Genomic DNA, 71,826 nt, shown 5'->3' with positions numbered 1-71,826 from the left:
CGCGTTCCTGTGTGGCTGGACGTTGACAGAGCGTGTTATCAGCCACGAGTGTAAAGAGGCTTTTGGCTGTGCCGGGGGCCCGACAGGAGCAGCTGGGCCCGGTGCCGCACAGGGTTCTCATTATGCATGTGGGGCTCCTGGCATCACCACTGTGCCCGCAGGACCAACTGCCACTTACTGTACCATCGACTGTGTGGAAGAGGAGGAGGAGGAGGAGGAGGAGGAGGAGGAGGAGGAGGAGGAGACGGCCGTGGGTGGGAGGGGAGGGGAGGTTCTCCTGCCAACAAGCACTGAAAGACCACCATTAAAGGGCGGAGTCTTAATACTGTAATGTGAATTGTGCTGTATCACTGCCTGCACACGTCCCACACCACATATCCTCTGCTTGTCTTTGGAAAACTGATGACTGTAATAATGACTGTGATTCCGAGGCATTTCTAAAATAGACCGCGTCTCTTTATTGTCGCTGTTACACAACAGCGCAATCTCCAAAAGCCCGCCGGGCCCCACAGCTGTGCATCACGGCCCGTTCTGTAGGAAGCTACACTGATGATTACAGTTGTTGCCTCCTACTCTCCCAGCACTCTTTGGTGCTCATTCTGACGCGCAGCCTGTGCTGCTGTCCTCCCCTCGCCTTGCCCCCCCCGGTGGGCAGATTAAGGTTCACGTGTGGGCAGTGAAAGTGAAAGGGGCGTTAAATCTAGGCTAATCACCTCGGGCCGCGCTCCTCTGCTCTCCGCACCTCAGCTCACTAGAATCACCTCAGCCCTCCTGCTCTGCCAGGATCACCTCAGCTCTCCTGCTCTGCAGCACTGATATATGTAGGATCCGCTTTACCCGGCGGCACACGTGTAGAAAGCAGGAGTCGTTTACACAGTCTGATCTCAAAGTGCAACTCAGTGGGGGGTCGTCCGCGCTCCGCATCGTGATGTCATGTCGCTCGTGTCAGGGCTGGTGATGTCATGTCGCTCGTGTCGGGGCTGGTGATGTCATGTCGCTCGTGTCAGGGCTGGTGATGTCATGTCGCTCGTGTCGGGGCTGGTGATGTCATGTCGCTCGTGTCGGGGCTGGTGATGTCATGTCGCTCGTGTCGGGGCTGGTGATGTCATGTCGCTCGTGTCGGGGCTGGTGATGTCATGTCGCTCGTGTCGGGGCTGGTGATGTCATGTCGCTCGTGTGTCGGGGCTGGTGATGTCATGTCGCTCGTGTCAGGGCTGGTGATGTCATGTCGCTCGTGTCGGGGCTGGTGATGTCATGTCGCTCGTGTCAGGGCTGGTGATGTCATGTCGCTCGTGTCGGGGCTGGTGATGTCATGTCGCTCGTGTCGGGGCTGGTGATGTCATGTCGCTCGTGTCGGGGCTGGTGATGTCATGTCGCTCGTGTCGGGGCTGGTGATGTCATGTCGCTCGTGTCGGGGCTGGTGATGTCATGTCGCTCGTGTGTCGGGGCTGGTGATGTCATGTCGCTCGTGTCGGGGCTGGTGATGTCATGTCGCTCGTGTCGGGGCTGGCCGTTATTTGATTCCGGTGTTGCGGCACCGTCACGGGTCGGTTGTGACGGGCTGGCCCTCCACATGTCCTCAGAGGAAGGCTGAAGTCAGGAAGTGGTATGACCCTGGAGTTCTTGAGGGAAAGAGAATAATCACATATGACTTTGAAATCATTTTGAGGACATTACACAAATGATTGATTGAATTATTGTCATTTTTTTGAGAATGGTGTGGCGCTCCTCGTTTGATGGCCGGTGTTTTGTGACACGCACGTAGCAGCATGAATGTGATTGGTCTACTTTTGTGGGGACAGTCAGACAGACAGACAAACCCTGCTGTAGATGCCTGGGCCACAGCCTGTGTCCATGCTGTAAAAGCTGAACTTCATCATTCAATATTTCTCAAATATAGTGGGTGTAGAGTCTACACTGTAGACTCTACAGTGTAGACTCTACAGTGTAGACTCTACAGTGTAGAGTCTACACTGTAGAGTCTGTAGACTAACCTTGCAAGGCAGCTGGATTTGCGTGAGATCATGAGATCACATTGCATGATGTGAAAACAAACCACCTGGCAGCATCAGGTTAGATGTGTAGACGGTATGTGAAAACAAACCACCTGGCAGCATCAGGTTAGGTGTGTAGACGGTATGTTAAAACAAACCACCTGGCAGCATCAGGTTAGGTGTGTAGACGGTATAAGCGATATCATTTTGCCACCCAAGCATTCAAGTTAGCGACCATCCTAAAAGAAGCATTTTAATGTTTTGCTAAAAACACATATGGTTGTGCGATCGAGCGTAGGTGTGATTTTGGAATGCAACTCGTCAATTTAGTCTTATGAGTCACGATGCCATAAAACAAGCCTGATGTTTGTCCAGAGACCGAGGGCTTCTAATAACAAACAGCTGTGTTCATCAGACCCCAGTGTGCAGAGAGCTGCAGGGTCTCTGCTCCACATCAGCTGTGTGGACTGTAGTGTACACTGTACAGTGTGCAGAGAGCTGCTGCAGGGTCTCTGCTCCACGTTCCACATCAGCGCACACGCACACACACACACACACACACACACACACACACACACACACACACACACACACAGACAGACAGACAGACAGACAGTGATTGCATCCTCCAATGGTATCAGAACTAGTCATAAAAAAACATCATAACACAATGAAGAAAATCTGGAAACAAGGAACTTTCTCCAAGACAATTGAAGTAAATGTCCTGAAACAAGTTCCATTATCCTGGAAAACAATTCAGATTTGTGGAAACGGGTCAAAGATACAAAGCGGGATACAAGATACAATAATCACAGTGTGTCTGAGAGAGAGAGAGAAAAGAAGTGTGTGTTGTATCTGGTCATTTCAATGTCAGACCAGGTCGGAATGCGTTCCATGTGACCTTGTGTGAGGGAGGAATTCCACATGTAACAGATGTGTATGGATTTTCCATTTGGATGGGAGGGGGGGGGGGGGGGGGGGGGGCAATGGAAAAATGTGTCCCTTCTCTGGTGAATCATGGAGTCATATAATGTCTCCTCTGTCAGATCTGGACTGCAGGCAGGAGCTGTGTGAGGCGCTTTGGACCTGCCGGTGCTGTACGCAAAGAGGCAGGTTTGGAATCTGACCTCTTTTCAAAACAGACTTAATTGAATAATGGTTCCATAAATCATTATTTGTGGATATTCTGTAATAATGTCCACAGTATTTTACAGCTGGAGATCAGGCCCCCGGGGGGCAAAACAAACTGCACAAAAAAGGTGAATCGTAAATCAACCGTTATTAATCAACCACAGTTGCTTCGTCTGTGGCGACGAGCTGTAATATATGCATGCATTCTTCCAGATGGACGTCTTCATATACTCACAAGAACTTGGGAAATCCAAAAAAGTAGACAAATATTTTTCCTGAATCAAGTTTCTATTTGAAAAACTTCCTACCAGCATCTCTCCATGAGAGCTCAGTATTACTGTGTGATCTTTGAGTTGAAGCGTGCTCTCTCTCTCTCTCCCCCCCTCTGTCTCTCTCTCTCTCACACACACACACGCACACGCACACACACACACACACACACACACACACTCTCTCCCCCCCCCCCCCCCCTCCTCCTCCGGGCACTGAAGCAGCATAGCTGACTCCCATCCAGCAGCAGATGATTGAAGATGGGAAAATAATACATTCCACTAAACGAGGGCTGTTTCTGCAGTCGCTGCTCGTCACACAGGGCTCCTCTAATAGTGCTAGATGATGGCTTTGATGACATGGAGCAAACATGTAGATGCACGTAGCGTAGCGTAGCGTAGCACGTTGACAACACGTCACATCAGAGGAGCATAGTGCTTCCCGGCCACGCAGGAGTTAAGCTGTAGAAGTATTCCCACCATAACACGAGCTGGCAGTGGTGTTACGCGCTCTGCCCCTAAAGTCATAACTGTCAGGGTGGAAGGAGGCAGACCTCGGGCCCTGTGAGTCAAACCAATCCTTTCTCACACTTCAAAAAATAAGCTTTGGAGATAGAATAACCTGCGAACGTTCCACCCAGGTTCAAACACAAACAGAGCACGAGCCTCGGTGCTTATTTGAGCACCTCTGACTGACGTTATGATACTATACTATACCTTCACAGTTATGATAGTAAATACATGTATCAGCGAGCATGCTGGGAGATGTTTGGCTGCCCATGCGTTCTCCTCTCTCCTGCCCTCCCTGTGACCCGGATCCCCAAGTGACTTCAGATCTGATCCACAAGTGACTTCAGATCCTGTTTGCCTGTATTGACATGTCTTTGTACTTATTTTTCTCTCACAGTCTATGAGGGCAGCATTTTGTTTTGATGCAAGTTGGAAATAGTGATGGACTCTCACATGTTTCATGCAGGAAGCACAAAACATACACAGCAGTGAAGTGTGTGTCGTTGCTTCCTCTGATACATGTGCAGTCGCCAGTCACTTCTTTTCACCTGACAGCGAGGCGTTTCGCCGTCAGGACATAGCGCGTGGAAGGGTCACACTATTACCCCCCAGTTCCCCTCCCCCAGAACAGGCACCCCCGACCGACCAGAGGAGGCGCTAGTGCCGCGACGAGGTCACATGCCCTTAATCCGGCTTCCCACAGACACGGTCAATTGTGCCTGTATGGACGCCCGGCCAAGCATGGAGGTAATGCGGGGGCTCGAACCTGCGACCCTTCTGTTGGTAGGCGGGGTATCTACCGCTGCGCTACCCGGCAACCACAGATGTTTTCTTCAACACATCAGGTCCAAACATGACTGATGCTGCAAATTAGAAGGGAAAAAAATGCTATTCTCACAGTCAATATTTCATACTGCTTTCAACTCAACCTTGACCTTCTCCCAGTCCCCTCCTGAGGTATTAGAATACAGATTAGACACGAGTGACATTGAGGGATGTGTTTGTCATTATATGCCAGTGGTGGGCGGGCAGAGGGACTTCTACACTGCAGAAAGCGTCCATCTTATTAAGTGAGGGAATCTGCCACTCTGGGCTTCAAATCTTGTGTTTACTGACACGTACAAAATCTGTCAAATGAGGTGAATAATTACTTGTTTCACTGCAGCTTGACTTGTTGCAAGAATAATCCAGAAACCGATATTGTCCCAAAAATACTGTAAGATGCATTTTCACTTGTTTAAGAGATGCTTCCACTTGCTTACAGATGATCAGATGTTGAGATGTTCATTTTGTTCAGCGGGGGATCTGTGACCTGGTGGAGACGCGTCTCTGGAGAGTGACGGGCCTGATGGCTCACGAGTACGCCTATGGGTTTGATGCCCAATCACATGAGGTTAGCCCAGCCCAGGCCTCCTCCAGCATCATTATGTCTGCAGCGTTCACACTCAATACACTCATAGAGTCCTCCAGAATCTAAAATACAGCCTTATATTCCTTCAAAAGTTAAATAAATACAGATTTACTGGCCTTCAGTAGGCCTACCCCAAAAGAAACACTGTTGCAGTCCTCTACGATCCAAAGTACACGTTTAAAGTCCCAAAATACACCGTTATAGACTTCCAGGGTCCAGCATGCCGTAACATCTCCTGCCAGATCCAGAATATGCCTCCATTCTACTCCTCCAGGAGATAGATACACCTCTAGAGCAGGGCTTCTCAATGTGGGGACCGGGGACCGCCAGGGGTCCTTGAGAGGGTTTCAGGGGGTCCCCAGCAAAAATAATTTCACCATTATTTAATTTACAAATTCCAAATTGCATCTAATGATAATAATACAGATTTGGGGGAAATTTCGTGGGCCTAATTTGTACGACATATGAAAAGGGTTGAGAATCACTGCTCTAGAGTCCACCAGGAACCTGATCAATACACCTCTACAGTCCATCAGTACACAAACAGTCCTCCAGGACTCATATGCAGTATTTGTATGGAAGAACCTGTCCGTTAGGGCTGTGAATCTTCACTGGCCTCACGATTCGATTCGATTACGATTCATCTGTCAACGATTCGATTCGATTCGATTAAACGATGCATCGCGATGCATCTTAAATCGATGCATCACTTTTTCCGCAATACATGATTTATTTTTTCTCACTTTCTTTTTTCTCACTGTGTGGCTACTTTTAAAATAAAAGTGCATTTGGAATTGCATTGTATTATGATCCATAGTTAAAATAAACAACTGCATGTACTTACATTCTATTTTATTTGATAAAAAAAAAAAAAAAAAAAAAAAAAAAAAATTAATAATCGATTTTTGATATTTGTTAATCGATGCAGAATCGTGCACGTCCGCATCGCGATGCATCTTATAATCGATTATTTTTGACACCCCAACTGTCCGTACATTATATTTGCTTCAGATACCCTTTTGCAGTCGTCACAGGCAACACGGTTTTTCCCAGATGCACATTCTCACTATATATATATATATATATATATATATACATACAGGGACCTGAGGGAGAGGGCGATTTCAAAGACTACCCATGTTTTTCAAAGGACACAATACATAATTCACAGTGGTTGGATGTATTGTATGACTGTTCCTCTCTGCAGTGGGTTCCTCTTTCTTTCTCGTCATCTTTCATTTCTATGTAAAGCAGTAAGGTGACGATTCAGAGCCGGTGTGCTTCACCCCCATGCCTCTCTTCTCTATTGACTCGCCAAGACCGTAATGGCTGTTTAGCTGTTTAGCTGTTTAGCTGTTTAGCTGTTTAGCTGTTTAGCTGTTTAGCTGTAGCCATAACATGCAGGAAATGGTCCGTGCCAGATCTGAAGATTTGCGGTCTGTCTGTTCTGCCACATTGATTCCCCCCCCCACTCCTTCTCCTCCTGGTGTGCAGTATTTTAGAAGGTAGGCTGGCAGGGCTCCTCCTGGTGTGCAGTATTTTAGAAGGTAGGCTGGCAGGGCTCCTCCTGGTGTGCAGTATTTTAGAAGGTAGGCTGGCAGGGCTCCTCCTGGTGTGCAGTATTTTAGAAGGTAGGCTGGCAGGGCTCCTCGTGGTGTGCAGTATTTTAGAAGGTAGGCTGGCAGGGCTCCTCGTGGTGTGCAGTATTTTAGAAGGTAGGCTGGCAGGGCTCCTCCTGGTGTGCAGTATTTTAGAAGGTAGGCTGGCCCACTCCTTCTCCTCCTGGTGTGCAGTATTTTAGAAGGTAGGCTGGCAGGGCTCCTCCTGGTGTGCAGTATTTTAGAAGGTAGGCTGGCAGGGCTCCTCCTGGTGTGCAGTATTTTAGAAGGTAGGCTGGCAGGGCTCCTCCTGGTGTGCAGTATTTTAGAAGGTAGGCTGGCAGGGCTCCTCCTGGTGTGCAGTATTTTAGAAGGTAGGCTGGCAGGGCTCCTCGTGGTGTGCAGTATTTTAGAAGGTAGGCTGGCAGGGCTCCTCGTGGTGTGCAGTATTTTAGAAGGTAGGCTGGCAGGGCTCCTCCTGGTGTGCAGTATTTTAGAAGGTAGGCTGGCCCACTCCTTCTCCTCCTGGTGTGCAGTATTTTAGAAGGTAGGCTGGCAGGGCTCCTCCTGGTGTGCAGTATTTTAGAAGGTAGGCTGGCAGGGCTCCTCCTGGTGTGCAGTATTTTAGAAGGTAGGCTGGCAGGGCTCCTCCTGGTGTGCAGTATTTTAGAAGGTAGGCTGGCAGGGCTCCTCGTGGTGTGCAGTATTTTAGAAGGTAGGCTGGCAGGGCTCCTCGTGGTGTGCAGTATTTTAGAAGGTAGGCTGGCAGGGCTCCTCCTGGTGTGCAGTATTTTAGAAGGTAGGCTGGCCCACTCCTTCTCCTCCTGGTGTGCAGTATTTTAGAAGGTAGGCTGGCAGGGCTCCTCCTGGTGTGCAGTATTTTAGAAGGTAGGCTGGCAGGGCTCCTCCTGGTGTGCAGTATTTTAGAAGGTAGGCTGGCCCACTCCTTCTCCTCCTGGTGTGCAGTATTTTAGAAGGTAGGCTGGCAGGGCTCCTTCTCCTCCTGGTGTGCAGTATTTTAGAAGGTAGGCTGGCAGGGCTCCTCCTGGTGTGCAGTATTTTAGAAGGTAGGCTGGCAGGGCTCCTTCTCCTCCTGGTGTGCAGTATTTTAGAAGGTAGGCTGGCCCACTCCTTCTCCTCCTGGTGTGCAGTATTTTAGAAGGTAGGCTGGCCCACTCCTTCTCCTCCTGGTGTGCAGTATTTTAGAAGGTAGGCTAGCAGGGCTCCTTCTCCTCCTGGTGTGCAGTATTTTAGAAGGTAGGCTGGCAGGGCTCCTTCTCCTCCTGGTGTGCAGTATTTTAGAAGGTAGGCTGGCCCACTCCTTCTCCTCCTAGTGTGCAGTATTTTAGAAGGTAGGCTGGCCCACTCCTTCTCCTCCTAGTGTGCAGTATTTTAGAAGGTAGGCTGGCCCACTCCTTCTCCTCCTGGTGTGCAGTATTTTAGAAGGTAGGCTGGCCCACTACTTCTCCTCCTGGTGTGCAGTATTTTAGAAGGTAGGCTGGCCCACTCCTTCTCCTCCTGGTGTGCAGTATTTTAGAAGGTAGGCTGGCCCACTCCTTCTCCTCCTGGTGTGCAGTATTTTAGAAGGTAGGCTGGCCCACTCCTTCTCCTCCTAGTGTGCAGTATTTTAGAAGGTAGGCTGGCAGGGCTCCTCCTGGTGTGCAGTATTTTAGAAGGTAGGCTGGCAGGGCTCCTCCTGGTGTGCAGTATTTTAGAAGGTAGGCTGGCCCACTCCTCCTCCTCCTGGTGTGCAGTATTTTAGAAGGTAGGCTGGCCCACTCCTCCTCCTCCTGGTGTGCAGTATTTTAGAAGGTAGGCTGGCAGGGCTCCTCCTGGTGTGCAGTATTTTAGAAGGTAGGCTGGCCCACTCCTTCTCCTCCTGGTGTGCAGTATTTTAGAAGGTAGGCTGGCAGGGCTCCTTCTCCTCCTGGTGTGCAGTATTTTAGAAGGTAGGCTGGCCCACTCCTTCTCCTCCTAGTGTGCAGTATTTTAGAAGGTAGGCTGGCCCACTCCTTCTCCTCCTGGTGTGCAGTATTTTAGAAGGTAGGCTGGCCCACTCCTTCTCCTCCTGGTGTGCAGTATTTTAGAAGGTAGGCTGGCAGGGCTCCTTCTCCTCCTGGTGTGCAGTATTTTAGAAGGTAGGCTGGCCCACTCCTTCTCCTCCTGGTGTGCAGTATTTTAGAAGGTAGGCTGGCCCACTCCTTCTCCTCCTGGTGTGCAGTATTTTAGAAGGTAGGCTGGCAGGGCTCCTCCTGGTGTGCAGTATTTTAGAAGGTAGGCTGGCAGGGCTCCTCCTGGTGTGCAGTATTTTAGAAGGTAGGCTGGCCCACTCCTTCTCCTCCTGGTGTGCAGTATTTTAGAAGGTAGGCTGGCCCACTCCTTCTCCTCCTGGTGTGCAGTATTTTAGAAGGTAGGCTGGCCCACTCCTTCTCCTCCTGGTGTGCAGTATTTTAGAAGGTAGGCTGGCCCACTCCTTCTCCTCCTGGTGTGCAGTATTTTAGAAGGTAGGCTGGCCCACTCCTTCTCCTCCTGGTGTGCAGTATTTTAGAAGGTAGGCTGGCCCACTCCTTCTCCTCCTGGTGTGCAGTATTTTAGAAGGTAGGCTGGCCCACTCCTTCTCCTCCTGGTGTGCAGTATTTTAGAAGGTAGGCTGGCCCACTCCTTCTCCTCCTGGTGTGCAGTATTTTAGAAGGTAGGCTGGCCCACTCCTTCTCCTCCTGGTGTGCAGTATTTTAGAAGGTAGGCTGGCAGGGCTCCTTCTCCTCCTGGTGTGCAGTATTTTAGAAGGTAGGCTGGCCCACTCCTTCTCCTCCTAGTGTGCAGTATTTTAGAAGGTAGGCTGGCCCACTCCTTCTCCTCCTGGTGTGCAGTATTTTAGAAGGTAGGCTGGCAGGGCTCCTCCTGGTGTGCAGTATTTTAGAAGGTAGGCCGGCCCACTCCTTCTCCTCCTAGTGTGCAGTATTTTAGAAGGTAGGCTGGCCCACTCCTTCTCCTCCTGGTGTGCAGTATTTTAGAAGGTAGGCTGGCCCACTCCTTCTCCTCCTGGTGTGCAGTATTTTAGAAGGTAGGCCGGCCCACTCCTTCTCCTCCTGGTGTGCAGTATTTTAGAAGGTAGGCTGGCAGGGCTCCTCCTGGTGTGCAGTATTTTAGAAGGTAGGCTGGCCCACTCCTTCTCCTCCTGGTGTGCAGTATTTTAGAAGGTAGGCTGGCAGGGCTCCTCCTGGTGTGCAGTATTTTAGAAGGTAGGCTGGCCCACTCCTTCTCCTCCTGGTGTGCAGTATTTTAGAAGGTAGGCTGGCCCACTCCTTCTCCTCCTGGTGTGCAGTATTTTAGAAGGTAGGCTGGCCCACTCCTTCTCCTCCTGGTGTGCAGTATTTTAGAAGGTAGGCTGGCCCACTCCTTCTCCTCCTGGTGTGCAGTATTTTAGAAGGTAGGCTGGCCCACTCCTCCTCCTGGTGTGCAGTATTTTAGAAGGTAGGCTGGCCCACTCCTTCTCCTCCTGGTGTGTAGTATTTTAGAAGGTAGGCTGGCCCACTCCTTCTCCTCCTGGTGTGCAGTATTTTAGAAGGTAGGCTGGCCCACTCCTTCTCCTCCTGGTGTGCAGTATTTTAGAAGGTAGGCTGGCCCACTCCTTCTCCTCCTAGTGTGCAGTATTTTAGAAGGTAGGCTGGCCCACTCCTTCTCCTCCTGGTGTGCAGTATTTTAGAAGGTAGGCTGGCCCACTCCTTCTCCTCCTAGTGTGCAGTATTTTAGAAGGTAGGCTGGCCCACTCCTTCTCCTCCTGGTGTGCAGTATTTTAGAAGGTAGGCTGGCCCACTCCTTCTCCTCCTGGTGTGCAGTATTTTAGAAGGTAGGCTGGCCCACTCCTTCTCCTCCTGGTGTGCAGTATTTTAGAAGGTAGGCTGGCCCACTCCTCCTCCTGGTGTGCAGTATTTTAGAAGGTAGGCTGGCCCACTCCTTCTCCTCCTGGTGTGTAGTATTTTAGAAGGTAGGCTGGCCCACTCCTTCTCCTCCTGGTGTGCAGTATTTTAGAAGGTAGGCTGGCCCACTCCTTCTCCTCCTGGTGTGCAGTATTTTAGAAGGTAGGCTGGCCCACTCCTTCTCCTCCTAGTGTGCAGTATTTTAGAAGGTAGGCTGGCCCACTCCTTCTCCTCCTGGTGTGCAGTATTTTAGAAGGTAGGCTGGCCCACTCCTTCTCCTCCTGGTGTGCAGTATTTTAGAAGGTAGGCTGGCCCACTCCTTCTCCTCCTGGTGTGCAGTATTTTAGAAGGTAGGCTGGCCCACTCCTTCTCCTCCTGGTGTGCAGTATTTTAGAAGGTAGGCTGGCCCACTCCTTCTCCTCCTGGTGTGCAGTATTTTAGAAGGTAGGCTGGCCCACTACTTCTCCTCCTGGTGTGCAGTATTTTAGAAGGTAGGCTGGCAGGGCTCCTCCTGGTGTGCAGTATTTTAGAAGGTAGGCTGGCAGGGCTCCTCCTGGTGTGCAGTATTTTAGAAGGTAGGCTGGCCCACTCCTTCTCCTCCTGGTGTGCAGTATTTTAGAAGGTAGGCTGGCCCACTCCTTCTCCTCCTGGTGTGCAGTATTTTAGAAGGTAGGCTGGCAGGGCTCCTCCTGGTGTGCAGTATTTTAGAAGGTAGGCTGGCCCACTCCTTCTCCTCCTGGTGTGCAGTATTTTAGAAGGTAGGCTGGCCCACTCCTTCTCCTCCTGGTGTGCAGTATTTTAGAAGGTAGGCTGGCAGGGCTCCTCCTGGTGTGCAGTATTTTAGAAGGTAGGCTGGCAGGGCTCCTTCTCCTCCTGGTGTGCAGTATTTTAGAAGGTAGGCTGGCCCACTCCTTCTCCTCCTGGTGTGCAGTATTTTAGAAGGTAGGCTGGCAGGGCTCCTTCTCCTCCTGGTGTGCAGTATTTTAGAAGGTAGGCTGGCCCACTCCTTCTCCTCCTGGTGTGCAGTATTTTAGAAGGTAGGCTGGCAGGGCTCCTCCTGGTGTGCAGTATTTTAGAAGGTAGGCTGGCCCACTCCTTCTCCTCCTGGTGTGCAGTATTTTAGAAGGTAGGCTGGCAGGGCTCCTTCTCCTCCTGGTGTGCAGTATTTTAGAAGGTAGGCTGGCAGGGCTCCTTCTCCTCCTGGTGTGCAGTATTTTAGAAGGTAGGCTGGCAGGGCTCCTCCTGGTGTGCAGTATTTTAGAAGGTAGGCTGGCCCACTCCTTCTCCTCCTGGTGTGCAGTATTTTAGAAGGTAGGCTGGCCCACTCCTTCTCCTCCTGGTGTGCAGTATTTTAGAAGGTAGGCTGGCAGGGCTCCTTCTCCTCCTGGTGTGCAGTATTTTAGAAGGTAGGCTGGCCCACTCCTTCTCCTCCTGGTGTGCAGTATTTTAGAAGGTAGGCCGGCCCACTCCTTCTCCTCCTGGTGTGCAGTATTTTAGAAGGTAGGCTGGCCCACTCCTTCTCCTCCTGGTGTGCAGTATTTTAGAAGGTAGGCTGGCCCACTCCTTCTCCTCCTGGTGTGCAGTATTTTAGAAGGTAGGCTGGCCCACTCCTTCTCCTCCTGGTGTGCAGTATTTTAGAAGGTAGGCTGGCCCACTCCTTCTCCTCCTAGTGTGCAGTATTTTAGAAGGTAGGCTGGCCCACTCCTTCTCCTCCTGGTGTGCAGTATTTTAGAAGGTAGGCTGGCCCACTCCTTCTCCTCCTGGTGTGCAGTATTTTAGAAGGTAGGCCGGCCCACTCCTTCTCCTCCTGGTGTGCAGTATTTTAGAAGGTAGGCTGGCCCACTCCTTCTCCTCCTGGTGTGCAGTATTTTAGAAGGTAGGCTGGCCCACTCCTTCTCCTCCTGGTGTGCAGTATTTTAGAAGGTAGGCTGGCCCACTCCTTCTCCTCCTGGTGTGCAGTATTTTAGAAGGTAGGCTGGCCCACTCCTTCTCCTCCTGGTGTGCAGTATTTTAGAAGGTAGGCTGGCAGGGCTCCTCCTCCTCCTGGTGTGCAGTATTTTAGAAGGTAGGCTGGCCCACTCCTCCTCCTCCTGGTGTGCAGTATTTTAGAAGGTAGGCTGGCAGGGCTCCTCCTCCTCCTGGTGTGCAGTATTTTAGAAGGTAGGCCGGCCCACTCCTCCTCCTCCTGGTGTGCAGTATTTTAGAAGGTAGGCTGGCCCACTCCTTCTCCTCCTGGTGTGCAGTATTTTAGAAGGTAGGCTGGCCCACTCCTTCTCCTCCTGGTGTGCAGTATTTTAGAAGGTAGGCTGGCCCACTCCTTCTCCTCCTGGTGTGCAGTATTTTAGAAGGTAGGCTGGCCCACTCCTTCTCCTCCTGGTGTGCAGTATTTTAGAAGGTAGGCTGGCCCACTCCTTCTCCTCCTAGTGTGCAGTATTTTAGAAGGTAGGCTGGCCCACTCCTTCTCCTCCTGGTGTGCAGTATTTTAGAAGGTAGGCTGGCCCACTCCTTCTCCTCCTGGTGTGCAGTATTTTAGAAGGTAGGCCGGCCCACTCCTTCTCCTCCTGGTGTGCAGTATTTTAGAAGGTAGGCTGGCCCACTCCTTCTCCTCCTGGTGTGCAGTATTTTAGAAGGTAGGCTGGCCCACTCCTTCTCCTCCTGGTGTGCAGTATTTTAGAAGGTAGGCTGGCCCACTCCTTCTCCTCCTGGTGTGCAGTATTTTAGAAGGTAGGCTGGCCCACTCCTTCTCCTCCTGGTGTGCAGTATTTTAGAAGGTAGGCTGGCAGGGCTCCTCCTGGTGTGCAGTATTTTAGAAGGTAGGCTGGCAGGGCTCCTTCTCCTCCTGGTGTGCAGTATTTTAGAAGGTAGGCTGGCCCACTCCTTCTCCTCCTGGTGTGCAGTATTTTAGAAGGTAGGCCGGCCCACTCCTTCTCCTCCTGGTGTGCAGTATTTTAGAAGGTAGGCTGGCCCACTCCTTCTCCTCCTGGTGTGCAGTATTTTAGAAGGTAGGCTGGCCCACTCCTTCTCCTCCTGGTGTGCAGTATTTTAGAAGGTAGGCTGGCCCACTCCTTCTCCTCCTGGTGTGCAGTATTTTAGAAGGTAGGCCGGCCCACTCCTTCTCCTCCTGGTGTGCAGTATTTTAGAAGGTAGGCTGGCCCACTCCTTCTCCTCCTGGTGTGCAGTATTTTAGAAGGTAGGCTGGCCCACTCCTTCTCCTCCTGGTGTGCAGTATTTTAGAAGGTAGGCTGGCAGGGCTCCTCCTCCTCCTGGTGTGCAGTATTTTAGAAGGTAGGCTGGCAGGGCTCCTCCTCCTCCTGGTGTGCAGTATTTTAGAAGGTAGGCTGGCAGGGCTCCTCCTCCTCCTGGTGTGCAGTATTTTAGAAGGTAGGCTGGCAGGGCTCCTCCTGGTGTGCAGTATTTTAGAAGGTAGGCTGGCAGGGCTCCTCCTGGTGTGCAGTATTTTAGAAGGTAGGCTGGCCCACTCCTTCTCCTCCTGGTGTGCAGTATTTTAGAAGGTAGGCTGGCAGGGCTCCTTCTCCTCCTGGTGTGCAGTATTTTAGAAGGTAGGCTGGCCCACTCCTTCTCCTCCTGGTGTGCAGTATTTTAGAAGGTAGGCTGGCAGGGCTCCTCCTGGTGTGCAGTATTTTAGAAGGTAGGCTGGCAGGGCTCCTCCTGGTGTGCAGTATTTTAGAAGGTAGGCTGGCAGGGCTCCTTCTCCTCCTGGTGTGCAGTATTTTAGAAGGTAGGCTGGCCCACTCCTTCTCCTCCTGGTGTGCAGTATTTTAGAAGGTAGGCTGGCAGGGCTCCTTGTGGTGTGCAGTATTTTAGAAGGTAGGCTGGCAGGGCTCCTCCTGGTGTGCAGTATTTTAGAAGGTAGGCTGGCAGGGCTCCTCCTGGTGTGCAGTATTTTAGAAGGTAGGCTGGCAGGGCTCCCATCCTGCAGCAACTGGGAAACAAAAGAGGAAGACAGCCTCCTTCCTCCACAATGGGAGGCCCTGAGGGAGATATTGCAGCTGGTTCCTCTGCTCGACTCTGCAGAGAGCAATACTGCCCTCTAGAGTGTCTGGTGGCGCAACTGCAAGTCGAGAGGGGAGGGGGGGGTCAGACAGGGAGCCTGGCCAGTGTGTGGGGGGTGGTGGGGTTGCTGCGTGCAGGCTGTGTTTGCTGATAATGACAAATCAGATTGTTTATCTGGCTGAGTTTGATTTAGTGCGTCTTTGTGTGTGTGTTTGCATGTGGGGAGGTGCGCTGCTTCTGCTATTGCTCAGGGGAAGTGTGTGTGTGTGTGTGTGTGTGTGTGTGTGAGAGCGAGAGAGAGAGAGAGACACTGTGTGTGGTGGGTGGGCAACACGTCCTCATACCAAAATGACAGAATAATCGATTTCCAATGACTTCCAAAACAACATGAGCGGAGGTGCGTGCAGGTGATACTGTACACCTTGTGCCGGTTCATTTGAAAACGTCACGGCGGTTATGTGGAAACATCGGTTATGGTTAAAACAACATGACCATGTGGGCCAATGTGGATATAAATGCAAATAATAGAACAGTCTGGTAAGTTCAGAAAATGACACTATCTAGCCATATTACGATATCCAAAATCTAAAACGATATCTCGTCTCATATCACAGTATCAATATAATATTGATATATTGCGCAGCCCTAGGGTGGAGTGGAATGGGGTGATGCATACTGTAGGTAGCTTGTGTCGGAGGGAGAGTGCTCTGTCATCTGCTGCCATCGCATCTTACTGAAGATACAACCCAAGATACAACCCGCGTACTGAACACAACCACCTGGACTGCTTCCGCCTGCTGCTCCAGGCTGCTGGCATTCTGACCCGTGACGCGGCTTCCTGCCTGCTCCTGGACCACGGCGCCGACCCGACCCTGGTGACCTGGGAGCAGGCACAGCTGGAGGAGAGGGCGCGTCCCGAGGCTCTCAGGGTCTTTCTGGAGGCCACGGGATGTCCTCGCAGTCTGGCCCACGTGTGTCGCATCCGGATCCGCAACTCGCTGGGCACACATCGCCTGAACCAAGTCCAATCTCTATCACTAACACAAGTGATGCAGGACCACCAAAACTGACTTGAAGGACTGTCGGTTTATTTATTTTCATTTCCTAGATTTAGTTCTTCAGTGATTGTTTCAAACAAATCCAGGACCAGAGATTAATACATCAACATACACCACATGTAGCCAATACTACTACTATAATTGGAGAGCCGTGTGTCCGTGTGCTCGGTTCATCATCTCAGAGTCCCCACGCTAGAATTGAGCGTGCAAACATTCTAGTTATCTTAATATGACGTGAGGTTCACTTAGCTTTACACAGAAACAGCTGGTAGAAATACTTTTTACATTTACAGTATACTTGATTACATTTCAGAGTCTGTATTTTTTTTTTACTTTTACTTGAGTAAACAAGTTGAGTCAGTACTTCTACTTTTACCAGTCTTTTCTTTTACACAAATAACTGTAATTCGACTTAAGTAAAGCATGTGTGTACTTTTCCCATGTCTGCGTGTGACTCCCTCCTTTTCCTACTTCCTCGAGCCGGGTTGTAGTACAATGCATCATATCTGTAACACTCATTATTTGTCATAAACCAGATAAGATCACCTATACGCCAAACCCCCATCAAAAGTGTGTATGTGTATGAATATGTATGTATTTAGTGTAAGTGTGACTGCACTATCTGAATTGGTGTGCCCTCACTTTGTGCGTGCGTGCGTGCGTGCGTGCGTGCGTGCGTGCGTGCGTGTGTGCGTGTGTGTGTGTGTGTGTGTGTGTGTGTGTGCGTGTGTGTGTGTGCGTGCGTGCGTGCGTGCGTGCGTGCGTGTGTTAGCTTAGTGTGGAGCAGTGCTGCGTGTCTCTGTTCAGTATCAGATGGATAGACTGCTCTCTGTCATGCAGGCAGCTCTTCACTCTGAGCTTGGAGGAGTGGAACGCTCAGCCAGCCAAACACTTCCTCTGTGGCTTCTCTCTGCTGAGTGCTGCTGTGAGGGGCTGTATCCTGTCAGAAAGACAATGGAGCCTCCACCGCAGGATGTGTGAGTTTAGCCTATGTTCCAGCAAACTGATCCTGACCAACATCTCCTCAGTTGCTTCACTATACAGAGCTGGTTACAGCACGACTCTCATCAAACTGATCCTGACCAACATCTCCTCAGTTGCTTCACTATACAGAGCTGGTTACAGCACGACTCTCATCCAAATGGGACAATGAGCACTTGAAGAACCAACCTCCAAAACACGCAAAGCGTGTCTGTAACAAAAATGAAAGCGATCTTCTCGTACCATTGTTTTAGCACTTCCTTGGTTTAGTCATAGCTGCCTGTCTACTCATAGCTAGTGTTGGGCAAGTTACTTTCAAAATGTCATGTACTACATATTACTAGTTACTTTCATTTGAAAGTAATAAGTTACTTTACAATATTACTGTCTGTGTAGAGTACAGTAACTCGTTACTTATTGCACTATTTTTGCATTACTTTCACCAAAACAACAGCAGCAGCAGAATGACATCGCCGCCCCGGAACCATCCCGAAAAATAATTTCAACCGTCTTGAAGTCAGTGAACCACTCAAAATTCGAAATGTTATCCTTTTCTTTTGTTATTGTCATCTACAGTGATTATTTGCATAAAAACACACAATTTGATTAGGAAATGATTGTATCTTTATTTAAATATGTGCTTTGATAAAAAAAAAAAAAACTCAATTTGTAACTTGTGTTACTTGACAAAGTAACTGGTATAATATTACTGAAATCCTATTGGTAAGTTATATTACTGAGTTACTGCTAAAAGTAATATGTTGCATGTAATGTTACTTTTGTAATGAGTTACCCCCAACACTGTCTGTGGCTGGCTGTCTATATGAAAAATCAATAGTGAAAGTTGTTGGACAAAGTGAAAATTAAATATCTTCATGTTCCATTACAGTGCGAGCGATCAATGTCTTCAAAAACATGCATAAGTAGCAACAGAAGCAGTTATGGGATTTTGGTCAGAATCAATCAGTGTGAGGGAAAATGCTGCATTGGAAAAGGTTGAAAATAGAGTTATGCTTGAAGCTTTTTACCCACTGTAAGGATAAATGCTTCAGATGGAAATGGGAATATTGTTGGCTAGGTGGTGAGTCACACACACAGCAGCTGTACATAATGTAATGGTGTAATGTATATGAGACCTACAGCAGATTCTGCAGCGAGCCACAGCAGCTGTGACCCAGCCCAGCCCTCATTTGGACTGGTCTTAGGGGGGAAAAGTCTTAAACTAGAGACCATCTTTTCACTTGGACTGGTCTTAGGGGGGGAAAGTCTTAAACTAGAGACCATCTTTTCATTTGGACTGGTCTTAGGGGGGAAAAGTCTTAAACTAGAGACCATCTTTTCATTTGGACTGGTCTTAGGGGGGAAAAGTCTTAAACTAGATACCATCTTTTCATTTGGACTGGTCTTAGGGGGGAAAGTCTTAAACTAGAGACCATCTTTTCATTTGGACTGGTCTTAGGGGGGGAAAGTCTTAAACTAGAGACCATCTTTTCATTTGGACTGGTCTTAGGGGGGAAAAGTCTTAAACTAGAGACCATCTTTTCATTTGGACTGGTCTTAGGGGGGAAAAGTCTTAAACTAGAGACCATCTTTTCATTTGGACTGGTCTTAGGGGGGAAAGTCTTAAACTAGAGACCATCTTTTCATTTGGACTGGTCTTAGGGGGGGAAAGTCTTAAACTAGAGACCATCTTTTCATTTGGACTGGTCTTAGGGGGGGAAAGTCTTAAACTAGAGACCATCTTTTCATTTGGACTGGTCTTAGGGGGGAAAAGTCTTAAACTCGAGACCATCTTGCGATGGTATCACATCAGCCGAGATGCCCACGACTTTAAAACTTAAAACTGTCGACAGATTTTGTGATAGCTACAAAACCGTACAAGATGCAATCACAAAACTTTACATGTGTGTTGACATCAAAATGAAGGCCGAGAATGGAGGTCCCCTCTTCCGGGACCTCCACTGGCTTCCCATCTCAGCTCGCATCAAATTCAAGACACTGGTACTGGCCTACAGGGCAGTACACCAGTCAGCTCCCCTGTACCTGCAATCTATGGTCAGGTTCCAAACCTCTCACCGCTCCCTTCGCTCCTCCACCAGTGCGGGGCGCCTCGCTCCTCCTTCGCTACGGGCGCTCAAAAGTCGCTCATCCCGATCTCGACTCTTCTCCTCCCTGGCACCCCAATGGTGGAACGAGCTGCCACCTTCGGTCAGGACTGCTGAATCACTGCCGATCTTTCGGAAAAGACTAAAGACTCACCTTTTCAGGCTCCACCTGGGCCCTTCTTGATCTAACTTCTTTCTCTCTCTTCTTTCTCTCTCTTTATAAAAAAAAAAAAAAAAAAAAAAATCCTAATCTAAAACTTGTACCACTGTTCCTTCAGGATTTGTAGTTGTCATAGACTGTGCTCCATAGTTGATTGCTCTATTGCTGACAAAAAGTGTGTTATTGTAAGTCGCTTTGGATAAAAGCGTCTGCCAAATGACGAAATGTAAATGTAATGTAAATGTAATGTTCATCTCTTCAATTTCCTGATGAATAATTCACATTCCTCCGCCCCAGGTTGATATCTTTGAGTCATTTGTGCTGGAAGAGACTGGACTCAGAACAGATGATGGGTCATAGGTTTGTGCTGGGAAGAGACTGGACTCAGAACAGATGATGGGTCATAGGTTATATATACCTTGAGGAAAATGCACAGCAATTCACACAAGCAGTGCCAGAACTTGATGCATTTGGTTTGGAGCACGTCTGGTGGTAGGTTCAGTTCTCGGTGAAGACAGCTTACGTGAGTGGAGATGGAATCACTCCGTTTCCCACAAAGTCAGACCTCTGCTCTACATTTTCGAAATCGCTCTCTCACACCCCCCCCCCACCCACCGCCTCCTCCCCCCTCCTCCCTCCTTCTCCCCCCTCCCCCCTCCCCCTCCCCCTCCTCCTCCCTACATCTGTTTCCAATCAACACTCACTGCCAAGCCTGGGATCTGCTTTGCCCCAGAGACCCAACTCACAAACGGAGAGAAAAGTGTAAACTGGACAGTAAGAGGTCGACAGGATCCCAGAGAGAAGCACTTTAGAAATGGGGCTCACACCATTTCAACATGCTGAGGCGATACTGAGGAAATGAGAGAAGGACCCAAAGTAGGCGTTTGTCTAATTCAAGTCTTTGGCTGCTTGAGTGAGTTTGACGTTAGTTCCAAAGCATGGAATTACAAACCTAAAATATTTACGTCCACAGCGGAATGATGTTTATCTTGGTGGAGATTAACGATATCCTACTTAGATCCTTTAACAGTGATATAAACACAGGCAAATGATGTAAGCCTCATCATCATTTTCTCTAGAGCCATTCTCTTTCAAAAAAAAGGGGGGTTTGTAGGCAACAGTGCTTAACTGCAGTTAGAATATTTTATTTTGCATTTTCAAATCCAAACACAAAAACAGACATTATACAACCAACAAATGACTCAAATCCTTACTTTAGTAAAAGTAGCAAGGCTATAATGGTGAAATACTCAAAACACTTTACTTGAGTAAAAGTATGGATGTATTCGCACTAAAACGCACGACAAAAGTAAAAGTAACGGCCCCTTTCAGATTGTTAGATTATTGATGCATTAATCTGGAAGAAGTATTTAATGTTGTAGGTCTAACTGCTCCATATACTGTTGGGGAGTATAAACGCTAACAATGCTAAATATTTTCTGAACTTAAAGTATGAAGTCTCGCAAAATTGAAATACTCAAGTAAAGTGCCAGTATACTTCAAAATTGTACTTACATACTGTTAGAGTATACGAGGGATCAGTGTTGGTAAACAAACAGCTTACTGGGGGTAACTTCATAATGGGAGTGGGACCCTGTGGAGCGCAGCCTTGAGTGTCTCGCGCTAGCAGGCTATGCTGTTTACTAATTCACTTCATTTTAAAAACGGCGATAGTTCACACAACTTTAACACGACATACATATATTATACATCTCACTCTTGAGCTACTTCTGCTCTCACTCAGAATGTCAAAATATAAGCGATGTGATGTATAGTTTTTGAGATATTAACGTTATAACAACTCATATTAACTGCCGGAGGGTTGTGATGTCACACTGATTTGCCCTATTGGGTTAACTTGCAATAAGGTAATTTTGAAAGACAGACATGTACATGAACTCTTTTTGACATTGATCTTTTTTGACATCATATTCTTGAAGAGCAGGACTTCTAGATGCACAATGTGCTCTTTGAATTGTTATTATTGCACCATAACTCAAAACATAAGCCTGTTTTGTTCCAATGTTTACAAACAATACAAATGTAAACAAACTGTTTATGGCTTAAGTACATCTACAGTAAAACACATTTTTAGCTCTTACAAACTGATATTCCTTGTATCAAGGACTCTGTCAGAGCTAAAAGACATTTTAAAATGTTAAAAACAGAGAGGGGGGGGGGGGGTAATGGCTTAGTAACTGGAATAACCGGACTTCTTCCCCATGCAGTGAAATGACCATGTTTTTCCAGATCCGTGTCTTAGCTTAAAGTTGAACTGAACCCGTATCGTCACGTGCGTCGCAGTCCGTTTCAGACTGAAAACATCATTTGTCTGAGATGACAAGTTGAGAGGCGGGTCATAGTATCATGTCGATGATTTGATTTGACAATTCTGTCGACTGGCTTTGGCATTGGTCAATCATGGCGCGTTCCACCCCCAAATCGAGTGGGATTCAGCGTGTTGTCGTGCTACGCGAGTGGGATCCGCGGAGTACCAGGCAGCCAGCTGCTTCGTGCGGAGGGAGCGGACAATCCGATGCATGGGTGCTGCCCGCCCGCCTGGAATCTCCGAGAGACGACCCCTGACAACCACGCTCTCAAGCGCGCGCCTTTTAAGCTATTTCTGTAAATACGATATCCCTGGAATGCGCGTTTTAACGAGCCAGTTACATTTCTTTGCATTCTTAGAGATTATAGTTTTTGTTTTGTGTTCATGTAACTAAAAATTGGCCAAGTTAGTAGTTAGTTTATGGGATAGGAATTCTGCCAGATGACAGGCACTAGGCGCCATTTTCTACTTCATTTGGAAGAGAAAATTATCCTGAAATGAAGATTTGATTGACAGCTGCATGTCGTGATATGATTGGTTGAAATGGGGTAGAAATTTGATAGTACTGGGTGACGTCAGCAAACTGTACATTACTGTTATCAATGAAATCTTGAAAAAAAAACTTTTGATGTGAAAAAGTGTGAAAAACTAAAGAAATTAGACTTTTGTGATTTTGTTTGCATACATTATTAAATAGGTGCACTGCATACCCACTTATTTGAACTAAAAGAAAAGAAAAGTCATTTATGAGTTCAGCTCGACTTTAAGTTCTCCACCAGATCAGGGAGGCAGGGGGGCATGGCAGCTTCTCCTGAACGTCCCAGGACATCAGAGAGTCCGGTGGGGCTCATGGGTGCAGGAGGTCACCCCTCTACCCTGCAGTCTGCTGTGTGCGGTGTCTCCTTACACTCTCCACACATACCAGAGAAAGGCATAACCTCTATGATCACAGCAAATGCTTCTTCACCCTGATGCCAAGCACACACTGCGAACGCTGAAAGCTCCCTGGGCAAAACACAACATTTCGTAGCTCTTTCTGGAGGTCAGGTCAAAGAGTTGAGGTTAGCTCGGATGATTTATTTTGGAAAACTTTACGATTTGCATTCATGTTTTAGGAATTTAGCTGATGCTCGACTGACCAGAATAAAATGTTGCCATTTTACGTTTCTGCAAAACCACGTTGAATCTCAACGTTTGTGAACCCGAAATATGTTGCTTGCATATCAACATTTCGACAACAAGTCCTCCAACCACAGGAGCGTTTCCAAATTAAATTTGAAAACGTCTGTTAATTTGAAAACGTTACCACGTGAAAACGTTACACAAATAAAAGAACTTGCTTATGGTTAGGGTTATTTGGGTGAAGGCTAAAGAACAAAAACACTCACGGTGACTCACGGTTGAAATGTAGACTTTGGAAATACATACATGTACATGTATGTATACATGTACATGTACTGTATCTAGAAATATGACATGCAACCTTTTTTTGTTTCACAAATGTTGAGATTCAACATATTATGCATGGTTTGCAGAAAAGGTAAAATGTCAACGTTTTATTCTGGCGACTTCAGTTCATCACTAACATGTATACAGTATAAGGGTCAGAGCCATAGTGATGCAAAATTCATATGACCTCAAAATTATCAGGTGAGAAATAAGTTTGCTGCTTTGAAATTTGTTCAGAAAAAAAGGATACAGACAAATAAAGTGGAAGAAGCGTGCCATCAATAACCCGCCATATAGCTTTGACAAAGCCTCTGGAGGAGAGGATGAAGAGGAAGAGTTGTGTTGAGTGGGATCTCGTGATGCTCTCTCGGCACTGAGTATGGATTTCTCCCTGTTGGTTTTGGCCCGGGAGGCGGTGTTGCACCGTGTCGTGCAGCTTGCAGACCCGGCAGACAGGCCTTTTTTGCTCACATGCCTTCTTGCTCTGACTCCTGGGCAGCAAAGACAAACTCATCCCCTTGTGGAGAAGTTATAGGAAGACAGTGCTGCGGCTCCAAAAACCCCCCACCCCCACCACGGCTCCCTTCATCATTCAATACGGCCGTGACCTGTGAGTGATCTCCTCTTGTGTTTATATACTCTCTGTGTTCCCCTCATGTTGGGAATACCCGGTGTGCAGCGGGCCAAAGAAGGAGAGAGACGCGTCGGCTTTGCACTCTGCACACAGCCTGCGCTCCTCTCCTCTCCTCTCTGTCTCAGCGAGCTACCGAAGTCAACAGAATGTGCTTCAGCAAAGCCAACACTCACTTCCTGTTTGGTTGGAGGATTGTTTGCACTGCCGGCCCAGTTGCCACTTATACTGTCTGAGGGTTTCATAAAGGCTGGCTTGGACTCAAAAGTGCATCCCTGAAGTTTACATCTGTATCCCGAGACAGCAATTAAACTCTGTTATGGCATCGTCGTCTTTTCATGAGCAGGTCATTTAAGGGCATTTCTCGAAATCATAGAATAAGGTAGCAGTTTTATTGGCTTAAAAACGGGCTAAATATTGAATTTGTTCCATGAGCTTTTTAGCTTGCAACAATCAGTTTGCGACTGCAAGAGAAAATATCAACGCAGAGGAAGAAGTGTGAAAAGAGAGGCAATACATGTTGATATGTGCCTTCCAGTGCTCAGAACGCTTCCAAGTCTTTCCTCCTGGTTCTGTTAAATAGACAACCTGTTTATTGGTCATGTGAGACATAGAACCTCCACATGCTCCTGTGGACTCGCACTGCATAACTGAGACATAGAACCTCCTCATGCTCCTGTGGACTCGCACTGCATACCTGGGACGTATTTGGAACTGCTTACAACATGCTCTTTGTGGAGCAGAACAGAAAGCGTGTCACCAGTGACCTGCATGACGCGCCTGTTGACAGTCATGGGGTTTCAGCAGCACGTGCATCACAGCGCGTGAACCTTTAACGCTACAGGCCTATACAGTATCCAGCCATGCAGACATGAGAGAAGTACCGTTCATACACTCTGTCTGCCTCTCTGACAATACTTCCTTTGTGCTGGAAGTATCACACTCGCTCTCTTCCTGTTCAGGCCAGAGTCCAGAGCTTCACACGGTATTCATAAATGTAGCACCTTATGATGGTCTGACCTTGGAAAACAAACAGAGCTGTGAGCAGTGGAGTAGCAGCTGTTTCTTCTCTGCCTGCAGAGCGGAGTGAGTGTTGAGGCTCGCCCCTCTGCCCACCCCACTCAATAGAGGGGAAGAGGAGTGAGTGTTGAGGCTCGCCCCTCTGCCCACCCCACTCAATAGAGGGGAAGAGGAGTGAGTGTTGAGGCTCGCCCCTCTGCTCACCCCACTCAATAGAGGGGAAGAGGAGTGAGTGTTGAGGCTCGCCCCTCTGCTCACCCCACTCAATAGAGGGGAAGGGGAGTGAGTGTTGAGGCTCGCCCCTCTGCCCACCCAACTCAATAGAGGGGAAGGAGAGTGAGTGTTGAGGCTCACCCCTCTGCCCACCCCACTCAATAGAGGGGAAGAGGAGTGAGTGTTGAGGCTCGCCCCTCTGCCCACCCCACTCAATAGAGGGGAAGAGGAGTGAGTGTTGAGGCTCGCCCCTCTGCGGGGAAGGGGAGGGAGGAGGAGAGGGGAGAGGGAGGGAGGGTGCTGTCTGTTCAGGCCAAGGTGAAAGGCTGCCACAGACCTGCAAATAGGGACGAGGGACTAACACTCAATGTGACTGCAGACATGCAGTCTGGATCTGCCTGCTAGCTGCTGCATGCTCAGGAGACAGAAGGTCTCTGTTGCTCAACTGCTCCTCTCTCACTCTTCTCTCTCTCTCTTCTCTTTCTCCCACTCTCTCTCTCTCTCTCTCTCTCTCTCTCTCTCCCCCACTCTCTCTCTCTCTCTTTCTCTCCCACTCTCTCCCTCTCTCTCTCTTTCTCTCTCTCCCCCACTCTCTCTCTTCTCTTTCTCTCCTCCCACTCTCTCTCTCTCTCTCAGTTGCCAGCCTTCCCATCTGTATGTGATTTAGGCACAGGCTCAGGGGAGAGGCAAGTCCACTAGGGGAGGCGTAGTAGGGGAGAGAAGAGTCAGGGGAGGGAGGGAGAGAGAGAGAGAGAGAGAAAGGGAGGAAGTCCACACAAGTGAGTTTGAGAGGACTTTGGCTGGGCTGGGACTACGAGGCACAGCGCCGCATCTGGAGGTCGGTCCAGTGGAGAAGTGAAGCCAACGGGAGCAGCGGAGCAAAGGAGCTGCCTGAGAGAGAGAGAGAGAGTCCCGGAGAGACGTGACCACAGCCAGGAGGGACCAACACACAAACATGGCTGCTAAATCTCTGCCCTGCCTCTGTCTTCTCGCCTTCATCCTCTCAGGGATTTCCTACACAGCCTCTGCCGGCAGGTTACGGGACGAGCAACAGTCGGTGGTGAAAGTAAGACAAACACAGACATGATTTAGTTTTCAGCAGCATCTTTTCCATAGTTTACTCTGTCTGTCTTACTGTACATTTACTGTATGATTGACTCTGTCTGTCTTACTGTGCATTTACTGTATGATTGACTCTGTCTGTCTTACTGTACATTTACTGTAAAGGATCAGTAAATAAGATGATGATGATGATGATGATGATGATGATGATGGTGGTGATGATGATGATGAGGCAGGTCTGTGATTCCTTTGAATCTTTGTTGTTTTGGAAGCTCTCTGAGGACTTCTGTATCTCTGCCTGAAAGGTCCTAACGGTGCTGATGCCTCCTGTGTGTGTGTTTGTTTGTGAGTGTGGGTGGGTGGGTGGGTAGGTGGAGGCGGAATGGGGTAGGGGGGTCACTGAGGGTACCCCCCCCCCCCCCCCCCCCCCCCGGCCCAGGCTCTAGCTCTGATGAGGGTCTTACTTACTCTCTCCACCACTGTCATGCCCCTCCCTGACACACTACTAATGCAAACCAGCTGCCAACTGTTGAGCAACACCCCAGAGAGAGAGAGAGACAGAGAGAGGGAGAGGGAGAGAGAGAGGGAGAGACACACACAGAGAGAGAGAGAGAGAGGGAGAGGGAGAGAGAGAGAGACACACACACAGAGAGAGAGAGAGAGAGAGAGAGAGAGAGAGAGAGAGAGAGAGAGAGAGAGAGAGAGAGAGAGAGAGAGAGCACAATGGGCAGTAAGGGCATGAGAAACCATACAGGACTGCTGCCAAGCAGGCCCAGGCTCCCTTGGCATCGTAGCTGTAGGTCCACTGCTGGAATGGATGGAAGCCGACAGCAGATGCCAACTTTCCAAGCCAAACAAAGTGTTAAAATGGGAGTAATGGAAAATATGTTTACATCTTCAAAAAGCACTTTGTTACTCTGTTTTCAATAGTGCGTAAAAAAAAATAGATATCGTTTTTTTGCTTTTATGTTCTGTGTAGAATTGCTAGATTTAGGAATCCCATACAGAGAGCGATTAAGAATGGTCTAATGGAAGGATGGAGGAGTTGATTTGTGATCACACATATCTCAGTCAGTTTGAAGGGACTACTTTTATCATGTAAGGCAAGTCATCCCTTACATTGTCCTGAGTGCCTATACATAAAGCATCACTCATAAGCCATTTTCTTGACCTATTTCCACATCATTTTCCATCATACCAAATCAGTTCTGTGGTGTTGGCCCTATTGGACAGGAATGTTAGTATTTGCACACCCTGGATGGGAAAAGAGGATCTGGATCTAACAGGACCGGAGTTATGTGCTTTCAGTCAAAGTTGCCCTGGTGGGATTTACTGTCACCCCAAATAGAACCAGAACAACTTCAAAATCCTCTTCTTTTGTTTTGAGTCATACATGTTTATTTCTCCATCTCTGAGGACTCCGAGTCGACTTTCCCCCTGAGTGGAGAGGCCACGCCCCTGCAGACATGTTGTCTCTGCTGAGTTATTGAGTTACCATGAGATTCTCATGACCCAGTGGTCTGTCCCATCCTGAGGATCTTCACAGGAGTTAGCATCACTAAGCCTTAGCCCAGCATCTGAACCAGCTCTCCAAGGCCAAAAGAAATACAGCAACCAAGCGGAATGCGAGTCAGCCTTCAAGCGTTCACATTTCAATCCACTTCAAAAAAACTATAAAAACAAGCAAAATACTATTCATAATGAAAAGATATAGAATGAATCAGCGTGACGTCACTGCCACCCAAAAAAGCGGCAGTTAACTAGTATGAGTTGTACCAAACAAACGTTAATATCTCAAAAACTATACATCACATCGCTTATATTTTGACATTCTGAGTGAGAGCAGAAGTAGCTCAAGAGTTTGATGTATAATATATGCATGTTGTGTTAAAGTTGTGTGAACTGTCGCAGTTTTTAAATTGTAAACACGGTCAGCCGGCTAGAGTCAGACGCTCAAACTCACGCTCCATAGGGTTCCATTGCCGTTGCCACCCAGTGACGCGGTTTGTTTACCAAAATGCTGCTCGGCTCATCCCTCGTATATCTGTACAGAACAGGTTAGAGGTACCACTGTCTCATGTGATCGCAGATACAGTAGAACGAGATAAACAGACACACACAGTGCCGAGAGAGAGAGAGAGAGAGAGAGAGAGGGCATGTACGCATGGTTTTGGAGCCCCAGGACATAGGGAGAGTGTTGACTTTGGACAGCGGCTCCTGTTTGTGTGCGTGATACCAGCTTTATCTGTTCAGGTCTGTATCCCACAGATAAAGTCTTATGGGCAATTTGGTGTAAGAGCAATATCAGCCAATAGGAAACACACTGCTGGTGATAAATACTCTATGTGACAGGGACTGGTGTTATGTGACAGTGACTGGTGTTTTGGCTAACAACTAGGCTAAGGTCATTTTTCAGTTTTTGACAGATTGTAACTAAGCTTTTCAACTAATGTGTCATACATTGAAATCTGAAAAGAGTCGAAGAAGATTATGCTTATTTGAATGTCCGTACTCCCAAACGCAACATTCAGACATTCTGAAAGTTGGTGAACAAGCTTAGTTTGCTAACAAAAAGTATCCTAAAACCGCTGTTTGTTATAGTTGCCTATACTTGTTACTCCTTTCAGCAGAGTGTGGTGGTCACACATTGCAAATCCAGTCCTGTGGATGGACAGAACAGACTGGTTGGGAGTCATTGGGACAGTCCTGTGGATGGACAGAACAGACTGGTTGGGAGTCATTGGGACAGTCCTGTGGATGGACAGAACAGACTGGTTGGGAGTCATTGGGACAGTCCTGTGGATGGACAGAACAGACTGGTTGGGAGTCATTGGGACAGTCCTGTGGATGGACAGAACAGACTGGTTGGGAGGCGTTGGGACAGTCCTGTGGATGGACAGAACAGACTGGTTGGGAGTCATTGGGACAGTCCTATGGATGGACAGAACAGACTGGTTGGGAGGCATTGGGACAGTCCTGTGGATGGACAGAACAGACTGGTTGGGAGTCATTGGGACAGTCCTGTGGATGGACAGAACAGACTGGTTGGGAGTCATTGGGACAGTCCTGTGGATGGACAGAACAGACTGGTTGGGAGTCATTGGGACAGTCCTGTGGATGGACAGAACAGACTGGTTGGGAGTCATTGGGACAGTCCTGTGGATGGACAGAACAGACTGGTTGGGAGTCATTGGGACAGTCCTGTGGATGGACAGAACAGACTGGTTGGGAGTCATTGGGACAGTCCTGTGGATGGACAGAACAGACTGGTTGGGAGTCATTGGGACAGTCCTGTAGATGGACAGAACAGACTGGTTGGGAGTCATTGGGACAGTCCTGTGGATGGACAGAACAGACTGGTTGGGAGTCATTGGGACAGTCCTGTGGATGGACAGAACAGACTGGTTGGGAGTCATTGGGACAGTCCTGTGGATGGACAGAACAGACTGGTTGGGAGTCATTGGGACAGTCCTGTGGATGGACAGAACAGACTGGTTGGGAGGCGTTGGGACAGTCCTGTGGATGGACAGAACAGACTGGTTGGGAGTCATTGGGACAGTCCTATGGATGGACAGAACAGACTGGTTGGGAGGCGTTGGGACAGTCCTGTGGTTGGACAGAACAGATTGGTTGGGAGTCGTTGGGACAGTCCTGTGGATGGACAGAACAGACTGGTTGGGAGGCATTGGGACAGTCCTGTGGATGGACAGAACAGACTGGTTGGGAGGCATTGGGACAGTCCTGTGGATGGACAGAACAGACTGGTTGGGAGGCATTGGGACAGTCCTGTGGATGGACAGAACAGACTGGTTGGAAGTCGTTGGGACAGTCCTGTGGATGGACAGAACAGACTGGTTGGGAGTCATTGGGACAGTCCTGTGGATGGACAGAACAGACTGGTTGGGAGGCATTGGGACAGTCCTGTAGATGGACAGAACAGACTGGTTGGGAGGCATTGGGACAGTCCTGTGGATGGACAGAACAGACTGGTTGGGAGTCGTTGGGACAGTCCTATGGATGGACAGAACAGACTGGTTGGGAGGCATTGGGACAGTCCTATGGATGGACAGAACAGACTGGTTGGGAGTCATTGGGACAGTCCTATGGATGGACAGAACAGACTGGTTGGGAGACGTTGGGACAGTCCTGTGGATGGACAGAACAGACTGGTTGGGAGACGTTGGGATAGGCGGCTCCACATGAGAACAGAGAGACGCTATACAACACGTTGAATGCCATCTTTGTTCGGCACTGTACGGGGCGTAGTGGGAGGGTCACCAACATAGTTCACATTACAGAGTGCGGCGCTCATATCAAGACAGAAAGGCTGCGGACGTCAATTGTGTCCATTTCCACCATGAAGACGGACGTATTAGAATCACCAACGTGGCTTCAAATCCAATTCAAAGTTTCATATCAAGTATTAGAGCAGTAGCCCCAAGGGACATGTCTCCCCAAGGGACATGTCTCCCCAAGGGACATGTCTCCCCAAGGCTGAGAGTCTGAGACTGGAATGACACATGCAAGGCTTCAAGGATTTCTGACTGAAAGGATTATACCAAGTCGTCCAAACACGGGGGGTCATGTCATTACAAGGCCTTGGCATTCCTCTCATTTAAGAGGAGTCTGAAGAGATAGCTCTCCAACTTCTAGACCATCTGCTGCGAGCTGTGTCCCCCTCCAGCTCTGTCCTGAGTCTCCTGTAGACACACTGCAGCTGTCCCACCCATCACAGTGTCACACTGAGGTCCACACCACTCCCAAACTCTTTTAAGTGGCTTTACAAATGGCAAATAGCTCCAGATCGCTGTGGTTTTCCCCATAAGCCGCTGGTTTATTACTGCTAATGGGCTTTCTCTGCCATTTGGGGCCAAGATGTCAGTCTTTCTTCTTGTAGCATCAGGGACATGTGTTTACGGGCAGCGTTGATACGGCTCCTGATGGAGGGCTTTGAGTCAGATGGACTGAGTGTGTGTCTCCTGATGGAGGGCTTTGAGTCAGATGGACTGAGTGTGTGTCTCCTGATGGAGGGCTTTGAGTCAGATGGACTGAGTGTGTGTCTCCTGATGGAGGGCTTTGAGTCAGATGGACTGAGTGTGTGTCTCCTGATGGAGGGCTTTGAGTCAGATGGACTGAGTGTGTGTCTCCTGATGGAGGGCTTTGAGTCAGATGGACTGAGTGTGTGTCTCCTGATGGAGGCCTTTGAGTCAGATGGACTGAGTGTGTGTCTCCTGATGGAGGGCTTTGAGTCAGATGGACTAAGTGTGTGTCTCCTGATGGAGGGCTTTGAGTCAGATGGACTGAGTGTGTGTCTCCTGATGGAGGAGGGCTTTGAGTCAGATGGACTGAGTGTGTGTCTCCTGATGGAGGCCTTTGAGTCAGATGGACTGAGTGTGTGTCTCCTGATGGAGGGCTTTGAGTCAGATGGACTGAGTGTGTGTCTCCTGATGGAGGGCTTTGAGTCAGATGGACTAAGTGTGTGTCTCCTGATGGAGGGCTTTGAGTCACATGGACTGAGTGTGTGTCTCCTGATGGAGGGCTTTGAGTCAGATGGACTGAGTGTGTGTCTCCTGATGGAGGGCTTTGAGTCAGATGGACTGAGTGTGTGTCTCCTGATGGAGGAGGGCTTTGAGTCAGATGGACTGAGTGTGTGTCTCCTGATGGAGGGCTTTGAGTCAGATGGACTGAGTGTGTGTCTCCTGATGGAGGAGGGCTTTGAGTCAGATGGACTGAGTGTGTGTCTCCTGATGGAGGGCTTTGAGTCAGATGGACTGAGTGTGTGTCTCCTGATGGAGGAGGGCTTTGAGTCAGATGGACTGAGTGTGTGTCTCCTGATGGAGGGCTTTGAGTCAGATGGACTGAGTGTGTGTCTCCTGATGGAGGAGGGCTTTGAGTCAGATGGACTGAGTGTGTGTCTCCTGATGGAGGGCTTTGAGTCACATGGACTGAGTGTGTGTCTCCTGATGGAGGCCTTTGAGTCACATGGACTGAGTGTGTGTCTCCTGATGAAGGCCTTTGAGTCAGATGGACTGAGTGCGTGTGTGTTGCACTGCGGGTCAGGACGAAACGCACAGGAAGTGGCCTGCAGGAAGTGGCTGAACACCGGCTGTGAGAGAGCTGCTGTTCACAGGATGTTCCACAGAGACGCGTCTTTGTCTCACGGCACATCTGAGAATAACTCAAAGGAAAGTATGCATGGTAAGCAGGCACATGTGAGAATAACTCAAAGGAAAGTATGCATCATAAGCAGGCATATCTCTGTGGAATGTTCCATCTTCTGCCTGTTCTGGACGCACAGCAGCATGAATGTCCAATTGAGCGAGTGGAACAAGGGGGCCGAACCATGGAGTTCTTCTAGGCCCGTGCTGCACAGAGTGGTATTGAGTTCTTCTAGGCCCGTGCACACAGAGTGGTATTGTGGGCCTCGTTGAAGGGGCCCGCTTCAGATCTTCAAAGATGTGGTGTGTGTGTGTGTGTGTGTGTGTGTGTGTGTGTGTGTGTGTGTGTGTGTGTGTGTGTGTGTGTGCCTGTGTATGTGTGTGTGTGTGTGTGTGTGTGTGTGTGTGTGTGTGGGGGTGGGGGTGGGGGGGGGAGCTCTGAACTCTGACATCACACCATCGTGAGAAACCCCCCCTCACCGAACAAACATCAGACAGGATGCAGGTTTTCAAATGACATTGTGCAAAGGCCTGCTGCAGTTCACTTTGCTGTTTTCTACCTATACATAATTATGCTTAGGGCTGGGTGTACTATTGTTTAAAAAAAATTACGATACGAGTACCAATACTGTACCCTTGAAGTGAAACCGTCAAACCGGTACCAATAGGGTACTTTATTCTAGAGACGATTCTGCCAACTCCGTCGTCCGATTTCAGTCCGATCGACACCTATGCCTACGCTGGTAGTTTGTAGCGCTAGCTGTGCTAGCTGTGCTAGCGCTAGCTGTGCTCACCAGTTTAACAACAGCCACCATCAAAAGCAGATCATAATGGGGGCATTTGAGACAATATGTTGTGACAGTATGAAGAATGTATTCCTCTGAACACAGAAAAGCTAAAGCAGCCTTACCAAAGTGATTCCATGTGCCCGCTTTCTCACAGAGTGCTTTACTGCACCTCAGTGTAGTAAATCACAGAGTGCTTTACTGCACCTCAGTGTAGTAAATCACAGAGTGCTTTACTGCACCTCAGTGTAGTAAATCACAGAGTGCAACGTACCTCAGGTGGTCTTGATCAGACACAATGTGGGCGTCTTTGACTTCCTATGGGAGAGCGGGCAGTCTACTCATCTACCTTTTTGTTTTTGTTTATTGAGACAGTTGGAAGGTAGAGACATCAGTTACCTAGCTATACACCTCAGTATCCCACTGTCTAACACTCTGACCTCTCTGCTCAGAGCAACTGAAACACAGGAGCTCCAGAGGCTGTGGACTTAAATGAATGGGGTATTTCTACTGCTATGTAACTAAAAATGTGAATTCCTATTCTATTCTATTCTATTCTATTCTATTCTACTGTAGGTGTGTGCAAGGGGATATTTCCTGAGCGAGCAATTCAAGTGCCTCCCATGTAACTGCAAAGGACATGCAGACTACTGTGAAGATATCACCGGCATTTGCATAGTAAGTTCCCCACAGTGATGAAGTATATTACAGTACAGTACAATATAGTACAGTGTACAGTACAGTACAGTACAGTACAGTAAACAAATGTACTTTTTGTCTTTTTACACAGTAAAAAGTATGAGTCATTTTCTGTCAAAGTCAGTTCTTTTTTAAGTGGCCATTGTGAGAGACAGATATCTCTCTTACAGGACTGTAGGGACCACAGTACAGGTGATTTCTGTGTCTTACAGGACTGTAGGGACCACAGTACAGGTGATTTCTGTGTCTTACAGGACTGTAGGGACCACAGTACAGGTGGTTTCTGTGAAATGTGTGAAGACGGCTACATGCTGGCTCCCAGCCTGGACGGACACCACACCTGTCGGCCGTGCGCCTGCCCCCTCCCCCTCTCCTCCAATAAGTAAGCTGGTCTGTTGTTGTGTCTGCAGAGAGCAGGTGGTGTGTTGGTCTGTTGTTGTGTCTGCAGAGAGCAGGCGGTGTGTTGGTCTGTTGTTGTGTCTGCAGAGAGCAGGCGGTGTGCTGGTCTGTTGTTGTGTCTGCAGAGAGCAGGCGCTGTGCGCTCTCTGACATTCTTTCCCCTGTGTGTCCGGGCAGCTTTGCAGTGCATTGTGACAGAGGAGGTGCCATCCTGCGGTGCAAGTGCCAGGAGGGCTATGCTGGACATTTCTGTGAGAGGTCAGTGCTGACAAGGCTTTGAGCAGCCAATCAAAGAGGTCAGATTAAGCCACTGTACTGTAAGCATATTAAAATCATATTATATCATAGAGCATATTCAGTAAAAGCTCATAATACCACCGATCACTGATTTTGATGTGGGCAGATCAGCTTGTAATGCAGCACAAAGACATCCTAATAAAGTCACACATCTCAGTCACAGTAGTTACAGTGCAGTGGGTTACAGTGCAGTGGTTACAGTGCAGTGGTTACAGTGCAGTGGTTACAGTGCAGTGGTTACAGTGCAGTGGTTACAGTGCAGTGGTTACAGTGCAGTGGTTACAGTGCAGTGGTTACAGTGCAGTGGATACAGTGCAGTGGGTTACAGTGCAGTGGGTTACAGTGCAGTGGTTACAGTGCAGTGGTTACAGTGCAGTGGGTTACAGTGCAGTGGTTACAGTGCAGTGGTTACAGTGCAGTGGGTTACAGTGCAGTGGTTACAGTGCAGTGGTTACAGTGCAGTGGTTACAGTGCAGTGGGTTACAGTGCAGTGGTTACAGTGTAGTGGATACAGTGCAGTGGTTACAGTGCAGTGGTTACAGTGCAGTGGTTACAGTGCAGTGGGTTACAGTGCAGTGGTTACAGTGCAGTGGTTACAGTGCAGTGGTTACAGTGCAGTGGGTTACAGTGCAGTGGTTATAGTGCAGTGGGTTACAGTGCAGTGGGTTACAGTGCAGTGGTTACAATGCAGTGGTTACAGTGCAGTGGTTACAGTGCAGTGGTTACAGTGCAGTGGTTACAGTGCAGTGGGTTACAGTGCAGTGGGTTACAGTGCAGTGGTTACAATGCAGTGGTTACAGTGCAGTGGTTACAGTGCAGTGGTTACAGTGTAGTGGTTACAGTGCAGTGGTTATAGTGCAGTGGTTACAGTGTAGTGGTTACAGTGCAGTGGTTACAGTGCATTGGTTACAGTGCAGTGGTTACAGTGCATTGGTTACAGTGCAGTGGTTACAGTGCAGTGGGTTACAGTGCAGTGGTTACAGTGCGGTGGTTACAGTGCGGTGGTTACAGTGTAGTGGTTACAGTGCAGTGGGTTACAGTGCAGTGGTTACAGTGCAGTGGATACAGTGCAGTGGTTACAGTGCAGTGGATACAGTGTAGTGGTTACAGTGCAGTGGGTTACAGTGCAGTGGTTACAGTGTAGTGGTTACAGTGCAGTGGGTTACAGTGCAGTGGTTACAGTGTAGTGGTTTACAGTGCAGTGGTTTACAGTGCAGTGGTTACAGTGCAGTGGTTACAGTGCAGTGGGTTACAGTGCAGTGGTTACAGCGTAGTGGTTACAGTGCAGTGGGTTACAGTGCATTGGTTACAGTGTAGTGGGTTACAGTGCAGTGGTTACAGTGTAGTGGTTACAGTGCAGTGGTTACAGTGCAGTGGGTTACAGTGCAGTGGTTACAGTGTAGTGGTTACAGTGCAGTGGGTTACAGTGCAGTGGTTACAGTGTAGTGGTTACAGTGCAGTGGTTACAGTGCAGTGGTTACAGTGCAGTGGGTTACAGTGCAGTGGTTACAGTGCAGTGGGTTACAGTGCAGTGGGTTACAGTGCAGTGGTTACAGTGCAGTGGGTTACAGTGCAGTGGGTTACAGTGCAGTGGTTACAGTGCAGTGGGTTACAGTGTAGTGGTTACAGTGCAGTGGATTACAGTGCATTGGTTACAGTGCAGTGGTTACAGTGCAGTGGGTTACAGTGCAGTGGTTACAGTGTAGTGGTTACAGTGCAGTGGTTACAGTGCAGTGGGTTACAGTGCAGTGGTTACAGTGCAGTGGGTTACAGTGCAGTGGTTACAGTGCAGTGGGTTACAGTGCAGTGGGTTACAGTGCAGTGGTTACAGTGCAGTGGTTACAGCGCAGTGGGTTACAGTGCAGTGGGTTACAGTGCAGTGGTTACAGTGCAGTGGTTGCAGTGCAGTGGTTTACAGTGCAGTGGTTTACAGTGCAGTGGGTTACAGTGCAGTGAGTTACAGTGCAGTGGTTACAGTGCAGTGGGTTACAGTGCAGTGAGTTACAGTGCAGTGGTTACAGTGCAGTGGGTTACAGTGCAGTGGTTACAGTGCAGTGGGTTACAGTGCAGTGGTTACAGTGCAGTGGTTACAATGCAGTGGGTTACAGTGCAGTGGGTTACAGTGCAGTGGTTACAGTGCAGTGGGTTACAGTGCAGTGGTTACAGTGCAGTGGTTACAGTGCCGTTCTCTGTGGGTTACTCAAAGTCATTCTGAGAAATGTAACAGTAGGCAACGGAAGTTACAGTATGGACAAGGGTGGAGGAGAACTTTGTCAGGACCATATTGTTAGTCATCTCCAGCCTTCCTTCTCCAGGTGCGCCCCTGGTCACCACGGCAACCCCATGGCGATTGGTAACTCCTGTAAGAGGTGCGACTGTAACAGCAACTCCGACCCCAACCTGATCTTCAACGAGTGCCACAATGTGACGGGCCACTGCCAGCACTGCTGGGGCAACACCGCCGGGGCCAACTGTGAGCGCTGTGCCAAGGGCTTCTACGGCGACGCCATCAGTGCCAAGGACTGCAGAGGTACGGAGCAAAAGTGAACTGCAACACTAACCTCAGATGACTGAGCAGTGGAAAGAGAAATATTAAAAAGATGGAGGGGGGAAATCCTTTCATGTCTGAGCGATTAATCTTCTGTAAAACCCCAACAATTCGCCGTGTCCATCTTAAGCCAGTATCACAAAGCCTGGGAGATTAATTTAGCTTGTTTACTCAGTTGCCCTGACCGGGGGATTCCTGCCCTCCACCAGTGTGGTGTTAGCTTAGGTCACAACATGTTGGAGTCAGTATATGAATAGCATTGAGGAACAGTGCAGGGGTTGTTTTCTGTTTTGACCAGATCATTTTTTAAATTGATTTCAGCACACTGCAAAAAATAAATAAATAATAATTTAGTCGATTATTGAGTCCTAAAAGCATAATTTTCTTAAGAGAAAAAAAGCCAATGGGACGAGATAATTTGACTTGTTTCCAATGCAAATCATCCTTTTTTCTTTGCTTTATTTTCTTTTTTCTTTTCTTTTATATATAATAATCCTGAATCCGTACGATGGAAAAACACGAGAAGGTCACAACTCCAGATCATGGATTACCAAATGTTTTTCAAGTCCCTGCGAGTACAAAAATAACCCTCTCTCCACTGTGCTGCTGTCATGGTTTGACCTCTGCTGTCCTCATCGTCTCATGTGTCCTGTGTCTGTCTGCTGTCCTCATCGTCTCGTGTGTCCTGTGTCTGCCACAGTGTGCGAGTGCGATCCATGCGGGACGGCCTCCTGCGACGACAGGACGGGCGTGTGTCACTGCAAGCCGGGCGTCGCCGGGCGACTCTGTGACCAGTGTGAGGTGAGACACTCAGGGACCAGACGAAGGATAATGATCTCACGACCATGTGACATCTGGCATTCCTTCCAGAAGCATCGATGATGCCACGTGAAGCAGGATTAACTGATAGGAGGCGATATCGTTCAACCCCAAGTGATCTTGGAACAGCCAGCTAATAGGATCTAATTGTTTGTTTTTCATTCGTGTAATCTAGGAGGGCCACTCGGGTTTCTCCAGCTGTCAGGGCTGTCGGAGGTGTGAATGCGGCCCAGCCTCCCTTCGCCCCACCTGCCACCCTCTCACCCACAGTTGCCAGTGTCGCCCGGGGGCCGGAGGCCGCTACTGCGAGCGTTGCCTCCCCGGCTACTGGGACTACAGCCCGTCCGGCTGCCACAGTGAGTCATGTGTCTGTCAGTCAGTCAGTACAACATGTCTTCATGTTCTCAACGTCTCAACTCCCTGGAGAATAACAACCCAGCAGATCATTTTGTCGTAACATTCAATCTAGATCAGGTTCAGAGAGAACTGCTCCGCTGCGTTCCCACACCCACCGCCACAGTAGTGTAGTCGATGATGTCAGGGAGGCATCTGGAGAGGGTTTGTGCCCCTGTGGCCATACTGACTCCCAGTGGAGAAGTGGATGACATCAGCATGCAGCCCACATCTACACACACACACACACAGCTGCCAAAACGATCGGTCCCACACGAGAGAGAGAGGCCACGAGACAGATGTGCAGGCGGGCCTCACAGCCAAGATACCATCTGTGGGTCATGATAGATTTGATGGTTGCGCTGACCCATGTCCAGCTGATAAAACTGATAAAACTGACCCATGTCCAGCTGATAAAACTGACCCATGTCCAGCTGATAAAACGTTTAGGCCGACGGCCAGAACGTTCTATGTACACCTGACATTGTGTGATGAAGTGCATTTTGTGCCTGTTGTTTCCCGACATGCAGAGTGTGACTGTGGGAGCGGCCATTGTGATATGCACACAGGGGAGTGTCTGCCGGAGGCTGCGACCGTCAATCTGTGCAACATCAGTAAGTGGCTTTACTTAACAGCCGTAGCAGACACACACATGCATGTGTTTAAGAAGACACAAAGACACGGTGGCTCGGTGGTAGCGCTGTCGCCTCACAGCAAGAGGGTCCTGGGTTCGATTCCCGCCTGGGACGCTGTGGGTGCTGAGGGTGTGTCGCCATCCCCATGTCCTCGGTGCCCACTGCCCAGGTAGGCTCGTCAAAAGGGCCTTTCTGTGTGGAGTTTGCATGTTCTCTCTGTGCTCCCCTGGGGTTTCCTCCAGATAGGAACCCCGGCTAAAAATATGCAAAACAAAACACAATTGTACAGTATAAGCTCTTACTTCTACTTCGGAACCTCGCGGCAGTTAGTTGTGTCAAACAAACATTAACATCTCAAAAAGTATACATCACATCGCTTATATTTTGACATTCTGAGTGAGAGCAGAATTAGCTCAAGAGTTTGATGTATAATATATGCATGTCGTGTTAAAGTTGTGTGAACTGTCGCAGTTTTTAAAATGTAAACAGAGTTAGCCGGCTAGAGTCAGACACTCAAGCCTCACGCCACTTGGGCTCCATAGGGTTCCATTGCCGTTGCGGTTTGTTTACCAAAATGCTGCTGGGCTGATCCCTCGTATAGAGAATGTGAAGTTGGCGTCTGGGTATCATTTGTTTACGTGGCATGTCGTGAGGATCACATGCCTTCTTGTTGGCGAGTTGGAGGCGGTTGGAGTTTTGATTTTCTGTCATATCTGTCATTTAGCAAGAAGAACCGGGCAGCAATTATTTGCCCTTATGCGATTTACGTTGTCTTATTTCAGTTCAGGGTTTGTAATCCAGTCTTGGGCTGCCAAATCATATGGATCTGTGTTGTTTATCCTGGTTACCGTAGTTTGTTCAAATACTGTTGCTTGGCATTGAGATTCAACTTTCTCCCTTCTCCATGACCGATTTAACCAACGTTTTAGCCAAACAAAACAAACGGTAAGCTAGCAGGTATCCACCGTAGCAGGCACAGGTAAACAGAGCGCGTTCCTCACAAGATGGCGGCGCCCCCCGTCCTGTCCTAACATGCAACACGGTGTAACTTCACATTCTCTATCGGATTAAAGCACAGTACGTCATCTGTTGTCCACTTCTCCGCTTCTTTTCCTGGCTTTAGGTTGTGATGAGTGTATCTGGCATCTGATCGGAGACCTGCGGCTGTCCAACAAGACGCTGGACCATCTGAGGGTCAGTGTGTTGAACATCTCCACCGGGGCTGCTGCTAACGACCGGCTCAAGTACTACAACTACACTGCTCATAGACTGCAGGTACAAGTACAACTACACTGCTCATAGACTGCAGGTACAAGTACAAGTATGAATGTACTTCAATATATGTTGCATGATGAGTAAGGGGGCGTGGCTCTGGCTCTTACTAAGATATCGTTATCACTATCGCTAACTGAATGCAAGTTCATGTCCATTCTCTGGGGGGTTGTGGCAAAGCATTCTGGGAAAGTATGAAATCAGTAACTGAAGTAACAAGTAAACGAGGCAGGTTGATGGAAAGTGGGTACACCAAAAACGTCAATTAAAACACAAAATAACAATTGCAACGAACCTCACAGATAACAGTGTAACTATCCAAGGGTGGATCTCTGCTTTCAAATGTTTACTGAACATTGTGCTGTTACTTCGGCCGTTTCAAATCCATCGTTGTGGTTTCAGTTAAATTAATTAACCTACTTTTGTCGTGTTCCCAGACGCAGTTTTTGGGCTGGAGGAACAAGTCGTCTGTGATGAGGCTCCAGACTGGGGAGCTGGAGGAGGCTACAGACGCTGTTGTCTCACTCATCAAACAGCTGGGAGAGATGGTCAGCAGATCCCCTTCAGAACTTCATCTAGCACACATGACTCATACAAGGGTTTTGTGTGGAAGCCTTTAGCAGCTGTAGGCCAGTGCTTCTGTTTGTGGGGAACACTGTGGTGTACTGTGCATCAGTCTCCTCGTTGGTATTTCTTAGTAGTGCTCAAACAAAAAGTCAATTCAGATTCAAACTTTCCCCCCCTCAAAATTGCATTATAGTCATTTATCTTATCCATACGACTGCTAACAGCTCCTGACACTAAATAGATTGCCCCCATTCAGTTTGTGAGGAAGTGGTTTGAATCCCCATTGACTTGCTGTACTGGTGCCAACAAAGGAGGCAACTGCCAAATTCAAATGACCATGCTGCTGTGATTACCTCTGGGATGCTGTGCAGGTTTTCTTAATCTTTTATTAATAGACCAAATCACCGTGACGTCACCATGTAAACAAATTTACTTCCGGGTACCACTTGGGGAAGGCGGCAGGTTTAAATGTGCGTGTTGTCAAATAAATGCTGTCAAACCCTCTCGTTGTTTTCGGCCGACTACTTTCAATTTAAATGGTTAAACGGTTGGTAAACATGCTTGTCCGACGTATCTAGCCTTTCTTCTGTGTTTGTTTTATGTAGTGTTAGCTAGCTAATAATGTTTGTTTGTCTGTCAAACTCGCTGTTTTTTTGCAGAGTCGTAACCTCGCGTCACCAGGCTCTTCTCGGCGAGAGCAGACTCGTTAACGTTACAGACAGAGCTACCGACGCCACGTTAATTTAATTTAGCGTCAAGTCTACTCTGGTCTGGTCCAACAGGTAAATAAGCTAGTCTGGTCTCCACTAACGTTAGTGAAAGTGTTGTTATGAATGATATTAAACAACAACACAACACGGACGAACCATTTTTGTCTTCTTTGTCTGTTTTTGTCTTCAACAGTCAGTTTGTGCCGTTCACCGCCATTATAATGTGTGGACCCAGGGGTACCCGGAAGTAAATGTAAACATCCAGGTGATTTGGTCTATAGAAAAGGCTGTTTAAAATTCCTGAGCGTTTCCTGGAACAGCTGTCCCGTCCAAATGATCATGTTCAACTTGACTGTTATTTAGAAACAATAATCCATGGCAGCCTCGTGCAGTCTCATGCTCATTGTCTTAGTCTGTAGTGGTCGTGTAAACTTTATCTAGACTTCATCACTGGGACCCAGATTTACTTCGTTTTAAAGATTATTGTGTAGTTTAAGCAAGCATGGGGGCGGCTGTGGCTCAGGAGGTAGAGCACGTCGTCCACTAATCAGAAGGTCGCTGGTTCGATCCCTGGCTCCTCCTCCTGGCATGTCGAAGTGTCCTTGGGCATCCCAAATTGCTCCCGATGGCTGTGCCAGCAGCTGACCGCCCTCGGTGTGTGAATGGGTGAATTTAGGCACATTGTAAAGCGCTTTGGATAAAAGCGCTATATAAATGCAGTCCATTTACCATATACCATAATTTTCCCTGTTTTTGAGCTATTGTTTAATTAAGAATTCGGGTTAAAGTTCGCCAATATATTAGTCCAATATTGGACTTTCAATCAAAAGTCAAGTCAATGTTGCCCATTGCTGATATGATTTTAATACTCAACCAGCAGCAGCTTCAATCCAAAGATATCAGGATTGGCCTTCAAAAACCGACATGATATCAAACCCTATGAGATTAGGATTAGATATTAGGATTAGAGAGTCTTTGGCAGCATGACACGGTGTAGGCTATAGCTGCTCCAGAGTTATTCAGACTCCAAAACATCTTGTGAACCTAACCTCGTCTCTGACAAACAACATTATCTATCTATCTGTTTCTATTGATTTGTGTTAGCAGAGGTGATTGATTTGTGGCTTGTCTGGTGGTTTGTCCCTAGAGCATCGTGAAGGCTCTGGGTGACAGGATGGATAACGACACGCTGCAGACCATCACCCTGGCCGAGCTGCTGACCGCAAACCTCACCGACCTCAACGTGCGCATCGAAGGTACCAGGAAGCTCCACTCGCATGCTGCTACTGACTCTTTGCTCTTACTGGTGTCCCGTTCAGAGAGAGAGAGAGAGATAGAGTGATCTTTCTAACTCGCTTTTGTGAGATGTCATTGCGGGCTACATGATTTGCACAGCCTCTCTAGGCATAAAATATATCTTAGGAGTGTTGAACTGTGAACATTTTGTATATGGTATATCATGTTGAACTTCATATGACCGCGGCGTGCCTTCACCATAGATCATAGAGCCACACTCATATTCTCCATGGTTTATGCATTTGTGTCCACATCTCATAAATTCACAAGGACACACCTGGTGAATTTATGTGTGGGTATATGTTTATGTTTATGTTTATGTACTCTGTACTGTATGTGTCTGTAAATCTGTGTGTGCGTTTGTGTATCTGTGTGTGTATTGTTTATGTGCTCTGTATGTGTCTGTAAATCGGTGTGTGCGTTTGTGTATCTGTGTGTGTATTGTTTATGTGCTCTGTATGTGTCTGTAAATCTGCGTGTGCGTTTGTGTATCTGTGTGGGTATTGTGTGTGCACAGAGATGCTCCATGACTGGGAGATATACAGCGTTCACCAGGACCTGGACCCGGAGATGGTGCGACAGAGCGTAGAGGCGGGCCAGGGCATGGTGGCCTGGATGAGGAAGCTGGACCTGTCGCCACGAGAGCCCACTGCCACCGGAGAGTCCACTGAGGCCCACGACTGTGAGGAGATACAGTGCACAAAACACACACACACACACACACACACACACACACTTACAGAGAGAGAGAGAGAGAGAGAGAGAGAGCGATTGGGAAAATGTTATCCTCATGATTGTGAATGGCAAGGCACTGTATAGCACTCACAAAACCCCTAAGCCTAAATTAGTCAGAATTTGATCTTGTATTCTTAATCATTATACAGTTTGCTAGTGTAACGGTATCCAGCAGGTCGTGCTGTGCAGTGAAGCCTCACTCCTCCGACGCCTTAACACAGGGGTTCCCAACCTTTTTTGTGCCAAGGACCGGTAGATACATGGAAAAAAACAGTCACGGACCGGTTGTCAATTTTAATGGTTTTAGTTACATATATATTTACTCACCAGGTGGCGACAAAGGGTAAATAACAGCCTTTTGTGTTGTACTGTATGTAGCCTATACAGTATTTATGTTTTTGTTTTAACTACAAACATAAATAAACGTCAACTTGAAACTATGTTTCAACTACCACACACAGCCTATAATATTATAGCCTATGTTTATTAATTTTTATTTTTTATTTTTTTTTGACCGCCTCGCGGCCCGGTACCAAATGCGTTGCGGCCCGGTACCGGTCCATGGCCCGGTGGTTGGGGACCACTGCCTTAACAGACACTCTAGCGACATATGCTAGAGCTCATAGGTTTTAGCTTCCTCGCTAGAGCGCCCGCCTCCCATGCCGGAGGTTCCGAGTTTGATTCCCAGCTGCGGGGGGACAACACAACGCGGGTCACACTAGGTAACGACTCGACAACACAACGCGGGTTACACTAGGTAACGACTCGACAACACAACGCGGGTCACACTAGGTAACGACTCGACAACACAACGCGGGTTACACTAGGTAACGACTCGACAACACAACGCGGGTTACACTAGGTAACGACTCGACAACACAACGCGGGTTACACTAGGTAACGACTCGACAACACAACGCGGGTCACACTAGGTAACGACTCGACAACACAACGCGGGTCACACTAGGTAACGACTCGACAACACAACGCGGGTCACACTAGGTAACGACTCGACAACACAACGCGGGTCACACTAGGTAACGACTCGGGGACAACACAACGCGGGTCACACTAGGTAACGACTCGACAACACAACGCGGGTTACACTAGGTAACGACTCGACAACACAACGCGGGTTACACTAGGTAACGACTCGACAACACAACGCGGGTCACACTAGGTAACGACTCGACAACACAACGCGGGTTACACTAGGTAACGACTCGACAACACAACGCGGGTTACACTAGGTAACGACTCGACAACACAACGCGGGTTACACTAGGTAACGACTCGACAACACAACGCGGGTCACACTAGGTAACAACACTCGCACTCTCTCCGAAGCCCATCACATTTTCCAACCTGAAGAAAAAGGGAGAAACCGAAAGCAAGCCAGACATCTGCTGTCACGCTCAGCAATAATTACAATAACTGCAAAGGCAGTGCTGTGTTCCCCTCAAAACCCCATGTGTATCTAGTCTGGCAGATGTGCATAGACCCAGATACATACACGCAGAGACACTGTACATCCTTAGATACATGTTGGAGGAGCATCTGGTAGGGACCAAGTATGAACCCAGGACCTCCCCCAAGCAACGATGCTTCCCCCGCACCACAGTTCATGTGTCCCACACATCCTTCAGCCCAAACCTCCTGGTTGGCACGCCTCTTTGACAGCCATCATCACACCGGCAGCATCCGTTGGGGAGTGATTAGTCCTCCGCGGAGAATTGATGCAAGCCATGATGCAACAGGGATATCCCTTCTGGCGGAGTACCACGATTTACAGCAGCCATTCCCGAGCTGTGGGCCGGCACCCACTGGTGGGGCGCGAAGGTATTGCAAGTGGGCCTCCAAATCATTTGCAAAACATTGCGATTTTCGTGCGCGGGGGGGGGGGGGGACGGGGGATTATTATTATTATTATGTATGAGAATATATTTCCCATTGTTGAATGATACCGTTATTTAATTTGTAATCAATTATTCGTTAATTAGCCTATTGCAGGCAGCCCCTCACTTTTAGTTTCTGATTTCTGTGTGGTGATGATGGACAGCTCCTTTTACCGTTCAAATAAAAGCGCTCTGACAAGGCATTATTTGGCCTGTTTACTGGCGGGTGTGGGCTGAGAACATTTTTGAGATTTTCAAGTGGGCCATGAGGCGGAGAAGGTTGGCATCTGCTGATTTACAGTCTGTGTTGCGATCCTGTTGTGTTGTTGTTGCTAGTGCTGGGGCGCGTCCGTCAGCTGGAGAAGAAGCTGAAGAGCACAGACGGCCGCCTCTCCCCCGTGACGGAGGTCCTGTCCCGCTCCACCGCCAAGCTGGGGGACGTCCAGGAGCTCCTCCAGAGAGCCGTGAGCAGCGTGCAGGAGACGCGGGACAGGAACACAGCCAGTGTCCTTAAATCCCAGAGGAATGAGGTAATCCAGGATGCCGTCCCGTGGCCACTGTCCTCGCTCCCGGCTCTCCACTCCACTCCCTCGACTGGTTCCATTACCACAGCTCAGTGAGACACGTCCTGTTAACACATCCTCCCTGTTGTAGTGTTGAGTTCCTCCTCTAAGTGCCGTCTGCTTTATCTCCCCTCCACCTTTCAAACAGAGTTGAGTTGTGCCTCGTCCACATAGGGAGGCAACCGGCCTTCAAAGACACAAAGGAGGGGGACATCGCCTGTTCGGGGGGAGGGGAACTGGGGGGGGGGGGGGGTAGCGTGATCCTCCCATGCATTATGTCCTGCCGGTGAAACCCCTCGCTGTCAGGTGAAAAGAAGCGGCTGTGACACTGACAGCACATGTATCAGAGGAAGCATAATGCTAGTCTACAACTCAGAGGAGGTGGAGCAACAACTGGGACAGCAGGGGGAAATAATGGCCAAATACAAAACCAAAAAGACAAACCGATAAAAAGGAGCTCATCCTCAGTATGTAGTGTGACTGTACCGTGTGAGGGAATAGTGTGTGTCAGAAACATGTGCTTGTTGTTCCAGAGAGGTCTATTACTCTTGTCTTGGTATTTAAGTGCAGAGAGCAGAAAGTCAAAGCCAGCTGTGGAGGTTTGGGAGCGTTACAGTAGCAGGAGGAGGAGGAGGGAGGAGGAGGAGGAGGAGGAGGAGGAGGAGGAGGAGGAGGAGGAGGAGGAGGAGGAGGAGGAGGAGGAGGGGGAGGAGGGGGAGGGGGAGGAGGAGGAGGAGGGGGAGGAGGGGGGGGAGGGGGAGGAGGAGGAGGAGGGGGAGGAGGAGGAGGAGGGAGGAGGAGGGGGAGGAGGAGGAGGGGGAGGGAGGAGGAGGAGGAGGAGGGAGAGGGAGGAGGAGGAGGAGGAGGAGGGAGAGGGAGGAGGAGGAGGAGGAGGAGGAGGAGGAGGAGGGGGAGGAGGAAGAGGAGGAGGAGGAGGAGGCCCCAACTGGGGGAGGAGAAATGCTGCAGCGCTAAATCCTTCCCATGATCATATCCAGCTTAGTTTATCCCAACAGCAGAGGGACTGGAGGTCATTTAGGAGGACGAAGTGACTGAGACACTAGGCATTTGATTTCTGAACAAAGATCTCACACACACACACACACACACACACATGCACACGCACACGCACGCACGCATGAACACACACACACACACACACACACACACACACACACACACACACGCAGGCATGCATGAACACACACACACACACACACACACACACACACACACACACACACACACACACACACACACACACAATGCTCTGTGGCATTCCAGCAATGACACATGGTCAGTATTTTCAACATTAAATATTTTTTTCAAATAATCTTCATTTTTGTGCATTATGCTCATTCAGTCAGTTTGTCTGGGGAAATGAGATACCTATATACTGTATAAAGCTTGTAAGTATCTGACCAATCAGACCAATCTATCAGTTAATACTCAACAATGTTGAAATGACCAAATCTCCAGAGCAGTAGGAAGGTTTTGCTGCTTAGCTGTGATTTCCTGCATAAACTCCCCCAGTGTCTGTTCTATATTCTCATGTCAGGTCCCCTGATTTTGGTTGTGGATTTACGCTGGTGTGAAACCCCACACTAAGTGGGTGGAATTTGGATCCAGGAAGTTCTCATCCAGCCCCTGTCGTCATGCCCCAGTTTATATTATGGTTCTGCTGTCCTGCAGAACAGCTGCTGCTGCACTCTGTGTGTGTGTGTGTGTGTGTGTAGGTGTGTGTGTGTGTGTGTGTGTGTGTGTGTGTGTGTGTGTGTGTGTGTGTGTGTGTGTGTGTGTGTGTGTGTGTGTGTGTGTGTGTGTGTGGGGGGGGGGGTGTTACTGTGTGTGCGTTATCGGGAATGGAGATCTCTGTTGTAAATCAATGCCATGAATGGTGCACTGTCCAAACAGGGAGCCTCTCTTAATCTGGGGTTCTTATAGCCACAGCAGACGGTCCACGCCAGCTGCAGCCGCACTACTGCCCCCTACTGGCTTTCCATGGGGAATAATATTATCTCATCATGATGCCATAGTCAGTCATGCAGGGGCAACATTAAAGGTGGATTGTGTGCTGGTACTGTACACTACAATCTCCAACAACCACACGCCACCTACTGGATGAAGCTCCTTATTAAACAGTATATGAATTGATATTATAAAGGTTTATTATCCTCAATATGTGAGTGTACACCATTACCCTGCACTGTATCCCTGCTCTCACTCTACTGTACCAGTGCTCAATACTTTACAATTCCTCTCTAGTGGCTCTTTTGAGGCTATTTAGGCTACTACTGAGGCTCCTCCTGCATATAGAGCTGGGCAAAAATTTTATATTATCATCTATTGTCTTTAAATATAATTATATTGCAAGGAAATCATGATATTATGTCAATAGGATATACAATTATGTTGTCTAAATGAATGATAAAAAGCTAATACTCATTGAAATATTAAACAAATTCTGAAGTATAATTAGGCTGTGTTTCATCATACTCATACATACATGATATCATACATATCATATATACATATACATATCATATAATATTACCATGCAGTTCAATGCAATCTGGCTGTTGATTAATGTGATCGTCAATATATTGAGCAGCAGATATTGTTATACAGTATATCAAGGTCAAAATCCTAATTCATTTTGTCCAATATGGCCCAGCTCTAACTGCAGATCACCATGATGATCATGAAAAGAAAGGTTTATTGAAGTGCTTTCAGTTATATAACGGGCGAGAGCTCAACAGACTTCATGAAGCAGTAAGTCTCTCTTGTGCGCCTGTAGGAGAGACATGCTCTCTGAAGTTTAACTAGCGCATCAAGCAAGAGAGATGCTGTCGAGAGACTGTCTGTAGACTGGCCGGCCAGTCTGTCTGTAGACTGTATTCACCATATATCTACATAATAGTCTTATTCCACTCGTTCTCGATACAGCAACGGTTTTAGCAGGTTTTTTAGCAGTTGTTTCTTCTTGACTGCTTTTCACTGAGTGTGTCTGGCTTTCTGCTCGTCTCCCTCTGTCTCCCCCTGCAGGCCAGGCAGCAGCGGCTGGCAGAGGACCATGCTGCTGTCAACGACACGCTGCAAATAGCTGCTGGCTTCGTCTCTGAAGCAAACAGCACTGTGGCTGAGGTGGATGCTATGGTGCAGGTGAGGCCTACACGACTGTGTTGGGCAAGTTACTTTCAAAATGTAATATACTACATATTACTAGTTACTTTCATTTGAAAGAAATAAGTTACTTTACAATATTACTGTCTGTGTAGAGTAACTCCTTACTTATTACACTACTTTTGCATTACTTTCACCAAAATAACAGCAGCAGCAGAATGACATTGCCACCCCGGAACCATCCCGAAAAATAATTTCAACCGCCTTGAAGTCAGTGTAAACAATCCAAAATTCAAAATTGTTATTCTTTTCCTTTGTTATTGTCATCTATAGTGGTTATTTGCATAAAAAAACACGGTTTGATTAGGAAATGATTGTCTCTTTATTTAAATAGGTGCTTTGAAAAAGTAACTCAATTTGTAACTTGAGTTACTTGACAAAGTAACTGGTATAATATTACTGACCTCCTATAAGTAATAACTTATATTACTGCGTTACTGCTAAAAGTAATGTATTACATGTAATATGTTACTTTTGTAATGAGTTACCCCCAACACTGGTGACAGCTATGTGCATGCTCCAATAGACGTCAGGCTCCAAGATGCTTTCATAAGTTGGGGGGTCAAAGGTCAGATCAAAATGACTCTGTTTGGGTTCCGGGGGGATAGGGTTTTCTTTATGGCTCACAGAATGAGGCAGTCTGTATCATAAGGTTCCGGGGGGATAGGGTTTTCTTTATGGCTCACAGAATGAGGCAGTCTGTATCATAATCTAATGCACTTCCATGTGGGATGCAATATCTCAGCCAATGAGAATGAGATGAAATCCAGAGACCCGGCCCGCGTCAGTCTCTAAAGCTGGCCAATTTGATTTGGGAGCAATCTGTGGATTGCAGGAGATTGAATAAGCAGCGTTCACAAACGGCTCCCGCGTTTTAGTCAAGTGGCTCGCTATCGAGTTACTCTGAGGGGAAATGCAATCATACCTATAACAATGTTAGCTGCCTGAGGGCTTGGAAAAGAGAGAGAGAGAGAGAGTGTGTGTGTGTGTGTGTGTGTGTGTGTGTGTGTGTGTGTGTGCGTGTGTGTGTGTGTGTGTGTGTGTGTGTGTGGAACAAAATGTCCTCACAAGTATTAGTCAAATTATAAAAGATCCAGTTCCAACTTTACTTGTCCCAATAAAATAAAAGAAATGAGGATGATGCGATTAAGGGATATGAAATAAATGTAATTCAATCAAATGCCTGAATCATATGTATGTGTGTATGTGTGTCTGTACCTGTGTGTGTGTGTGTGTGTGTGTGTGTGTGTGTGCCTGGGTGGGTGTACAGAATGTGACGGAGTACCATGCTGCCATCGATGGCGCGGTTCAGAAGCTGATGGAGAAGACGGAGCGTCTCTCTCTGGCTGACAGAGACTTGGTGCAGAAAGCCGACGAGCACGCCGAGGACCTGGACAGACTGGCCAACCAACTGGAGGAGTGAGACACAGTCTTAATTGCAGTTAATCACAAGGAAATGTTTTATTCCAAAATGCTATACTTTTTCCATTTTTTGGTTGGGGGGAATTTAGATAACACTATGGTTATGAACGATTGGTTTTTATTATAAGCCCCATACTGAGCAAAGCAGACTAACATTAAAAGATCAATTTCTTTTAACGTTAATTAAGAGGCTATTGAGGGAAAGTTTAGTTAGAATCCAATAGTGCAGAATACGATGCTAATAACTATTGTGTATGTTTTTAAGAAACCTTCTAATAGTTACTATGAAACTATTAATAGTTTGTGTGTTTCTTAAATGTTACCAAAGATCTACCTGAAATTCAGACATACATGTTTCCAAAGCGCAGATGATTCTATCCTCAACATCAGACTGGAGCATACACAAACTCAAAATCTGAATTGAAACACCAGCAATCATTTTATATGATTACCATAGGTGTCTTTTATTTTATTTGTTCTTCCTTTTTTGATGTATTATCTCATAAAACCCAAACAATTTAGGCATGAAAGGAACAGCTCACCCTAAAATCCAAAATACATATTCCCTCTCACCTGTAATGCTATTTATCCATCTATATCGTTAGTTGCCTGAGTTTTGGAGATATCGGCCGCAGAGTTTCTGCCTTCTCTCCAATACAATGGAACTCAACAGCAATGTCTCTTTCCAGAAATTCCTACATGAAACTGCTCACAACAAAGTCTGTGCATTATCTTGAGTAACCGGGTCATGATTTCTGGAAAGAGACATTGCTGTTGAGTGTTTCAAATGTATTTTGCTGGCGCTTTGAGCACTACAAGCCGAGTGCCATCCAGTTCCATTGTATTCAAGAGAAGGCAGACATCTCTGCGGCCGATATCTCCAAAACTCAGGCAACTATCCCAAAACGATATAGATGGATAAATAGCACTACAGGTGAGAGTAAAAATATGTATTTTGGATTTTAGGGTGAGCTGTCGCTTTAAGTGAACACTCTTGACCAGATTGGCTTCTAACAGCTGCAACAGTAGCAATTTCTTATCTGCCCTCCTTCACATTGAAGGATTATGTGGTCCTTTACTGTATCTGTGAAGTGATTTTCACAACCATATGACCTATGAAACTCACGGGAAACTCATTGGTGAATTTAAAAAATAGATGTCTATGAAATACTGGAAAACAGAATTTATGTCAATATAATGCAATGATGAGACAGCTGTGCTTGTGTGGACGGTGGATTATGTACCACTGAAATATCCCGTCATAACGCCTGCATGTGTCCTCTCTCCTCCACACAGGGATCTGAAACGCAGCGACGCCAACGGCTTTGTGCAGAAAGCGATAAGTGCCGCCAACGTCTACAACAACATCGTGAAATACGTGGACGACGCCAACATCACCGCGCTGACCACCCTCGACCTGGCCCAGAGAGCCCAGGACGTATGTGACACGATGGAAATATGAAAGTGGACATCTGCTGTGACTCCTGGCAAATATCGCTTTTTTTCTCATGATGTGTTCTGTGCTTTTAGGCCATTACTGGGATCAACACACAGCGTGGATACCTGACCACACAGAGCAGCAATGTTTTCAAGGAGTCGGTGTCGCTACGCTCAGAAGAACTGGGTGAGATTGGCTTTTACATGAGATTTCACTGATTTGTTGATTTTATTTCTAATGTGTCTAATATGCACTGATATATCTCTCTCTCTCTGATATGTCTCTGATATCTCTCTCTCTCTCTCTCTCTCTTTCGTTCACCGCATCTGATTGCTTCAACAGAGGTTGAAGCTGAAGTGGCTGACAAGATCAAATACATCGAAGAGACCAAGGAAACCATGGAACAAAACGGCAGAAAACTTGCGGACATCGTGCAGGATATCAACGGAATTCAGAGAGGTGAGACGAATGAAATCACATGCTCTCTAGCGTTTTAATCTTTGGATAAAGCAATATGGCATCTCAGGATGACTCTGTGGAGTTATCACGCCTCATATTTGCAATGCCAAAGATGATGACTTCAAACCGAGCTTTCAAACTGTGACTCGCCCACCGTTTCCATTTCTTTCTCCTGTTCAAGTTGAAGTAAATGCTATAAAGCAGCGGTTCTTCTCATCATTGCGTCTGGGAACCACCAGGGGTCCTTGAGGGGGTCCCAGGGGGTCCAGAGCAGATTGACTATTATTCTATTATTCCATTGACAAGAATTTAACACAATTAGAGAATGTAGAAGAATGACTGTTTGGATCATAGTTTCTCTGTTCTCTCTACCTACAAAGTCATGGCATTCTGGACATATTTCATAAACAATATTCTCAGATGTTGGTCCGAGAGACAAAATCTCAGGGGTGGCTTTTGTTTTTTGACTAAATTAGTCCTTGTTAGAAAAAGGTTGAGGATCACTGCTATAAAGCCCAACATCTCAAAAGTTGCTATTTCTCATCTTCCGCGCGTCTGTGTCCTCCTGACCCCACAGACAGGACGTCAAAGCGTCTGGAGTTTACCGGCGAGGTGGCCGAGGGGACACTGAACCGCTCGGTGGAGGTCCTCCAGACCATCACCCCCATCAGCACCAAGGTGGAGGAGTGGGCGAGCAACATGAGGAACAACGAATACTCCACCACCGACTACGAGCAGGCCGTCCACTCTGCCGGGGAAGCAGGTAACGTTAGCTGCTGCAGCCTCTGGTACGCATCATCTTGGATAAACAACAACAAGCAGGAGAGGACCGCGGGGACATTATGCTTTTATTGTAGTGGCTCCGTTCAAAAATGGCCAATTCTTGTCGATCTAAACAAGCCTTCATCATCACAGTGTCACCAACAAAGTTTGACTCGCTGAATATCAATTTGACTGGATATTTTAGACTGAGTGAGGTCAAGTGAAGTGAGGTGGGGAGAGATTTTCTGAAATGTGTCTTGCCTTCAAGCAGCTCCAGAGGGGCTCAAAACAGTTATGTACAGTATGAAAACTAGATGATGAAAGCGCAAAAATGCGTTAACCTTGTACAAGCATATTCACACAATGGCACATCCCCTAGTTTCCTCATGTATGTATCTGTATGTATACATGTATGTATCTGATAGACATACATGTATGTATCTGAAACATACATGTATGTATCTGATAGATACATACATGTATGTATCAGATACATACATGTATGTATCTGATAGATACATACATGTAGTATCTGATAGATACATACATGTATGTATCTGATAGATACATACATGTATGTATCTGAAACATACATGTATGTATCTGATAGATACATACATGTATGTATCAGATACATACATGTATGCATCTGATAGATACATACATGTATGTATCTGATACATTGTATCATGTTTAAATCCTTGTGTTTGCCTCCTGTCTCGCTCTGTGGTTTGCAGTGGAGAACCTGAATGTGCTGCTTCCTGAGCTGCTGGGCAAGCTGAAGGTGGTGGAGGAGAAGAAGCCTGTCAACAACGTGACCACCAACATCTTAAGGATCAGGGAGCTCATAGCCCAGGCCAGGAGTGTAGCTAAGAAGGTTCGTAGTAGAATCACCTTTCACATGTATGGCATGATGTTAGGGGAGACAGTCCAATGCGTCCTCCTTGTTAACTATAGATTTGATGGTCATGGAAGTTTATTGTGCATATTATTAACACTTTTTCCTCCATCGTCCTCAGGTCCAAGTGTCCATGAAGTTCAATGGTCAGTCGTCGGTGGAGGTTCATCCTCACAGCAACCTGGAGGAGCTGAAGACGGTGACGTCCATCAGCTTGTTCATTAGAGTGGACCCTGACAAGGATCCCATCGAGGACCGCTTCATCTTCTACCTGGGAGACAGAAATGTGAGTAATCCAGCGAGGAAGGGGTGTGGTCACAGTGAGGAAGGGGTGTGGTCATTTGGGAAGGGGTGTGGTCATTTGGTCAAGACAAAATGCTTCACCGGGAAGAAGAAGGCAGATCCCGTAGTAAGACCACTTGACCCAAACACTGTTGTGTCTTGATGTCAAGTTCTTGTAAGTGAGGACTGAGGAGAAGCTTTGCAGGCAGTGTCTGTGGCCCAGATCTGCTGAAACTTCACAAACTTGGAGCCAGAGGACAAGGCCATGATGGCAGGCAGGGAGCAGGAGGAGATGAATAGTTTGTTGTGATCATGGGAGCAGGAAGAAAAGCCTTTGAAAGCACACAGTTGCCTTTTCAAAAGGTCTCCAAGAGACGCCTGTGACAATAGTATGTGTGTGTGTGTGTGTGTGTGTGTGTGTGTGTGTGTGTGTGTGTGTGTGCGCGCGCGCGCGCGCGTGTGCGTGCGTGCGTGCGTGCGCGCGCGTGTGTCTTCAAAGTCGGGGATCATTTACATGAATAGCATTAGCCCCGCCCCCCGCCCACCAGGCTGGGGCCTCTCTGTTCTGTTGAATGGCACTTCACCCTGGTGACTCCACTGTCATCTATGCAGTGATGTTTGTGTTCTGCTGTTCAGTGTGTTCACAGCCCACAGCAGGACCACTGTTTGTAGTCCAAAAGAAGGATGTGTATATATTTGTGCAACAAACACTATATTTCATGCTTTCATGGTTGGATGAGAAAACATGAAACATGATAGTGTCAGTTCCCTGCAGGAAGCTCATATCTCAGCGCCAAACCAGTGCAAAAATGACCAAAAATACATTCCACTGTCGAGAAAGTCAAACGGTTCTCCACAGTTTTTAAACGCACCATTATTCTACCTTTGTATATTATGACCTATGGTCTACTGTCTTTGCCTCCAGGGCAGGAAAGACTACATGGGCCTGGCCATCAAGAATGACAACCTGGTGTACATCTACAACCTCGGGGGCGAAGACGTGGAGATCCCGCTGGGTTCAAAGCCTGTCAGCCAGTGGCCCCCGGTGTTCAACTACATCAAAGTAGAGAGGTACTGTACCGTAACCAGCTTTAACCTGAGCTCTTACATCATCCACACTGCTGACCTGAAGCTCATCCACACACTGCTGACCTGAAGGTCATCCACACACTGCTGACCTGAAGGTCATCCACACTGCTGACCTGAAGGTCATCCACACTGCTGACCTGAAGGTCATCCACACACTGCTGACCTGAAGGTCATTCACACTGCTGACCTGAAGGTCATCCACACTGCTGACCTGAAGGTCATCCACACACTGCTGACCTGAAGGTCATCCACACTGCTGACCTGAAGGTCATCCACACACTGCTGACCTGAAGGTCATCCACACACTGCTGACCTGAAGGTCATCCACACACTGCTGACCTGAAGGTCATCCACACACTGCTGACCTGAAGGTCATCCACACTGCTGACCTGAAGGTCACCCGCATGATGATGTTGACGTGATGATGCTGTGTGCTCTCCATGTGCGTGTCGCTTCACTGACACAGCTGTCCATGCGTGGCTGCTGCTGGTCAAATGACTGTGGGTGTTCATGCTCAAGTCCAAGAAATATCATTTTCACGTGCTGTGGAGTGCCACAGTTAAGTATATATAGTGCCAGTGTGACGTTAGATTTGAGGATTGAGGAAAAGGTTATTTAAAGTAATTTTCCAATATACAATACCGGTACACATCATTACGTCACAGTTCACTCACTGACAACTGTCGAGGCATGGCTTGCTACTGGTGAAATAAACTTTGGATGTTCATGCTCCTCCTTTGCGCCCCCTGGTGGCAGGCTGGGCCGACATGGGAAAGTCTTCCTGACCATTCCCAGTCAGAGCTCCACAGACGAGCAGAAGTTCATCCAGAAGGGGGCGGCCGTGGGCACCGACTCGCTGTTTGACATCGACCCTGAGGATATAGTCTTCTTCATCGGGGGTGTCCCGGCTGACGTCAGGGTAATGCCTTCACTGTATCAATCAGAGTTTTGCAAATGACGTATTAATCATAATAATCCTTGATCATTGAAATCATCCTTAACCGATCAACTCCTTTCAATTCCCCCCAAATGAAGACACTGACTCCTGTATCTCTCGTCGTTTTTTTTCATCTAGCTGCCGCCTCTTCTGAGTCTTGCTCCTTTCGTCGGGTGCATCGAGTTGGCCTCGCTCAACAACGACGTCATCAGCCTGTACAACTTCAGAGAGACTCACAAAATGGACGTGGTTGCATCAACACCTTGCCCCAGGTATCGTTGGGGTACTTCTTCTACTTGTCCTTCTTGTATATATGGGATGTTTCTAAACGGAGATGCTGACACATTATTACAGTATAAGCATTTCATTGGATAGACTGTTGTTTTAACGTACAAATGCATGTTTCTTCTTGCTCTCAGGTACAAGCTGGCGTTCTCCCAGAGTCGTATTGCCAGCTACCTGTTTGATGGAACAGGCTATGCGCTCATCAACAACATTGAGAGGAGGGGGAAGTTTGGTGTGGTCACAAGATTTGACATCGCTGTACGAACGGTCGCAAACAATGGTGTCCTTCTCCTCATGGCCAATGAGGTGAGTCTAAAGATGAACATGCTGACTGAGGCACCTTTTCACGCTGCACCAGTTCAGCCCAAGAGATCTGTTTTTCACATGCTGTGTTGTGCCACAGTTCAATGTAGTGCCAGTGTGAAATCTGATTTGAGGGGTGAAAAGGTTCTAGAAAGCTATTTTTCCCATATACTGTACCAGTACATTACATATAGCTTACATCACGTCATATGTGACAGCGACTGATGTATTTTCACCTTTTCTTTTTCAGGATAAATTCTTCCTGTTGGAATTAAAGAATGGCTTCCTGCGCCTAATGTACGATTTCGGCTTCAGCAGCGGCCCGATCGTTATGGAGAACAACATACCCAAACTTCAAATTAACGACGCCAGATATCACGAGGTAGATTCCTCTCTTCTCACTCTGTTGTTGGCTCTGGGCTGGACCATTCCAGCGATTTGATCTAAAGTCACTCTTGAGTAAATGACTGGGACTGTATGTATCAGAACTATCTGTGCCGGGCCGTTTGCACAGGTGTCAGTGATCTATCATCAGTCCAAGAAGGTTATCCTGCTGGTGGATAAGAGCCATGTTAAATCCATGGAGAATCAGAAGACCACGCTGCCCTTCTCTGATATCTACATAGGTGGAGCTCCATCTCAACTCCTCAGCTCCAGGTGCGTTTGATACTCCTGGAATCACACACACATCCTCACACTACCCACAACTTTTTTTTTATATATATTTTACAGTATTACATTACAGGTTTGTACAGGAGCTACTCCTATGTGTAAAGGAGAATCCACCACCCTAGACCAAACCAAACCATTCAAAGCTGCACTAGGAAACTTCACACTTTTGGAGCCCCCAAGTGGCAGCAGGGCATAACTGTTTGAATCTTTGAACGTTTGAAGGCATTCTTTACCCGACAATAATGATAACCTACGCTTAAGTCCTTCTCTGACTCGTTGCTTCTCCTTTTGATCAATTCCCTTAATCCGGTTCCCACCCGCAGACACGGCCAATTGTGCCTGTGAGGATGCCCGACCAAGCCGGAGGGAACAAAGGGTGCTCAAAGCTGTGAATCGATAAGGGAGAATGGCTTTCAGGAGCAAGTGTCCCTAAAAGGTTGTTCTTTCGGTGTATTTGTGACGCACCGCAGGTCGGAGCTGTCGTCTGTGGTGGGCCTGAGAGGCTGTGTGAAGGGCTTCCAGTTCCAGAAGAAAGACTTCAACCTGTTGGAGGAGCCGGGCACCATCGGCATCAGCAGCGGCTGTCCTGAGGAGTCCTTCGTAAGTGCTCACTGACTCCCCCTGCAGTACCGCTTCTGTCCTGAGGAGTCTTTCGTAAGTGCTCACTGACTCCCCCTGCAGTACCGCTTCTGTCCTGAGGAGTCTTTCGTAAGTGCTCACTGACTCCCTCTGCAGTACCGCTTCTGTCCTGAGGAGTCTTTCGTAAGTGCTCACTGACTCCCTCTGCAGTACCGCTTCTGTCCTGAGGAGTCTTTCGTAAGTGCTCACTGACTCCCTCTGCAGTACCGCTTCATCACTTCACACACTCTCGGTGACAATGCACTTTGTAGATCCCTCTGGAATCTACACCCATGGGTGGAAGTAGCTAATTATGTTTACTCACATTGCTGTAATTGAGTAGAATTTTTGCGTACTTAAAGTCTGTAATTTTACTTACTTAAAAATACATGTTTACTGAAACAGTGTACTTTCACTACATTTTAAATCACATCCATTACAGAGTAGCCATTAGTAGGCTCTATAAGCAGTAGAAACTGGACAATTACAAACAAAGAAGAGAAGAGTAATCTGGCTTTACTTTGTTATTTCATTTTTCTTTATTTTCTAACTTCCTATTTTTCCAATGAAAATCATGTCGTTTGAACTATGTACTGCCCTTTTTAGAATGGCATGGAAACCATCCTCTTATTAAAATGATCTTGATAACTTTTGCTCTCTGATTACATTTTAAATCGTCTACTTTTTCTTTTACTTCAGTCAAAGAAAAGTAAAGTAAGTCTGCAACGTAAGACGTAAACTTCTACAGTACTTGAGCAGGATATTCTCGATCTCTTTCCATGACTCTCTACCCGACACTAATGTGTGTGACGAGTAGATGACACACAAACACACAAGCACACAACAATCAAACGCACATCTACACAAACCTTTACCAACATCTCTCATTCCCAACTGAGAGAAGATGATTGGTGGTTGTGCTTCAAAGGCTTTTCACCGAGTCGATCAGCGATAATCCTATTGGAGGTTCACTGAGCTGTGAGAAGAAAAGAGATTGAGACATGATGAGACGTGCTTTGATTGTTGCAGATGTCTCGTAAAGCCTACTTCACTGGAGAGAGCTACCTGGGATCCACTGCAAAGATCTCACCCTTCGACACCTTCGAGGGAGGCCTCAACTTCAGAACACTGCAGCCCAGCGGACTCCTGTTCTACCACAACGACGGGGTATAGAGAAAACCAGGTCTTATTTACCTCATGTAGAAGAGACAGTCTGGCTTGAGAGACTAACAGGAAGTGTAAACACAATCAGAACCGGTCGTGTTTACACTTCCTGTGGCAGAGCTGATCCTGCTTCCAGTGAGTCGCTAGCTTTGACCAGAGAGACGCAATACCCATACTTGTACTTCTTTCTTGTAGTATGTACTGCCGCTGCCCTCACATAGTATGGATTGTAGTGTGCAGCATGCATGCAAAATGCATACTATTGGGACACACTACATCTGTCGTCACGTGAGCTTCCTGAACTCCGATCTCTTGCTCACTTCCGCCGACGTCCGCAGGGCCACATTTTTTTTATTTTTTTTTATTTTTTATTCAATAAACAAAGTCTGGCAGTAACAAACAGTACATTATACAAAAAATTCAGACTAAACATTTACAAAATTGGAACAGACAATCAAATAAACAAAATAAAATAAATAAAGCAAAAACATTAAGTCAGAGTTCTAAACAGGAATCAAGATATGCATGTTTTGGTACACACTCCATGCTTGTTTGGTTTTAACATATTTCAAGGCTTTCTTAAAGTTAATTATCTCATTCATGAACACGCAGCTCAGTCAGTGCGACGTAACTCCAGTAGGTGGCGGTAATGCACAAAAAGTTGTTTGCCAACCGCCATAAAACATTAGAAGAAGAAGAAGAAGAAGTAACTTCCTGCTGCGCAAAGGATTGTGGGGAAGATTGGCTGGTGCAGCATGCATCGATGCATACTCCGAAATAGGAGCTGATGTAGTACAACATCCTGGTACTCTTGGCATACTGCATCTGACATACTATGTATTGGGACATACTAAATCTTTTTTTGCCTACTAAATAGTATGGAAGTATGGGTATTGGAACGGGGCCACGATCTCTGGTTTGACCAGATAAAACAGGCGCCGTTTTGAACAGGAAGTCGTAACACAAACGGGCCAAGTGGGCGGGGCTACATAAGGTGATCAATACACTGGGAAAATGTCCTTATTAACAAGAGATAGGCTTTTATCGGATGAGACAGTTTCCTTTGTTTTCCGTGCAGGTTCAGTGCGTTTAAGAATGTTCTTGAAACGTGTCGCTATCTTGAAACAAGGCCGAGCATCAAAATGATGTCGTGATTCAAGAAAGTTCGTTAATAAAATTCAATTTAAATTTTGTAATAATAACTGTAAACTCCGTCTCCCCCCTCTTCAGTCTAATGAGTTTAGCGTCTCCCTGGAGAATGGAGGCGTGGTGCTGAACTCCAGAGGAACCAGAGTCAAGTCGCACAAGAAGCAATACAACGACGGAAGGACACACTTCTTAGTGGCCTCAGTAAACAATCAGAAGTAAGTGGTTTTGGATGTGTTGATTCTTTTGGATGTTTCCCCGGGTGGGGGGGGGGGCACATACTTTGAGACATTACATTCTCTTTTTAACCCATTGATACCTGATGCAGCATTTGCATGTATATCCCTCATTTGTGTGTGTATCCCTTTATGACGCGGTTCGCGGTCTTAAAGGGATACACACACAAATGCTGCATCAGGTATCAATGGGTTAAAATGGACTGCATGCAAATGAAAACAACAGCAGTACTATCAGCCAGACCATCCTCACAACAAAAACGACAACATAGGAGTGAGTGAGTGAGTGACTGACTGACTGACTGACTGACTGAACCTGTCTATCCAAGGTATGCGCTGGTGGTGGATGACAAAGACAAGCAAGAGAAGAAACGGCCATCATCCGCCACAGCCTCCTCATCAGGTGCCACTCTGAAGACCTTCTACTACGGAGGCTCTCCAAGCAGCACCTTCAAGAACTTCACTGGCTGCATCAGCTATGCCTACATTAACCGGTAAATCACTAGGCCCACTTCATATTCACCCTATTATCATACTGCTCCCAGACCAGTGAATGGTGGGGCGTTTGTTATGACCACAGCCCATGAAATGTACAGGATGTGTTGTCGGTATGAGAAGGTTTTCATTCATCGTTGAATATGATGAAATCCAGCGGGACAACCTGTCAGCGTATCTGTTTCCTATCTCTCCAGCCTGCAGCAGTTGAAGGCTTCTAATTGGGGATTTGTCTCTGTTTGCTGCTTAGTCTCTCTCTCTCTCTCTCTCTCTCTCTCTCTCTCTCTCCCTCTCTCTGTCTCTCTCTCTGTCTCTTGCTCTCTCTCTCTCTCTCTCTCTCTCCCTCTCTCTCCCTCTCTCTCTCTCTGTCTCTGTGTGTGTGTGTGTGTGTGTGTGTGTGTGTCTCTCTCTCTCTTTGTCTATCTCTCCCTCTCTCTCTCTGTCGATGTGAGAAAGAGAACCAGACTCAAAGAGAGTTGTGAGCAGAGTGGTTGAGGACATGGAGTTTGTTGCCATGGAGACTCGTGTGTGTGTGTGTGTGTGTGTGTGTGTGTTGAGTGTCTCTGTAGCTCTTGCGTCTTCGGTACCTTCATCCACTCTCTACTCTCTCTCCCTTTCTCTCTCTCTCTCTCTCTCTCTCTCTCTCTCTCTCTCTCTCTCTCTCTCTCTCTCTCTCTTTTCTGTAGACAAGACCGGGACATTGAGCCAGAGGACTTTCAGCGGTACACAGAGAAGGTCCAGACTTCCCTGCAGGACTGCCCGGTACAGCGACCCCCCGCTGCTCTGCTGTCAAAGTCCAGAGAAAGCCCTTCCACAGCCAAACAGAGCCAGTCCAGGAAGGTAAAACCAAAAGGCGTTTTGTCCACCAGATTTGTATGCATGACGCATGTGCATCTCCATGCACACATGGAGAAGTCACAGTTTGAAAGACATCATGAAGACACTGGAGACTTCAAGAAAAATGCATCATTGTCTCATGGTCGTCACAAAGTCTGCCATATGTTGATGGCCATCTAAGTTTACATTTAAGGGAGGTGAGTGAAGCTCTTACACAGAGGGCCGCTCAAAAACACTTCAACAGAACCCAATGTTGTTGATGGACACAGCATTGTTCTATTGGGTGGGGATCTAAGCTTTCTCCCCTGGTTGCAGAATTGTCAGAGGTTCTCAAACGTTTTCACGTCAAGGACCCCTAAACCTAAACTGACACAAATTAGACCACAGACAACCATTTGATAAGATTTCGTCCCAGGCACTCCCATCTGATAAGATTTTTGTTTTTAGATGTTTTATTCCCAAAAAGTGTATGAAACCCATGACCAAAACATTCTGTCATTGTGTTGCTTATTATGGATGGAATTATAGTGAGAATAAATTATTCGCCCTTTTGCTGCGGACCCCCTGGAACCCCCCCGAAGGACGCCCTGGGGGTCCCCAGACCCCCCTTTGAGAACCACTGGTCTAACCATTGGTCCATCCTGCCACCCAATAAATGCCTGACACTGTATCTGCTCTCTGACTAAGGTGAGCAGAGATATGTCCAGCCTCCCTCTGGGCCTGATGGGACTGAAGAGTGAGGACCAGGAGCCATCAGAGGCAGATGTTACGCCCTGTTACCTGTCAGCAAGTCCCCGAGCGACCCGTCAAGCCCACCACTATGGAGGCATCGCCAACAGCAGGCAGCAGTACACCGACCTCCCGGAATCCCTCGCTGAGAGGTAGGTCTCGGGAAGAACTCTCTGAATATAACGTCCACGTCAAGTCTGTTTAAAAAGCCACTCTGCACATGTACTTCAGGCTCCTTCAAACGGTTTCTTCATGCCTGAATGAATCTTCCACCTCCCAGGTCCCACTTCTCCCTGTCCCTGAAGACCCAGTCATCCTTTGGCCTCATCTTTTATGCATCTGATGTGCAAGAGGACAACTTCATGGCTCTCTTCCTGGCCCATGGGAAGCTGATCTACACCTTTAACGTAGCTGACCAGAGGGTCAAAATCAAGAGCCATGAGAAATACAACGATGGTGCATGGCACAATGTAAGTTCACCAACTTATTCCATATTATGAGCAAAGCACATCGTGCACCGGTCAGTACTGTATGTATGCATAGATGAATACGTGTTTAGCTGTGTGTCACCTCAACGTTCTCAACATACCCTGACTTGTGCAGTTTGACGACCTCCCCTCTCCTCCCGCTGCTCCAGGTGATCTTCATCCGCGATGGGAGTGTGGGCCGGTTAATAATAGATGGCCTCACGGTGCTGGAAGATCGAGCTCCGGGAAGCAACCTCTCCTGGCACGTCAGCAGCCCGCTCTATGTGGGAGGTGTTCCTCCAGGGAGGGCCCAGAAGAACATCCAGGTAGGCCCCACAGCAACACACAGGACCAATGCCTAAGGCAGATGGGGTGGAGTATATTATGTAAAACGCTTTAGAAACACACACAATAGGCATCATTTGAAAACACATGAAAAGTCTAGCCAGGATGGAGGCATGGATTTAAGACAGTAACCCCTCACAAACAAAGCGAAATCTTTTGAACTTCAGTCATTTATAACCCTCTGGTCTTTTCTGGGCCTTATATGGTCAGACTGGGAGAGATGAAGCTCTGCTTAGCTCAGACTAGTGGACTCAGACGATGTTCCCACAGAAAGCAGGAAACGGCTATTGTGACCCTTTCCACCTTTGAACATTACAGGATCTGTCGTTTTGACGCTCAGCACTGTATACTGTATATTTACACCTCTAATATACACTGTATACTAGAGCTGGGTATTGGTTCAAATTTCAAGAATCGGTTAGATTCCGATTCACAAGGTTGCGAATCGATTAATTTCGATTCGATTCGATTCGATTCCGATTCGATCAATTTCAATATTGATTTGGTTAGTGATACCAAAACGTGTTTTTTGAGCTGTACCCTGAATTACATGACTGTCCAGTTATGTAACACAGGGGTTCCCAACCAGCCAAGTAGATACATGGGGAAAAAAAGTTGCAGACCTGTTGTCAATTTTAATGGTTTTAGTTACACATATATTTACTCACCAGGTGGTGACAAAGGGTAAATAACAGCCTTTTCATCTGTCAATAAAGACACTTTCACAATTATGCACAGTGATTTGATTTCAGCCTATATAATTTCTAAAAGTAGATATTAATGATCAAACATTTCCATTCATGTAGCCTACAGTATTTATGTTTTTGTTTCAACTACAAACATAAATAAACGTCAACTTGAAACTATGTTTCAACTACCACACACAGCATAATATTTTAGCCTGTTTATTAAAAAAAAAAAAAAAAAAAAACAATCTCTGGACATATGAATCGATAATCGAGGATTAAAATAAAAATCGATTAATAATCAGAGAATCGATTTTTTGAACCCAGCCCTATTGTATAATGTATATTTACACCTCTAACAGCACTGTATACTGTATATTTAGACCTCTAACAGCACTGTATACTGTATATTTAGACTTCTAATATACGCTTCCCTGAACTCCCCTTTAGAGAAACTCTGCATATAGCTTTACTGGCTGTGTGAAGAACCTCCAGCTTGATGGACAGTGGCTATCCTCCGTGGACCAGACGTTTGGGGTCACCCCGTGTTTTGAGGGACTCTCCGAGCCAGGAACATACTTCTCAGAGGAGGGGGGATACGTCGTCCTGGGTAACACACAACTCCCTTTTCTTACTAGTTCCTTCATGGAAAGCAGAGAGCACAGACGTCGCATGATGTTCCTCCAGCTTCACACGGAGACTTTAGGAATTCCACATTATGCATTCAATCAAACGTTTGTGAAGTGGTGATTTTCTGCAATCATCTACCCACCACAACGCTACGTACATTTTAGGCAGGATCCACAACTGTTTGGAGACTGCATCTGTTATAATGCACGGCTCATTAGATTTCCTTCTGGAAAACGTACAAAGCCCCTGGTTCTTTCACCATTCGCTGTGCAAGCAGAGACTCTGGTTGGGACGGAGGAACACGATAGCCCCAGTGCAGCTGTGGTGAAAATGTGCCTCTGCCGGGGGAGAAAGCAGAGGCGAGGGTGGAGGTTGATGACGGCCCTGAGGCCTTGGGAACGGGGCTGCAGCTGTTGAACGAGTAGAGTCATTTCACACCGTGCTGCAGTGCAGTCAGCTCAAGTTCACACACGTGCAAACAGCACAGGGAAACATGGCCGATTACTGGCCCGTTCTGAATGGATGAAGCACTCATCCTCCTCTGTTTGCCTTCCTCCCTAGAGGACACGTTTAACCTGGGGCTGAGGTTTGAGCTGGTGGTGGAGGTGCGCCCTCGTGTGGCATCAGGGGTGCTACTGCATGTGCACACAGCAGAGGAGGACTATCTCACTGTGTACATTCATCAAGGGGCAGTAAGTCATTGTTACTAGTATTTATAACATGTCCTGCACAGTATACACGTTCAGTGCTGTTTTATACACGTTCAGTGCTGTTTTATACACGTTCAGTGCTGCTTATGTTGGACAAACTAAACGAAAAAATCTCTTTTTTCCTTTGTCTTTGTAGGTGGTGATCCTTGTGAACAACGGGGTACGAGAGTTCTTCACACAGGTGTCTCCAAGACAAGGACTGTGTGATGGGAACTGGCACAGGATTACTGGTGAGAGTCATCTGGTCCTCTGACCATGTGGTTAGACATGACACATGACACATGATTAAAGGTATGATCAAAACCAGAGCACAGAAAAGTTGAAATGACTGAACATACAGTTAGGAGCAGTGTTGGGCAGTAACTTAGTTACGGTATTAGTTACTGTAATTGTATTACTTTTCCCAGTAGCTAATGTAAGCGATTACAATTTCCAAAAAGTTATTATATTAGAGTTACTAATCCAAGTAACTTCAAGTTACTGCTTTACTTTCTCCAGCGCTGGCACAGGGCTAAAACGAAGTGTGGAGATAGGTCTGGCTACATGAGACTACTGCGTTGCCAGAACACAAATTGTTTTTTTGTCCGAGGTAGGCAAATAAATAGAAAGTATTAGTATAATATACTAATACTTTCTATGTATTTGCAGTACTGTATATATGCAGTTTGGCTGATTGTTGATTCCTCCTGTAAAGTTAGTTATTGTTCCAATAAACTGGATTCCGTCCTAAACAGGTTGTATGTCACTTTTTCGGAAGGGGTAGCGAAAGTAATATCGTAATGCAACAAGTACTGTAATGTAAAGTAAAGTAAAGTAATTACTTTTGAAACCATGTAATAAGTAAAGTGATTTTATTTTTACTTTTTAAAGTTGTAATCAGTAATAAGTAACTAATTACACACTTCCTGAGTAACTTGCCAAACACTGGTTAGGATATACACTGGAGGGACTCAAAGAACAGTGCTTTGGTTTTATTTAAACAGGCCATTCTTTACAGCAAGATCAAATTCAGCTATTTCTTTATTTCCTCCTGCTTGATCACAGTGATCCGGGATGCCAACGTTGTCCAGCTAGACGTCGACTCTGAGGTCAACCATGTGGTGGGACCTCTGAATCCCCACGCCACGGACACCAGGAAGCCTGTGTTCATTGGTGGAGCTCCAGGTGAGTGGCCAGACCAACAATCATTCAATCAATCAATCGATCGATTGATCGATCAATCAATTAATTCATGAATGCACTCATTGATTCCAATTCAACTTGACAATTAAATTCTGTGAAATTCCATGTTTTTTTTTGGTCCTTTTATAACACAAACCGGTATCTGAGATTTATCAATAGTGAATATCATAACATATTAAAGGTACTTTTCAGGTGGTATATGTACTCTACTGTATGTATGTAACTACAACAGTTCTAATCTAATGCATGATGCCTCAAACCTTAAAACACAATAATGATTTTTTTTTTTTAATAGATACATTTCTCCTATGACTAAATTGGAGAGCTGCGAGTGTGTCTGTGTGTCCACAGTTGCAAGGTGCAGCGTTGCTCCGATTGCCTCCAACGTTTGTCAAAACACTTTTCAGGGGTCGGTAATGAATCTGGTGTGGAAAAAAACAAAACTAAAACAAAACTAAAATGAAAGAAATTCGCCCATGGGGTGTTCTACAGCCATATTTTACATATTTTATGCCTGATGGCTCGAGCGACATCATTATTGACAAGAAATTGGCTGGAGCCAGAGAAACTGCCGACGCCCGAAGGGCCCTTTTTCTAGAATTGAGCAGGGTTCATTGTCTCCAGAGTCTCCACTCTGGAATTGAGTGCGTGAAAATTCTAGTATTCTTCTTGTCTTAATATATTCTACACATTTTGTATTGTATTTGTATTGTATCTTTTATCCATTGTTATGACATAAACTCCTAATACTTGAGATGCTTTGAAGTCATAGTCAAACCATCGTCACTCTTCCTCCCTGCAGACCCTTTCCTCCCAGAGGGCGTGGCCACGAGGAAGGCCTATGTGGGCTGCATGAGGAACCTGACAATCAACAGCAGCCAAGTCAGCTTCAATAAAGCCGCTCTGGTCAGCGGAGCGGTCGGGGTGGGAGCCTGTCCAGCGGCTTAACACACACACACACACACACACACACACACACACACACACACACACACACACAGACACCAGCACCACTAGCATCCCCAGCTTCACAGCACTGACCAAACACTGTTCCTTTCATTCAAAATCTATTTTGTTAAGACGTAACCATAAAAAGAACTGAGTTTGAGACATCCACCATTTTGAAAAACATGACCCACTGTCCCAAACTGACTGCCGGCATGAAAGTTAAGCATATGGAAGATAGGAACCAACCAAGGGGCAACCTCTGCCCGGGTAAATGAGTGCCTTAAACCTGCATTCTTTCTAATGGCCAGCGGGGGGTGACTCCACTGGCTGCAAACAGAAGTCGGATTGTATGGGAGTCAATAGGAAAATGACCCTACTTCTCACTTAATTTATCACCTCATTAAACACTTTCCTAATGAGTTTATGGTCTCAACCACTAGTTTCAAGTCTTCTTCAATACAGCCTGATGTTCATTTAGCATCCCATTTCGAGTGAAATAGACGATAAAGCAGACAATGTTTTGGGGCGTGATTGACAGGTCGCATGTCCAGTGATCGCGCAGCTCGCTGATCACAGACCAATAGCAGACAGCCCTGCAGCTCTGTGGGAAACCCCTGGTCTCGCGCTGCTGTTGGCTAAAAAAACGGGGGGGGGGGGGGGGGGGGATATTAAATATGGCGACGGTCAAGTGACATCACAGTGGCTATTTGGACTGGGCGATATAGCTAAAAAGTATATCGATATAAAATATTTCATATCAGTCGATATTGATAATCATTGATAATTTTTAATTACCCGTTTTTATTAATAAAAAAAACATGAGATGAAAAGGAGCTTTGCATTTAACCACTTTATTTTGAACCACCTTATTTTCAAGGCACACAGGTAATTGTAATGCTAACACTGTCACACATACACGCTCTGAGTGCAAGCAGTAATTTACAGACATGGTGACGTTTTATTTTGATGACATAGCCCATAGCGTTGGCAGCCTTCTCAAACAAAAAAGAACGTTTGGTAACAGGGTTGTTTAACGTGAGGTGATTCAGTGAATGAGCTGCCCCGCATTCCACAAAGTCACGTTGGAGATGTCCGCATTTGTGAAATTGGTGTCGCACAAGAAAGACTACGGGCTTAACATGCTGTGAATTTACGTTAACATGAATTGAAACTCACATTGAATTCTTTATAACGTTTATAGACAACGGTGTTCTGTTTTCGGCGTCCCTTGTATTGACAATTTCCTCCACGTCTTCTCCCCGCACTCATTTTACGCGTCACTAGCACTGCCCAAAAATATGGATGATCCATATTTGAAACAGTCTATAGAGTCAATGTAAGAGATCTGCTCTTAAAATAGGAGTCATCTTAAAGACATTTGCTGATAAAATAGTTTGTTTTTTGAGAGTGAGATCATCTCTACAGTATGTTTTTCAAATAATTGCCTGATGAATCACGTCACAATTTTTCCTAATTGGATATATCATTTTGGAATTAAACCCTTGTTTAGTGTTTAGTACTTGCACTACTGTATGTTGAAAAGTTTTCTTTCTTTTGTAGCCTACTGTTGAATGAATAAATGACCTTTTACATCCGTGTTAGCTTGGCTTTTTTCCTTATTTATTTATTTATGGTGGTTCTTTCCCACTTGCAATAATTGCAAATGAAACGGAGAAACAAATTATGTATTTTGTCTTGTATTACCTATCAACACTTTAAATCAGGAAGGCAGGAAGACCTCATCTACAGACACCAGTGATTCATCAGGGCCACAGACCCCCATTTGATGAGATTGTCTCTTTGATCCAAATATGAGAATATTTTTGACTGTTACTGTAGATATGATTTTGTCCAGATTTCAATTTCTTGAGAAATATAACATAGAAACAGTCATTCTCTTACATCCTCTAGTCTAGGGCTACTTCTCATTTAGTAGCTGGAATAGGCTAATGGTGAAGTTTAACATTCATCAATTTGCTGGGGGTCCCCTGGAAAACTCAAGTATCTCTGGTGGGGTACATTGACATTTGCAATTGGACACAGTGAATCCACAAGAGTCTCGATCAGCTTTCCAATCATACCCAATTTATGCAATATAGAATAGGCAAAAATAATAATTTTATACTGTTGGTGCAGTACTTCTTGGTCAGACGTTCCTACAGACACAATATACCCTTTTCACAGGGGCCATTTTGTGTCGAAAAGGCAGAATAAACACAGGTGCAAACAAAACACTAATGAGTTCATTAGCATTTTGCTTGCACCTGTGTTTACCCTGCCTTTTCGACACAAAATGGCCCCCGTGAGAAGGGTCTATTCGCAGTGTCTGCCGGTGGGGTAGGAGTCAGGGCACTGCACTAGTGCCTCCTCTGGTCGGTCGAGGCGCCTGTTCGGGGGCAGGGGAACTGGGGGGAATAGCATGATCCTCCCATGCGCAACATCCTGCCCGGTGAAACTCCTCGCCGTCAGGTGGAAAGAAGTGACTGGTGACTGCACATGTATCGGAGGAAGCATGTGCTAGTCTAGCACCATTTGAAGAATGGGAGAAGAAATGTGTATAACTGTGTCTGTAGGAACGTCTGACCCAGCCGGAAATACTGCTGCCGGGAATTGAACACTTGACCTTGAACTTGAATGAAGAGTGGCAGCAACTACATTCAATTCAAAATCGAGTTGGCATTGGGAGAAGTAGGGGAGGAGCCAGAAAAGAGGAAACGGTCACGAATAGGTTAAGAATAGGGCACAATAATCGGAACAGTACACTTCACATTATAGGGAAGCATCTTTTTTCAACATTTTATTTGACATTTTTCAGAACAACACAAAGAAAGAAAACAAACACGAACAGGCTCAGACACAGGAAAAAAGACATTCAATATTACAAGATAGTGCTACCAGCTGCATAAGGTGCTTATGTGGTTGTAAGAGAAGCTATGCATGGGATCCCACACAAGGGGTCCATGAGAAACCAGCCGGGCGAGTCACCCGTCACCCCTGACCTCGTCAAGATAGACTAATTTATAGGGAAACATCTAACCGCTTTTTGAGATCATTGTCAGGTAGGCCTACCAGAAATTGTAGACTCTACAGCGTGTGCTGGTGACCTGCAGAAAATATCTATCAGACAGAAAGGACATATTGGAAACAACGGAAATATCAGGATTGACAGGAGCAGGACTCAGGAGTAAAGAACATACTGTGTGGGGGAAGCGGGCAATGCAGGAGCTGCTTGGTCAGCAGATCATCAAGGACACGAACCACCCGCATAACAGCCTGTTCTACCTGTTGCCCTCAGGGAGAAGATACAGGGCAACGAAAGCACGCACAAGCCGCGTGCGGGACAGTTTCTTTCCCCAGGCCACGAGACTCCTCAATAAATAAACCCTCAATAAACCCGGATTATTGACATTTGCACACCTCCCTGCACACCTGGACACCTTTTTTAATATAGCATTCCATCTCATTCTATTTAATATTTAATACCCTTACTACCTATTTATTACCCTTCATATTTTAGTGTTGCCACAAATGCCTTACTAGTTAACTATATTGTCCTATTGTTGCTGCTGTGATTGTGTTTGCTGTGATTTTGCACCTATTTAAAACTGCACCTCGTCTGTAACGGAGCCTACAGCATAAGAATTTCACACGTGCGTACTTGTACTACGGAGTGACAATAAAAATCTTGAATCTTGACAACTGGACTGGTGAGATTCTGACAGACTGGACAAAGTAGCTAACTCCAGAAGATGATGGCAGTAGTGCAACATTATGGATGCCGTTAAAACTTAAACCCCAAAGAAGAATAAGATGAATGAGATGAATAATAATAATAATAATAATAATAATAATAATAGACGAAGAAGAAGAAGAAGAAGAAGAAATGGTTTTGCAAAAACCATGGCAAAAACACTGTAAATAGATTACACTATGAAGAGGACATCAAACTCCAGTAGGTGGCGGTAATGCACATACATATGTTTGCCAACCGCCATAAAACTCCAAAAAAGAAGAAGAAGGTTTTGCAAAACTGACTCCAGAGCAGTGTCAAAAGACTGACGTTTCCATGGCAAAACGTCATTAGCACTCGACCAAACATAGCCGAGGCGCGGAGCTCAAATGTCTTTTCGTTTTGCAGCTTATGCTAAAATGTTAACGTTATATACTAACCTCCGTGTATAAGGCATAGATAAAGCCGCTGTCTGAGTTACTGATGTCATGACACAATCAGTTGTTGTCCAGGGTGAGTAATGAGTACGCCAGTTTTAGTGAATCGC

At 46.9% G+C, this 71,826-nt stretch overlaps 2 protein-coding genes across 3 annotated transcripts in view; both read left to right on the top strand.

Annotated features, from left to right (window-relative positions):
* Positions 1-25,748: 25,748 nt before the first annotated feature.
* lama4 (laminin, alpha 4) lies at positions 25,749-68,167 on the top strand (the record flags this gene model as incomplete). The annotated part of the gene is made up of 40 exons (XM_083643215.1): positions 25,749-25,859; positions 33,375-33,476; positions 33,752-33,879; positions 34,074-34,154; positions 36,509-36,723; positions 37,442-37,542; positions 37,736-37,916; positions 38,484-38,567; positions 39,712-39,863; positions 40,298-40,408; positions 42,285-42,393; positions 42,951-43,115; positions 45,400-45,593; positions 48,672-48,788; positions 50,080-50,228; positions 51,528-51,669; positions 51,762-51,855; positions 52,012-52,128; positions 52,706-52,891; positions 53,628-53,767; positions 53,910-54,074; positions 54,996-55,141; positions 55,916-56,078; positions 56,235-56,368; positions 56,516-56,687; positions 56,935-57,066; positions 57,199-57,341; positions 57,827-57,956; positions 59,004-59,141; positions 60,369-60,502; positions 60,850-61,014; positions 61,702-61,855; positions 62,540-62,733; positions 62,862-63,051; positions 63,219-63,374; positions 64,530-64,689; positions 65,271-65,401; positions 65,556-65,649; positions 66,464-66,583; positions 67,404-68,167. The coding sequence occupies 40 exons, from the start codon at positions 25,749-25,751 to the stop codon at positions 67,547-67,549; spliced, it is 5,646 nt and encodes a 1,881-aa protein (XP_083499341.1). The 3' UTR covers positions 67,550-68,167.
* A 3,489-nt stretch (positions 68,168-71,656) lies between these two features.
* Positions 71,657-71,826, top strand: part of tube1 (tubulin, epsilon 1) — a gene marked incomplete at both ends in the record, with an annotated part of 45,914 nt that continues 45,744 nt past the window's right edge. The window contains one exon of one of the 2 annotated variants that reach the window (XM_083642831.1): positions 71,657-71,792. In XM_083642831.1, coding sequence (XP_083498957.1) covers positions 71,768-71,792 — 25 coding nt within the window. Of the gene's footprint in view, positions 71,797-71,826 lie in introns of both variants that reach the window. The other variant, XM_083642830.1, reaches the window with a different exon arrangement.

The sequence above is a fragment of the Poromitra crassiceps genome, assembly GCF_964638095.1.
Source record: "Poromitra crassiceps genome assembly, chromosome: 9".
Taxonomy (NCBI): Eukaryota; Metazoa; Chordata; class Actinopteri; order Beryciformes; family Melamphaidae; genus Poromitra; species Poromitra crassiceps.
Note: the sequence above shows the minus strand (reverse complement) of the source record. Positions and strands in the feature narration are given on the sequence as shown.